Here is a 72,089-nt window from a genome sequence, read left to right as displayed (position 1 = left end):
GTGTGTGTGTAAAATGAAAAATTGAATTTCCCCATTGCGGGACGAATAAAGGAATTCTTCTTCTAAAAGTTTCTTCTAGTCAGACGTCAGACAAGTTAGTTGTATGGTAAGGATGTCCTCTTACCTTTTCTTAGCTGACAGTTTCGGCTGTACTCCAGTCTTCCTCAGAGCTGCTGTTTTCTTCCGGGTATGACTTGTTTTATGTGTTTTATGTCATACCTGAAAGACAATAGCAGCTCTGAGGAAGGCTGGAGTACAGCCTAAACTGTCAGCTAAGAAAAGGTAAGAGGACTTCCTTACCATACAACTAACTTGTCTGACTAGAAGAAACTTCAACTTTCAAAATGGATAAAGAAGATATTAGGAATCTATCTAATAACCTTAGGACTCATTGTTTCCCTCTGTTTCCAGTGTTTGTGCTTAGATAAGTTGTCGGCTTCATATTTAACGTAGAGACATGAGGAGTATCAATTTTAACGTCACAATTCGCAACAAGAAGGTAAATAGGTGAATTTCTCGAAATATTCAACTATCAATGTTTAAAGTTCTATAGAAAGATTGTGTTCTTGGTGAAATCCACCAAGTGAACACGATCGTAAAGCATGAGACATTAAGATTTCATTGAAGCCACAATCTTTCTCACACCTAATCCAAAGGGATTTTGTTCTCTAAGGATACATCCATGAACAGAGATGGAAATGCTGCTGACCTCGTTTTAGTTGGAAAACTCCAGGATTTAGTCAGGACGGGCAGAAACGAGAGATGATTGGAAACAATGACGCAGATAATGTTAGCTAGGTCTACGTATCTTTTGTGATTTCATCCTTCCTGTGTGGGAACTCATGGTTTAGGGCGATGGATAATGCTCCAAGTAAGGTTCATTCATTCATTCATCTTCAACCGCTTATCCCGGGGTCGGGGTCGCGGGGGTGCTGGAGCCGATCCCAGCTGACATCGGGCGTGAGGCGGGGTACACCCTGGACAGGATGCCAGTCTATCACAGGGCACATAGAGACGAACAGAGACAGACAACCATTCACACCTACGGGCAATTTTATACTCAACAATTAACCTAGCACGTGCATGTCTTTGGACTGTGGGAGGAAACCGGAGAACCCGGAGGAAACCCACGCCGACACGGGGAGAACACGCAAACTCCGCACAGAAAGGCCGAGGTATTACTTCACGCCATTGCTGTTCAGTCTCTGTATTTTAAACCGCAGAGTAACGTTAGACAATCTGCAGCCTGTTAACACCGGCATGTGTTTAACGCTTGTGTGGACAGAGATCTTTTTTGTTTCAAAATGAAAACGTATTAGTGTGGATGTAGCCTAAACATCACATCTGAATCAAGATGTAAACTCCGGTCTGTGGTGTCAAAGCCCTTCACTTTCAACACCCACTGTAAACAGTGTACTGTCTCCACTTGAAAATGTTTGCCACAGAACATAATCCAGGATCAATGATTTTCTTACAAAACATATTGTTCAGTACACAATACTGAATAAGAGTATAGAAATATTCTTTCTCTGAGGCAGAGTCTATCCATATATCATAAGCTGCAACCTAAGCGTTTTTGATGGATAAATACAAAAAAGAGAGAGAACAGAGCGTTCGGGGGTTAGCACTTTGTGCTGCCTGAATACAAATCCTCACAGTTTGTGTTTGTTTTTTTAAACACAGGGTGCAAAGTATCTGCACTGTGAATCCAGGGAGAACAATATGCTTTAGTTATCTTGCAACACTGTTGCTTTTTTTTTTTTTTAGATTACAAGAGATAAGAAATCATAACAGACCGGAGAGCAGCGGAAGGTCGTCTTCTTTCTTGTTTTAGGATAATCTTGCTTTATCACAATCGAAGACATGCCCCCATCTTTGTAACCACTACGCTTCCCAAACTGTAAGCACACTAAAGTGATTGTCTCACCTCCCAGTGAAAAGATCATTTTCATACTGAAAATAACAGGTTTTCATTGTGACACAAAACTTCCTGAAGATGTTAAAGTATTTTAAATTCAACTGAATAATAAGTTAATGAAAGATGTCTACACAGATAGTGTTTGGAAGAGTGAGGATGGGGCCAGTTGTAAACAATGCATGAATGAGGGACGATCAGTGCTGGGCATTACAGATGCTTCATGGCTCTACATGCAAAAGTGAGGATTTCATACTAGAACCAAACTAAAACGGTAATAACCACAGACCTGTGAGGCTTCTACACACACCAGACAGTTGGATAGATAAACAATAAGTAACCATTCTTAAGCCTCCACACGGTCGTGGAATTCAAGTTTGGCTCGAGGTAAGAGCCAAAGAAAAGGACATTGTTGTTATCAAAATTAAAAGTATTTATCCTCTGTTGACATGAAAGCGTTTAGAGATTCTCTTATTTGTTTTTTTTTGTTTTTTTTTTTGGCCTTGGGGTGTTTCTACAGGGAAGGTTATAATGGCAAATTAGTTTGTTTTCATATTTTGTGATATCGTAGGAGTCGGAGTCATGGGACAATCAAAACATGTTGCAGAGAATGATGATACAGTAACAATAAAAACGAAAAAAAGATGATTATATGAGACAGATGAATTCCACAATTGCAAGGCAATGAGTGGATGGACCCAGAGTGTTAACAAAATACCAAAATTACAGTGTGTACCTTCGTGATTTTGCCTGTGCTATCAGCCTTTAGATATCTACACTATTAAACAGCAGCAGTCTGTTGTAAAGTTGGTTGTACAGGAGGGCGTGACTGAGTGATCAAAATTCAAATGATACATCCTCTGGGAAGCATGAGCGCCTTTCCACAGGCAGCCTTCTTGCTCTGACATCTCTTTATTTAATGCAGGTGTATAGGGGATGTTTTCATGTGTGTGTATTTTGGGCCTATGTGTGTGTGTGAAATGTATAAAAAAAAAAAAACAGAGTGAATTCCCCCTCAGGGATTAATAAACTATGTATTCTTCATCTTCTTGTTGACCCATCCATCTTCCCCGACCTCCTCCTTCTGTGGACTTTCTGTGGCTCTATAACAACGTCACCCAACTTCCTTCTTTGCTCCTTCTTTGATTGCACCCACTGTTTTCTGTGTAAACCTGCACACTGGAAGCTTCTTGACCAAGTAAATTCTCCAGACAGGCTGCAAATTCGTTATGTTTGCTCCTCAGATCAGCCCATTCCAGCAAAAACTATGCCTAAAGCCTATTTTATAGTTTCTAGCTCCATGCATGCATATTTGATATATACCACTGTCTATTTTTTTAAATCATTCAATTTTTTAAATTGTTATTTTCCACATTGTTTAAGGAGTTTACATCTCACAGGCAGCCAGCACAGAAATAACCTTATATCACCTATTTGTATCATTTTACAATGCAAGAGCAACACAGAAAATGTTTATATTTATGGTATCTACCTGAGGTAAACAATCAATATCGGATTGCTGCCCCTTGTTTGTAAAATGATTGTTAATTGAATCTAAAATCACTCCACAAAGTCGACAAATAATACAAAAAATCATTTAAGTGAAGGTGGTGTGTTTGCCTTTCCCCTGAATACAGATTGAGCAACAACAAAAGGCTTTTCAGCAGAACTATACTGTGGTTCAGGCTCATCCCAGGCTCTCTGGGGATGGCTGGGTCAGAGAAGGAAGCCGCAGCAGCAGCGGCGGCAGCAGCCCGAAACTAAACTCCATCTATCACACTTAAAAAGCTGCCCACCTCCACCTCGCCACCAATACACCAGTAGATGTTGGGGGATTAAAGAGGGATTTTGCAGCATGATAAAGCTGTGAATAACCATTGGCTTGTTTTTTCATTAGGAGAAGCTGGTATTGTTTAAGGTTAATTACCGACTTGGGGATGTTACTCAAAAGAACACAAGTCCCTGCATGGCCGTAGGCTATAATAAACAACCGATTCGTCTCAGACAAGGCACATTTTGAGCAGGATCTATGATAACTTAAAGGACGCAGTACTCCGGACAGAATAAATGACAATAAATAGGTGAAGAAAGTGCTGACGGTTAGTATTTTTGAAGGCAGACCCAGAAGTTAGCATCACCAAGGTTCCCTTTTGCAGAAAATAAGCCACGTGGTGAACAAAAGTTTATGTTACTTTTACGTTTTGTTCAGCAAGATAATCTTCACAAGACTTTTGGAGCGTAAATGCAAACCCACAAGCTTCTTGACTGATTTCGCCTGTATGGCATGATGACGTTTCTTGTTCAACCACTTTTTACCAGACTTTTTTCATACACATACAAGCTTCAAAATTCACGTGTAAGGTGATGTATTTTATCTTGTAGAACTAATGTTCCAATCTGTAATGTCTGTGTTAACCACATACCTGTATTAAAGGCATTTATCCAAAAAAGCCATTCATGAAATCCATTGACCTGGAGACGAGGGAAATGAAACTGCAAAAATGCTAAATAATTTCCTGGTTCTCAGGCTCATTCCTGCAGCGCTCTATACACAATATTGCATTCACTCAATCAGTCACTGTGATGTTCTTCAATTAAGACAGACTACCACGTTATACGACCTTGCTAACACTGAGACTCTAAATACAGAAATAAAGCCTCAGTTGAAAAAAAAACCCTTGACGTGAAAAATAGGCAAAGGTAAAAACAGAAATGAAATTCTTCTCGACATTACACACCATCAACACATCTTCTCTTTTCAAAATTCAACACAGATAAGTTTGTGCATGCATTAATTAACAATGCATTTATTTATGTACTGAAGATGAGTTATCACAGAATTATAATTGGACAACCAAGACACAGTTTGAATTGAAGGTTCAGCAGGGTGTTGCAGCTATTTTTATTTATATTTACGGCGGTTCATTGCTGCGTGCATCTTTATTTAACCTCTATCTACAGACAACAAGTTCACCTCTCTGACTTTAAATCTACCGTCAGCTGCTGAGATTCACTACAGAAATTTTGTTTGTGATGGTTTGGCCATTTACCCATTTTAATGTCATTTATTATCCATGTGTTCTTTTTACCCATAAAGTTAAATATTGTCATTTTCATTACTGCTCCAGATCGTCCAGTTAATGCACGACAATCTGATGGAATGCCCTGTTTAATGTAGGCCCCAATTTTACACAGCCGTGCTGACGGCAGAGAGGTAGAGTCTGTTATTGGCACTTTCAGTTATTTATTTTTCCGTGACCTGGTGGTGCTCAGTGTTCATTTAAAAGTAAACAGCATCCTGTTTGACTGAGTGGATTTTTTAATGGACTTTGCCAAACTCTATCCCAAAATTGGATTAGATGTAGAGAGGATTAAAGTGTAAAATGTTTCTATGCACCAAATCATTTTTCTCTGATATAACATATTACAAATGCAGATCCAATAATGCACTATGCATAAAAGTGTGACGCCTTTGTCTATTGACAAGGTGAAAGCACTGTTTGAGAATGCAAATTAGGTTCTGAGATTGAAAGGACGTGTAAAAAAAAAAAAAAGCAATTTACTCCATCAATTTATTGTACTTTTGAGAATATTATTAAACATTGCTGTTTAAGAGAGGCTTAAGTAAGAGAACCATATTTCATAAAGTAAACAAAATTCAATAAGGCATCATCACCCTGGTGTCCAGCTACTCATCACAGCTGTACAGTAAAGTGACCTCTGCTCCAGCCAATTTAAACACTGTACCTCCACCGCTGAGTGGAAATATAATTTGCAATACAGATGCAGCACCAACTGCTTCATCATGTTTTCAGATGGTTTGGATCATTGGGGTTATGCGATCATAGTTACCTTCGTATTGAGAAATTCAATTAAGTTTGTCAAATCATGTAAGTTAGCAAGCTACAGTTGAGTTAGCTAACGATACTTGCGGCTATTTCATAAGAATGAAATGACATAATGTAAATAAACAATTTATATAAAGTGCAAAACCAAATACAAGTGCTCAAGTGCTAATTATACAGTGACAGGTGCAAGTGCAGCTGTAGCATTGGCAGCAGTTAGTGGTCTAAGTACATGAGGTATTGTTGTAGAGTTTGGGAATTGTTTTGTGATTTGATGGTTTTACAGTGGGTGCTATTGAGGAAACATACATGAACTCATCCTGAAGATTATTTCATTGTGAGTTACGTCAGATAGATATTCATTAATGATGGCTTGCAGATGATTCTGTGAAACAAAGTGTAAGAGCCCTAAACGTAAGCGTAAGGAGGAAGGCTGTAGTTACATCCATGATGCATTTCAACCAATCCATGACCTTTTCCTAACCCCAAACACGCACTGTACGTTTGTTGCCTAAACCTAACCAGGTAGATCTGTTGCCTATACTTAAGTAGTTTCATTTCACATCAACCACATATTTAAAACTACAACTGTTCCAATAACATTACATAGAACAGTCACTTGTTTAAAACGGCTAATGTGCGGCTGTTTGAAACTTAAATGTAACAGTTATATGTGTCATTTTGGCAATCAACCTGGTGTTTGGGTACGTGGACAGGTTAAAAGATAGCCAACACTTTTAATTCATTAAATACGGAGCGAGAGCCAGGATTTGAAGCTTAGCTTAGCATAGAGATCAAAATCACCACCGAATCCTTCAAACAGTACTTTTAAAGCTCTAAAGCTCTAATTAAATGTCCAAATGTCAAATTACATGCAGTGAACCCGGGGCTTGTGGGGTCCCTGGGCGCTTGGAGCCTCAGGGCAGTTGCCTATTTTGCCTGGTTGGTAGTACGCCCTTTTTAATATAGATGGGTCCTCTCAGACGTGTTACAAGTCTTAAAGGACAAAATTAAGGCTCCTCTCACTCAAAAGTGCTGCTTTGAAAAATGTGAATACCTTAAATTGAAGGAATACTTAATAACTAACCCTTTTCATTATCTCTTTTCTCTAGCAATATATGGTTCACAGCACTCAGACATTACAGAAAAAAAGTAGACTATCTTCAAAGACTTTGAAAAACATCACACTTAAAAATACCCGGACAGACGGGCTCAGTGAGAGCAAATGAGGTTAAGAGCCGCGCACAGCCTCAGCAGTGAGAGCTGATTAGAAAAAACAAACACACACAAGTGTATGTGTCTTATTGCAGTGTCACACCTGTCTGGTGATGGATCAAGATAAGGCAGCTTCCCCTTGTTTGGACATCCATGTGCAGTGTAATGAACACTTGTTTTTACACATCAATGATGTGGCAACTTATGATTGAAAACACTTTCAGTTTCTTCACAGCCATGATTTATCCTGAAATTAAAAGGGATTTCTATTTGCAGGAGAAATCCTTTCATTTTTCTCCAAACATGTAAACACTTGTTTACAAAACTTCTTTCTTTTCATGCAACGTTCAGTCTGCCCCGCTGAGACTTAGCCACACTGCCAGCTCAAAGAGATGCAAAGATAGATCACACAATGTGGTTCGCAAACGCACAACTGAAGGGTCAAAGTGACATGGCACGATGAAGGAGGGTGGAATTCCACGGATGATTCAGGATCATTTCTGATAGTTTCATAGACCATCTTTAGGCAGGAAACACTCTAACACAGTGGGGTCAAACTGATCCAGTAAAGGGCTGCAGGTTTTCATTCCAACCAATCAAAAACACACTTGGTCAAACAAATTAAATTGAAGACAATTCAGGGGATTGAGTAAGTCGAGTCAGGTGTGTTCTTGCTTGGTTGGAATGAAAACGTGCAGCCACAGCGGCCCTTTACTGGATCAGTTTGACACATGTGCTCTAACCCATATCCTCAAATCAGGTCAGTCTGTCAATAATGTGTGAATGTTGCCAGAAATATCTTTACCATGCATCCGTTTGTAGTCGTTTTGAATTTGTTTTTTTGTCATTTTGCATCTCTGTTATTGTTTATTAAATCTGTTTTTAGACGTTTATTGTTTCTATGTGGTCGTTTTGTAGTTGTAATGTTTTTTTCAGCATCTTCTACTCTGACCCTATGGGCTCCTGGGCCTGTGCCCGGTAGGCCCATTCAGTAATCCATCCATGATCTTTACCTCTGTAGATTCATCACACGGTATAAAGGGCTGAACTGCAGCCCCAGCATAGATAATAACAGGAGACAAAGTCAACTAATAACAGTATTTTCTTGATCAGCTAAAATAAAATGTACTCACAGTGTTGCGTATTGTATATTATTATACTGTACTGTTTCTAATGTTTCTGCTTAAGTTTCATACTTTATGGATACAACTGAAAACATTATCATCCATTCTTCAAAGGCACTGACTCCTGCACCAAAGCTCTCATGTGTTAGAAGTTTACTGCAACTTTAACCAGTGCATCAATTATGCTGTTCCCTACCTTATCAAATCTACACATACATTTATACATAAGGTTCCTTATCTCTGTCTTACCTGTGGCTGCATTTATGTTGATAAACGACTTGTATTATAAATCATGTCGTACACAATAACAGCAGACTGCATGTCTCTGCATACTGCTCCTTTCATACCAAGGATGAGCAGTAAAACACTGTCCTATAAAACCAGGGCTAGCTGCCTCCACCCTGCAATACAAGAACAATGCTGCTCCGTATTTATGTCTTATACGTGGATCATCAGCGGGTGGGGACATAATATCACATACGTGAAGACCTCTTTTGCTTTAAGCTGGAAACATAAAAACGACAACTGGAGCCCAAGTTTCCATCCAAACTCACAGAGACAGCATTGATTATTAAGCTTTTTTCCCACTGGACAGAAAAAAATCAACTAACACCCTCCACACCTTTTTTAAGTGGGAAAGGTTTCCATCAGCATTCATTCCTGGGACAAATGACTCTGCAGTAAAGACAGGTATTTATGGAAACATGACACCTGGGAGGACATGCTCATTTTTGCCCCTTTTTCTAGCATGATGCTGATGTAACTTCAGCCACAAATGTTGTCTGTCTTTACCCAAGCAGCACTCAGACACCATTCCAAATTGGAGGTTCAATGTCCCCTACCCTACTTCTTACCCCACTACCCCCGGCACCCTTGTTCGGACCGCACTGAACTTTGAACTCAGCCTTCATTTTGATTTCTGTTACAAACCTGTAAACTGTTAGCAGCAGTCCTCATCTCAGCTGATAAACCCGTGTGTAAAGTACAGTGTCAAAGACATTTCTACCATCCATGAGTCATCTGTTAATGATGATCAATTTATATATATATATATATATATATATGTACAGCCCACTTTTGTTTACTGCTGTGTCTAATCAAAGACCCACTGTTTCAAAAGTGACGACAAACTGCCAACACTGAAAATGGGCTGTGCGGTGCTTGGTAATAACTCTTTAGGGCATTCAATCTGATGTCAGCACTATATTGAAGGCTCAACACCTGTAGAAACTGGAATATTTTAACACATTTGCATACAAGCAATGAGTATTTTGAGATTACCAAAAACACAACCTGTTTTACAAGCATTCAAGTGCCTGAACAAGTTATCTACATGCACGTAAAACCAGAGGGGATCCTGCCTATTCCCATTTCTGACATGAACAGACACAACAGCATACAGTCAAGTTGAATAGCAGCTAAAAATACAGTTAAACAAGTGGACATTTAAGAAGATGCTTAACTCAATGTGACCAGTTCCACATTCCTTAAAACTATAATTGGCATGAAGCTTTAAACTACATGACAGTTATAGCTTTAATTAATCTCCCTACCACAACCTCAGTGAAATCAACACCATCAGGATTGTTATTCATATTTCTGACCTCTTTCCAAAAAGTCTTTAGAAGTTTTACTTCCTGGCAAGCAATTCAGCCTTCACAGTATTCTCATTTCATTTAATGAAGTCAAGATCATATTTAAATCTCGCACTGGCTCATTTTTAAGCCCTCGAAAGAGCTCATGCTTAACTTTATTCAGCCTCAACCCACGACATAATGGGCCTTTTGTGTTCATTCCAGCCAGGATTAATATTAAACACTTTGTTTTTACATCTAGAAATGGGTTCACCTGCTAGACAGCTCAAACTGTTGTTGGCTATTATGCATTTGTACATCTCTGCAGAGGGAAAATCTATGGTTTTCAAAAGTAGGTTTCCTGGCTTACCTAATAAGATTATGTTAAAATAGTCACCTTCAGTAGAGAATGCAGAAAAGGTCTCTACATTTACAATCAGAGCAGCAGGTAGATACATACTTTTATATATTCATTTCACTTAATGGTATTCAATATTTCCCACACATGTTTTATTACTATTGTGTAATTGCAAAATTGTTTGTAGCATTATTAACCTGTTTTATTTCTAGTATTATTCCTACTGTATCTTTTTTATGACTTAATTTATTTATTTATTTATTCACTTTGTGTTTTCGGTTTTAATACCTGTGTTGTTGATTTGGGTTTTTTTGTAAAGCACTTTTAGCTACATTGAAGGGAGCTATATAAATAAAGTTCATTATTATTAGATGGTTTATAGAAGCATGTGCATTTGATCTACAGACTCAACAACAACTTTTTTTAACATGCAATATCTTACAGGTTGAATTATTGTCTACAGTGAATGAACCTTTCATCTATTTTCTCTTCAAAACAAAAAACAAACCAGAATTACTACCAAGCTTACATCCAAACTGTTCAGACTTGCATAATATCTGCAGTGAAGACATTAGAGTAATTAAAAAATAAAATAACAGATGCTTCACAAACATCTTCAACCAGGCAAGACAGAAGATCTAAGCAATCAGCACAGTTAGTGTCACTAATTCAGTATCTGACCAAATGTCTCTCCTTCTGTTTCTGTGTTATGAAATGTTATGACATCACAGTGAAGTTGACCTTTGACCTTTTGGATATAAAATGTCATCACATTTGTGTGAAATGTTGTCCTAATTAAGGTAGAAATTATTGAGATACACATGCTTGAGAAATGCATTCTATGAGGTTACAGTGACCTTTGACCTCCAAAATCAGTTCATCTTTGAGTCCAAGTGGACATTTGTGCCAGATCTGAAGAAAATCTCTTCATGGGTTCCTAAAATCACGTTCAAAAGAATTCGACGGACGGACGGACGGACGGACGGACGGACGGACAATCTTCTTAATGAGGAGTCCATGAACACATGATTTTCAGTCTTAAAGTGAAATTCTGGTGTAAAATCATCCCAGGGTCTTTTTAGGTAAATCAGGTCATCAAATAAGCCATAGAGACCATTTTTTTTCGTGTAGGAACTATTCACGTAGATTTTCCGGAAGTCGCCAACAGCCTGCCCGGCTAATACAGATAAGCTCAGGGCAGCGAGCTGGACCAAATAACAGCAAACCTCTGCAGTACCATGAGAAGAGTCCCTACACAGAAAACAAAGCACTAACAACGTAGTATGTGAACACAGAGTTAATTAAAGTGTGTGAGTGTTTTGAAAAACTTACCTATTAGCCCTTGTACCAGCTGCTTCATTCAAGTCAATTACCAAATACAATCCAAAGGGAAGGAGCCCATTGATGATTTACAACAGCAAAACACGTAAACGTTGTGGTTTGTGGCAGTTTGGTGAAATGTCCCACACATCTTTCCCCGCAGCACCGGAACATTACGCAGATCTCAGGGGTCAGAGGTCAGGGGGTGTGTGCTGGCAGAAGACGCACAGTGAGTGCAGGCACAGGTAAAGCTGGCTAGCCTGCAACTTGAAGTGAAGAGAGACAGAATGGTTCTTGTTTGTATCTTTCCCAGCTGTGAAACAAAAATAAAAGCTTTCAACCCAGGAACTTTTCATAGGCTGCCATTGCGGTACGATGACCGTGCTCTGCAGCAAACCACAACGTTTATAAATCAGCAATGGGCTCCTTTCTTTTGGATTGCATTTGGGAATTGACTTGAATGGAGCAGCGGGTACCGGGGAGGTAGATAAGTTTTTCAAAAGACTTTTAATAAACTCTGTGTTACCATACTAGGTTGTTGGTGCTTCAGTTAATGTGTAAGGACTCATATTATGCTACTGCAGAGGTTCGGTGTTATCAAGAGCAGTATTATTGGTTAAAAAAGACGTTTTGATGCGTCCAACTCGCCGCCCTGAGCTAATCAGTGTTAGCTGATGCAGGCTGTTAGCGACTGTAAGTGACTCTCTGGAAAATCTACGTGAATAGTTCACACGCGGAAATAATGGTCTCGATGGCTTATAAATATAAAAAGACCCTGGGAGGATTTTACAAAGGAATTTCACTTTAAAGCCCCTGGTGTTTTCAGATACTCTGGCTGATTAGACCTCTGCTTGGGTTGAAAGTGGGCGTGGCTTTGATGAGAACTTGATGGGAATGTATGAGGTCATAAATGTCTGTCTACCACTAAGAATGATAAAGGTGTACTTTGTCCCGCCTTAACAGGTGAAACAAAGCTAACAGGAGACTCCAGAAGATGTCAATCACAGTAGACACACCCACACAGTTCTGAGAAGAGGTCTAATCAACCGGGTTAACTGAAAACACCTGTGTGGGTGTTCAGGGGCTTTAAACACTAATTACAATAACAATAATATGTTTTGGTTTTGTTTTTGAAGGCTTATTTATAAAAGGAATACTTCACCCCCTCAGACTGATCATTTGCATATCAATTACTCACCCTGTGTTACCTTGAATTAATTATTCTGTGAATGAAAAAGGAAGAACCGAAGTATTGATACATGAAGAATTGTGTCCGTGTTTGGATTCTTCATTCATCGTAGAGGCATGTGAGAAAAGACTTCAAGGCAACACAGGTGAGTTATTGATTTACAAATAATCATCTTGAGAGTGAATCACTCCTTTAATAAAAAAAAAAATACTTGAAGTCCGCCTCCACTCAAAAATGTGTTTTTCTTATGTTTCCGTCCTCTAAAATGCCGTGTTTCGACTATAGTGACTAGTGTCTGAGCAAACAGAGAGGTGTTTTCAAATTCCTCATCTGAAGGAGGTCTGTGCACTTCTCTGGAATTTTCAAATTTCTTCCGGGCAAACTGTAGTTATTTGAGCTGTGGCTGATTCTCTCCGATGTGTTTAGTCGTCTTGATGAGCTGTTTGCGCGCTCATCTTCGCGGGCCCGCTTGTCAACCTCCGGTAGAAGCTAGAACGTAGTTACTGAAAAGTCCCAAGCTCTAGTGAGCACGAGCAGTGGAGGTCGAGGCCAGATGCAAAATTTCTCAATAAGAGGGGAAATAGTAGATGTTCTTCCAGCTCCATCTCTGAGCTGGTTTTTTTTAAATTGCTATGTGGGAAATCCATATTAAACAAAACATGTTTATGTTTTCAGACATTGAGCTCTGTCTGATAAAACCACTTAAAATCAGACTAGACTTAAATGTGCTGCAATATTATGTATTTTCTTTTTGATTCTATTCTCCTCTGAACTGGTCGAGTAGCCTAATTGAAAGTATTCAATTGACAATTCATTGGCAAGGTGACATGGGCTTACTGGCACGCATCAAAGTTACATTTGCCAGTTGGAGCCGACTCAAGTGTTGAAACCAAACCTGAGGTGAAAGCGCAGCACAGCGCCTACTGAGGTGTTAATAGAAGAGATTCAGCAGCCGGATCAAGGTGAACAACACCTACAGACATCACAGTGTAAGGTTTTCTATTCACGAGCCACATGAATGAGGATTCAGAATGGATTTTCAGTAACACATCTGAATGCAATGCTATGATTTGATGAACCTTTTACTGCTCAGCCATTTAATGCAGATGCTTATTTTGTTCATGCTTCAATTTGAACTGTTGTTGACCAATTAGATTTAATTGGTTGAAAAACAGACATGTCATAATTCATCGGTTTCCCCCCTTCAATTTCACACCATTAATTAAGATATGTGTATGTTTTAAAGAAGTGGGAGATACGAATGCTAGAGCGATTACAGAAACAACACTATCGCAGAAAAATGTCACCCTAAAGGACAACTACCTATATAAAACCATATTTCTCGCTTTTATTTGCTTTTGTTGGAGCATAAATTGAAGCTAATTGGCCGACAGAAAAGCTGAGTCGGTGCAACACTAATATGACTGAGGGATCATTGGTTTAAATCTCTTCTTGGGGAAAATCCTGCCGGAGAGAATGTGAAGCATTCATCCTTCTTCAGTAAATGCCATTAGAGCAATGTTGTGCAATCCATAGAACATTGGACTGGTCTGCTGTAGCTGCACAGTGGTCCTCAGCTCGGCATATGGAGTGGGACTGGACCACCAAGGCTGTGGTGCCCTGTGGTATGTACACTTAAAAAGAATGAAATATGATTCAATAACCTTGTTACAACAAGGCAAGGGGCCCTAGTTAGACAATCTGCAGCGCATGTTCAAAAGTGCATGGAGCAAGTGCATATAGGGTGTGTCCAACTCCACTTTTTCTTTTGCTAGAAGGCCCATATTTTGGGCGGCAAGTGAGGTGCAACTTCCACTTGTTGTATTGTCTCTTATTTCGGTCATAGGTGTGTTTAGGGCGAGACGTGAATGAAACCAATCAGTGTCATCTCCCATTCCCTTTAAATGTTAGTTGCGCCTGCAGCGGTCACATTACTATTTAAACAGCAGATAAGTGAACATTTTCTGCAGAGTTAATGCATCAGCTCGAGTCTCCCAATCCTCCAAATCCCATCAACAACTCTGCCTGACTACATATGAGCAAACACACTGATAACCTATTTAACTGAAGAGGTGAGGGAGGAAAGCTGCTCGCCCTGTGTGTGACAAGCATGGCGTGCTGATCAGCTCTGATGCCATCAGAATCCACTTGTATGCCTGAATGAATTATTTTCAAATTTTGCTTTTTTGAATGATACATTGCACTTTTAATGATCAGAGAGGCTGCTTTCAGTGAAATGTTTCTGTACACTCAGTAAAGTCTCTGTAGAAAACATTGTGGGGCGTTTAAGCTGCAAAACCAAAAACTGTAACAGAGGAAACAAACGACACTTGTAGCTTCTGAAATGATCATTGAACTTCTTGTTTATTGTTTGTAAATGCGCACAGTGGAGCAGTAGCATTTCTCCAGCTCTGTTTAGAAAAGTAATTATTATTACTATTAATAATAATTCATTCATTCATATTTTCCTTATTTATTATTTATTATTTCACCCACCTGCAACCCATCCACTATTAATGAACTTCAGGGCCAGGGATATAACTGCAGTCTGTGAATCCCTAATCTCACCATCGTTTTCTTTTCTTTTTTTAAAGTCAATTTTCTTGGTTTCCAAGTTTCCAAGCCTTTATTGTTTAGGACGGACAGGAAATGGGGTGAGAGAGAGGGGGGGAGACATGCAGCAAAGGGCCGCAGGTCGGAGTCGAACCCGCGGCCGCCACACCTTATTTTAAAACCAACACACCTATGGGCACACAGATGGGTGCAAGTACATTTGAATTGCAACCTACACAGCGTGGGGGCTGGGCGTGAAAACTGCGTTGGTCTGAAACTAGCAATGACAGTTGTAAGTGTCTACTTTGTACTTGTGTACTTTGGCACAACGGTGATTTGAGCTAACTGTAATGTCAGCCTGCTTTTGTTATATGCTCACAATGATGTTAAGCTCTAGTTGTACGTGGCTTGTCTATTTCTCCCCATCTGCGTGCAGCTACACACCCTTCAACAATTAAAAACTACAACAACTGAGTAAAAACAAGTATAATCTATTTAAAACTCATCAAGACCAATATGGCCAAAATCATCTATCTTGATAACTATATATATCGTGATATGGCAGCAAAACTAAAAATGACACCTCATGGTGGAATTAGAGGAAAGGTCAGCAGCATCATTGAGGCTTAATCCTCTGAAGGACATGAATATCTGTAATAAAAAATTCCATCAAAATCCATTTAATAGTTGTTTCAGTCTGGACCAAAGTGAGAGACTGACACACCAACATCACACGCCTTAATTCACACCAGAAGTTTCTAAAATGCAGTTTTTAAATACAATGGATTCTTCAAATCTACATAAGATCATATTTGGTAAGATTTAAGATGTCCGTCACTTCTGGAGTATAGTTTTTTGTGCAATTCAAACCGTCACCCAACAGCTTGGATGTGTCAGTTTCTTCAAGGTCTTTGAATTGTAACTGACGTGATTTCAGGCTTTGGTAATGATATTCATTGAAATATTTGGAGGCATTCTACTGTCTTTCATATGTAAAGTTATTTGGTCTATTGTTCCGCGGTGGATATGGAAATCCATTTCTAAAGTAATATTCTCTGCATATTAGGAGCCACTGATTAAAGTAGATAAGAAGGAAAACTTACAAGTTTAGGCTCCCGCACACTAAAGGGATTCTAGACGCAGACTTGATGATACATGAGTGAAAGTTTTAATTTCTGATTCAGCAATTCATAAATGAAAGATAAACAAATCTTTAAATAAACCACTGGATGTTGGCTCTGGGACACCGGTTTGTTTTCAAAGCACTTATAAGTCCTGATTGCGGCACTGATGCCACACACACACACACACACACACACACACACACACACACACACGCTCACAGAGGGATCAGTCCACACAAAGACTCATCTTCATCATTCAGATGATTCATACGCTGCCACAGTGGAATTGTGCCTTTATTGTCTCGGCTGATCATCTTGACAGACAGTAATGAAATGAATGACAGAATATATCCCAGCATAGTGCTCAGCCTCCATATATAAACCCAGAGCCTATGTCCACAGGAAGTGAAGGGATGGAATTCATTATCAACAAATTAATTAGTCTGAAGAGTAAAAAAAAAAAAAACACCCCACAAACTTCAGGCCTAAGGTCCATCTGCAAAGCAGCGTTTTCTGTGGCCACTTCCTAAATGATCCGCTGCATTTGTGCGAGCAGGTGCACACAGCCGCTGACACGTCTCTCCACTGCTCTCAGTCTCGCTTTGTGCTTTTGAGGCTTCACTTCTTAAACCCTATGATATAGCTTACTTGACATTCTCTCATAATGTGTTGCAATGCAGCTGTCAAGGCTAAAGACGCTCATATCCTGTCTCATCACTCAGACAGTGGCGTTTTCATGTCGAGTTGACAGGGGCATCCTGGTGGCCCTGTGGTCTCAGACTAGGGCTGAAAATAACCATTATAGTCACTATTCAACCACAGGAGACAGGGAACTTTTTAAAGGACTCATTAACTGCAGGGACCAGGATCCAAATTTAGTTCCAGGGACCTTTTTACCTCCCAAAAGTCCCAAATCAGAGGGTATTCCTTTCTGAGAGTACAGGGACTTTTGGGGTGGGGTTTTCAGGGATGGCTGCAGCTAATCGGTCGAACACACACACACCGCTGCTGCTTCAAATTGTCTACCGCCTAATTCATAAACAAGGCAGTACTCTAGCATCGATTTATCACCATTTTAGGACGAGGAGAGATCATTTCTCTTTGTTTGATAACATTAAAAGTGAAGTTAGGCTTTGCTGTAAAAAAAACTGAGAAAAAGAGAGACAGATCACACAAGCCATCAAACACTCTGTACTGTAGGCTGAATGGACGGAGGCCAAAGAGAGAGCACCTTGTTGCAGTGACACAAAACCTAAGGTTGAGTGTTTATGTTCACCGCTGCGACCACCTGCAGCCCTCGTCCCGTCATGTCTCTTGTCAGCAGACTCATTTGCCTAATCTTCCCAGGTCTTTAATGCAGATAAGGGCTGAGGGAACCTTTTAGTTCTTTGAAAAGTTTTTTTTTTTGACTAAAAGTAGCCATAAGCCATAATTTGATGTGATCATTTATCCTCTTTTCATGGATTCGTATCGTGATTAAATCTGACATTGAGTTATTGTGATAAACAATCACGTCCTCTAAATTGGTAATAAGCGCATACTAACTCTAATTCCTTAGAAAACTTGATGTGATATTTTGCACTGAGGTTCTTAGTAAAATGAGAAAATACTTACGTATAATCGTATCACACAGGAGTATACGAACACAGGCTTTACTATGTGGTTATTTCACATTATTTATTGAATTACCAGAGAACATGATACATTGTGATATACAGGTATATGGTTATCCAAATATGAAATAACCTATATCTGGATATAATATTTTGGTGATATCGTCAAGCCCTCCAGGGAAACACAAGCTTATGTTCACTGTCGATTTATCTGCTGATCAATTTTGCAATTATTCCATTTGTTTACTGAAAAATAACAGAGTGACAAAGTCAAATAACCCAAAGACATTCAATTAAAATGATATTATACAGATAATCTCTAACAAAACAGAGAAAGGCAGCAAATCCTCTCAGTGCAACCAATTAACAGAATTTTCTGCAGATTGATGAATCGTTTTAGCTCTGTTTAAGACACCTATCACATATCTCAAATCTCACCAGGCAGTCTCAGTTTAATGTCCTCTTCCTCTCTTTCCTCACGTTTCCTTGCTGTCTTTACTGGGAGCTGTTCAATAAAGACAGCTCCCCAAAAGGCCAGGGTATGAAAAAAACACAAGACCTCCGTGCTGACTGCAAGAGAACAATATGCTGTCTGTGGGTTTTTTTTTTTTGCCTTTGCAAATACAAGTATTAATGGCCACAATATAAATTGCATGGCCTTTGACAGGTCTTATGTTGCCCTGTGCTTTTGAGATTGCTCCTCACTTGTAATGAACGGAAGCCGGCTGAGACAGAACAGCTGTAAGTGAAGAAGAATGGCTGTAGCTGCTATGGATTTTTCAAACCGTCTGGGTTGTCTCTCCTGACATTTAGGCTAACACACAGAGACAGTGAGCAAACACAATTTTTCACTGTAGCACCAGTGCAGAAAATGATGAAGTGTGCACAAGCTCTGTGGAAAACAGGCACCGGCGAAACCTGCACTTCACTGAGAACATGTAAAGGGGACTGTGATCAGAAGGGGATCGTAGCATATTACACTTTAAACCTAGAGCCCAAACCATGAGTGTAGTATGACTTTTTTTTCCCTCTGTATATTTCTGTAATTTCCTCTACAACTCACCCATCATTCTTTTCCAGGAGCCAACACGTTGACATATTTCTCCAATATTTACAATGTGCAGCCACATCCAATGAACTCAAAAGAGCTCATCTTACAAGTTAAAGCTATTTCACTTCACTGTGAAATTACTGTGGAGACAGAGACACCCTCTGGTCTGATTCTGCCATTACTGCAGTCAACCGCAGTTGCAAGAACCAGTAAATACAACATATACACACTTTATCTTCCTTCAAATTGTAGAAAGCAACCAAAACATTCACTGTAAATATATCAGAGTTCATTGTTTCAACGATCCGCTTATTTTTAGTCTAATTAATAGACATCTGTAATTAAAGGAAAACACTGATCAATGACTCATCTGACTCTGGCAGAAAACCACCCACCTTATTTACCAAATCAGTGATACTGGCAGCTTCGGAGGAAACCGTGCCAATTTAAAAGCTGTCAAAATGTTCTGAAAGTTCAGTCGGAAATGAACAATTGCTAAATATCAACATCTGTGTCATTAGAGAGGAAGCAGGGGATAGAGAGGACAGATAGAAATGAACAGATAAAGAGATAGATAGAGAGAGAGAGAGAGGGAGAGAGAGAGAGAGGGAGAGAGGGGACAGAGGCAGGGAGTAAACAAGGCCATCAGGGAAATAAGTCCAGTCATTTCCATGTGCGTTCCTCTGAGCCGGGGTTTAACAAGCTGTGCATAAAGACAAGTCTGTGTGGGTGGAGTTCCTCTTAATCATAGCTACCAATGTTCAGCGGGAAACCAACCGGGATGAGAAACTTGTTAATTGAGATCTTGATCCTCCAGAGGTGTCGTAACTTCAAGATCTCCATTTCTTTTCTTTTTTCCTCCAGATATTTTATTAGCTCATGCAGGCCACACTCCAGGGCACAATTTAATGAGGTTTGTGCATTGTTGTTATTTGTGGGAGCCACCAACCATCCAGCATATGTGGGGAATTATCTGAAAAAATGAGGCAGAGATATTCAGACAGAGCAATCCACATTTCCCCCAAATTCATTATTTTATGGGCACTTATTTTGATTTGTGGGTGGTTTGTTGTGTTGCTGCAACAGTAATTACACTAATAAATTTTAAACAAGTTTTTTTACATCCTTTGAGTAGTCCGCACATGTTAAACAAGATGAGTAAATGATTTGCATCTTACAAGATTCCGACTGTCACCTCTGTATCAGATACATTACATACATATGCATACATCATACATACATTGAATTTGTTTTCTATGCCGTCGTTTTGAGATCACAGGCTTTTTTAATCTTGCGATAATCACGAGAAAAACAAAAAAAAGGTTCCTCTTATTACGTACATTTATCAAAACAGCCCAGATGACAGTGTAGGACTTGGTACAGAGAGAGGAAGAACACATGTGTGACTATGTCCGGTTTTCAAAATAAGGTGTTAAAGAATATGCATAGGCTTTGAGGAAAAAAGATGAACTGGATTATATTGACAAGAAGTATAAAAAAAATACCTGTGTCACTTATAAATTAAAAAGAAAATGCCACTAGATTGTGAGGGAAATGTCGTTCTTCTGATATTTGGTTGCGGGGGGGAAGTAATTAATAGACAAAGAATGATACATTTGAGTTGACAACTCTTACTACATGCAGACACAAAACCAAGCATTTTTACTGCATCAATACAGTGATATTCCAAAGTTATAGTCACACATTCATACCTTGAAATCACTACGTTTTTGAATACTTGAGGTGCCATGAAAAGGATTATTCTTTAATTGATAGTCTGAATCCATTTAAAATAAATGTCAGTGCATGTGAGTGCACTACTGATTTGACCACAGAGATGTGTGACGGCTGACACTCCTCTCTGATAAATATTATAATTAATAAAAGGGAAATGATCTTTCGTTTTTCTCCTGACAAGTTAATTATCTCGTTATCTCGAGTTAACAGCATTAAAAAAAATGATGAGAAGCACTGCGGGTCTCCGTAGATACAGGAGATGTTGTAAATGAAACAAGTTCCATCATACTTAAATACGGCCTAGAGCTGGAATTCTTCTGTATATAGTTACCTTCTCTCCTTGTGTCCTTTTCTGGCAGTTGTATTGTATACTTAATAGCCATAATTCACTCAGACATGTCTAAATAAACTTAGAACATATTTTATAATGCACATGTATAGTGCTTAACAAAATCCCCCGCATGAATCAATAAAGTATTTCTATTCTAGATGTAATAAATGTAATAATTGGTTATTTATTCTGCTTTCTTGCCTCTGCGCTGTTTGATAACCTTTTATTCTACGATTTAATCTCATTTTAGTAGTTTGTTGATGTAATGTCTACATAGTGAGCTCATTTGTGTTTCAATCACACCAGCAGAGTCTGTTTTATCCATTAATGCGTTGCTGTATTTGTTTTATTTGTGCAAACAAAGACTAATTCACTTATATTCATGGACTAAATCACAAGCCCTGATACTTTTATATCTAATGTGCGCACAGGAAATAGTTCCTCTCCCTTTTTTTAACAAGTTTATCATCATTTTGAGCTGCCATTTCCTCTGCTCATCAGTTTATCTACTCTAAGACAGGCTGTGTGAATGTGTGAAGAAGACTGTAAGTAAATTACAGAAGCTACCAATCAGTCACAATAAGAAGGTGTGTGTGTGGGGGGGGGACTTTAAGGACGTGATTTGTTTAGTTCAATAAAAATACTTTCTTTTGGCATCCTCACATTTGTTATAATCAGTGGAAGCCCAAATAAGTCAAATGATTCCATATTTCACACCAAAAAAAAATTTGTGCAGCATTTGTTTCTTTTCAAATTCCTAACCCCCATTAATCATCTCATGACACCTCACATTTATCTTGTGACTGTGGGGCCTGACCGCTTTGGGACTAAACTACGGGGGTACACACGGCCGAAATGTGTTTTCTCAGGAGCGTGGCTGGAGTCCCCCTTAGAGAGAGGGGGAGAAAAGTTCAGCCATCCGTGAGGAACTCAGAGTAGAGCCGCTGCTCCTTTGTGTTGAAAGGAGCCAGTTGAGGTGGTTCAGGATCATCTGGTAAGGATGAACCCTGGACGCCTCCCTAGGGAGGTGTTCCAGGCACGTCCAGCTGGGAGGAGGCCTCGGGGAAGACCCAGGACCAGGTGGAGAGATTAGATCTCCACACTGGCCTGGGAACGCCTCGGGATCCCCCAGTTAGAGCAGGTTAATGTGGCCCGGGAAAGGGAAGTTTGGGGTCCCCCACGACCCGACCCCGGATAAGAGGCTGAAGATGAGTTTGAGTGAGTGAGAGTGAACACTGCTGTGCTGCACCGTCCTTGTGAGGACATGAAGCAAGTTTGTATCTATATTTTGGATGGTTGGATTGCTTGGGTGTATATTAACTCTGTTACTTTGCACATTTTCAAAAGAATAACAGCCACTTAACATATGTTGTGTTATCCGTCACTTTTGTTTTTTGTTTAACCATTGCTAGATGTTTTAAGTGGAGTCCCATTGAGCAGATTAAAATAAATGTTATCAATCTGTATTAAACCTTTAGATCTGAGGAGCTACGCTGACTGATGACCCTCCAGAAAGATTTTCGACCATAAACACAAACCCCCACCTGGTCAAAAGAGAGATGCCAGAAAAAATGTCATTTCACACCCAAGTTTCAACTCAATTTTACCGACATTTTGTGCTGAATCGTGTCCAAACATTATGGCCACAGATTTAGAAGAAATACAAATGCTGGATGCATATTAGCTCAGGTTGTCACCCACTTTCTGATTGAAGATAAAATGGCTCTAAATATTTCTGCGTTTCATTTTTTGTCATTTGTAAAAACAACAAACATGTAGATAAGTTACAGAGGGTAGTAATTAAATCACCTTGATTTGACGTGGCAACATAACGCAATTCTAAAAAGTCAGAAAGGTTCAATACTTTGAGTCATGAATGCAGACGGAGACAACACAATTATTAAAATACTACACAGCTGTTTTGTTTCTCATTTTTTTTAATTCAGTTTTGATCAACAGAGTGAAAAAACATGACAATTGAATAAAGGGATCCATTAAAATATGTCAGAAATGATGTGCATTTATTTAACCTCTAAGTCGTTACTTTTGTTGTCCTTGTGAATTTGTTTGCCAAAGCTATAAACTGAAGAATCGTACAACATCGGTGCAAAGAAAAAGCTACCAATCTAAGCCGTTCATGCTGAGTCCTGCTTGAGGTTTTGTCTGGCGAGCGCTCCGTGGACGTGACACGAGGGCTGCATGAAAAAGTCCGTGTTGGGGGCAGCTGTCAGTGTCCATTTCACAGCTCAGCTTCATCTGCCTCCAGGTTAATGTTGTTACCAAACTTGGCATAGAGCTGGACCTTCAGATCCCCCAATAGTTGTTGAATCGCTGACACTCGGTCCTCAAGGCCTTTGACCTCCTGCTCCAGTTTTTCCTGATTACAGAACATAAACTACAATTACACATCAACCGCTATACAATTTCCCCTACATGAGGCAAGCGACAACGGAGATTTCCATGAATCGATTTGGATAAATGACTCCTACCAGCTGCTTAATAAAAACTAATTCTGAAGGCAAAGGGACAAAGTGTGATGAGGAATGCAAAACATAGTGTTTAAAAAGGTGCAATTTAATCAGTTGATATTACAAATTGAAAAGTAAGCCGTTCCTAACACGTTTGTCATTCTGTGTGTGTAGCAGACTGCTCCACATCAATCACTCCAGGCCTGTGCGGCTTTGCTGTGTGATGATGCAGCAGTGAAGTCAAGGACAAACGGGAAGATCCTGGAAGTGACAGGGGTGTGGTGGGGACAAGGTCTAATCTGAAGGTCCTCTCTCTGTTACAGCTGCTATGGAGCCCTGATACTGCACAACCAAGGAGGGTCTCGTTTTGTGAATTAGGCTTTTCGCTTCGTTGACAAAATGAAAAGATGATACCACTCATGTCTGGAGTCTTGTTGTTGTCACATGAATAGGAAAATCAGTTGAATAAGTTATCTTTTATTAAAATATGTCATTCAACACACAAAGATGAAGTACACTATGTGTGTAAACATTTTTGATTTGTGATTTATTTAGCGATCTAAAAAACAATTTCCAAATGTGAATACATTTTTGAAATGATTGCATTTGTAAAAATAGATTTTTCACTTTGGCTACAAGTTGTTCACAACTATAGAATCTAATCACGTGGTTGGAGATTATATCACATGTCACATCATTCAACAGACTGTGGCATGATTTTCTGCAGGGGTATTATGCCAAATACCTGATCTCAAACCGCTTCACAAATGAACACATTTGGATTTACAGGAAATTATTTTTGTATCTGTGATTTACAATAAGAGATGCACCGATCCGATACCTGGATCGAAAATCGGCTCCGATATTGACCAACTAGCTGGATCGCATATTGATTCAGCCTTCTGATCCAGTCATTTCTTTTTTATTAATATCATACACAGCTAGTTAATTAAGTCATTGTTTGCTGGGTTTCAGGCAGCTGTTATATTTTATATTCCATTTTAAAATATCTGTTTACAGTGAACTTTACATGGAAGTATTATTTATTTCTTTTTGCTGCTAATGTACACTTTATTTTTCTAATAAATAATATCAAGTACATTTATATCTGTGTTAATTTGTTACCTTTTCTTTAAACAAGGCTAAATGTTTATTTCAAGCCTGTTCATTCATTCACCAGTAGGATCGAAACGGTATCGGCCGATACCCTCAGCCTAGGTATGAGTATCGAATTGGAAAAAACTGGATCAGTGCATCTCTATTTACAATATTTATTCAACTCAGCAGAAAGTCCAAGTATCTGAACAGGCATAAAGAGTAGTTATCATCAATACTACAACCAGTGGGACCTTTAAGGCAGCTCTGGCTCCATTAAAGCACAGGTAGAGGAGCAAAAACAAATTTTTGTAGCTGAGAATCATTTGAATAAGCCGATTCTCTACTGAATTCAGTTCTTCATCTTAAAAACGTTATGTGACAGGAACAAAATACTTAATTTCCAATATATTTTGTTGTGAGAAAATTACATGAATACTTATTAATAGTACTGAAGGCTTCAAGCACACTGAGTAATTGTGTAACATTTTGCTGATTGCTTTACAACCTGGACTTTATTATAATGTTTCTAATCGGCAGCCACTCTGTGATCTAAAACACAGTTTAATGGGGCATTCAGAAATGTAGGTAAATCCCAAACCCAGGACAGTCAGACATATCGCCATTTCTCACTGATCAGGTTATGAATGAGCCTTCTTTACATTTGAATTCAGTACAACGTAAAATAAAGTAGACATTTAAATAAAAGGCTGCTAAAATACTTCATAGCCATGCTTCATTCACTTTTGTTCAAATTAATCACAATGTAATTTTGGCGTCAAAACAATAATAATATGATCACAATCTAGAAAATATTAGAAAACACAAACCATAGAAAGTTCCTTGGCTTGGATGGGACAAAACAGTTTGTGATCAGATATTTTAAGATGAGACTACGATGACTTAAATCTATTGAGGATCTTTAAGCGAGAATGACAAGGTATGAAGAAACCTACCTTTGCTGCCTCCAGCATCTCTTGTGTTTCTTCCTGGGAGTGACTGACAAAGACGTCACCAATCTGATATGGGATCAACAGAGAGTCGTCGTCTAACATCATTAGGTCGTCGCTGGCATCCTGTAAGTTCTGCAGCGATTTCTGCAGGGAGACATTATCAGACCGTTACAGAGACTTGACTAGGGCTGTTCACAAATTAGGATTAGCTATTTGACAGCTACACAGCCCTTCAGACCACACTGAAATCTGACTCATCGGAAAATATGACAGCGGAGTCCGTGTTGATTCAACTTTCTATACATTTTTAAAGGCGGAACTTTGTGGCTTTGTGCCATGTTAAATTTAAGAGGTGTAGACTAAATATTAGAAACACTGCTCAGTATACCACATTAAGATCAACAGCGCCATGAACCACAGCCTCCAAAATGGCAATTAAGTTTACTTAATACCCACTTAAAATAGTTCAACAAAAACATTTTAATGCTCACGGAAACAGGGCTGCGGCAGTGAACTATATTTGTTTTGATAAACTTGCTACTGAATGTAGGACATTATCTTATGTCAGTCAGTTAAGAGACATAGTATATGGTCTAAACATATTATTTACAAACCCAGTGGTTGTCCCAAATATGTCTAAATATGACTTTTCCAAGACACGGTGCTTACCTTCTTTGCTTCTATTTCATTTTTCAGCTCTGTCATGCGATTCGTGTTCCTGGCGAACTTATTGATCTTCTGTTGGTCTTCAAAGGTGACGTTCACATCTTCAACTGCCTGCAAACAAGAGTAAATGAGTTAAAGCTGGGGTTGAAGTCAGTATTTCTTTTTTCTGCTACTTCATACATCAATATTTTACTTTTTACTCTACGTGTACTTGAGAACTTTAATTACTTCAAAAAATAAATTATGATGTCTAATAATACTTTATATAGACACTTTAAAAACGGAGTCTAAGATGTGATTTGTCAGATAAAGAAGGCAAAAGCGGTATAGGATAGCCAGTAGGCAAATATAACAACAGAAAGCCAAACGGTAAGACCAAAGAAAAGCAGAATTTAAGTAAATAAAACAAGAAGGCAATGACACAAAACATAGAAGAGGTGTGAAAAAGACATGTTGAAAATGAAAAGTGCAAATAATATGAATAAAAAGTAGTAAGAAAGCTTTATAAATATACAATTCACAAGCTAGCAGAGAGTGTATTAAAGCAATTCAATGCATCTCCACTTTTAACAGCTGCAACATTAAGGTAATATTCATATACAATGCATTGTTGTTAATGTATCTATGCTTTCTAGTTGTGTAATATTATTACTCTATGTGTGACATTTTCTGTTTTTTATATGTTTGAAATGAATTTAAATCAAATATGCATTACTCTGAAATGGGCCATTCTGCATAATGGGTCGTTATATGTTAGCCTATATTTTGATGCTAACACTTTCATACCTTTAGGTAGCCTTAGCCTACATGTTTGAAAGCATTCTTTTACTTGCAACAGAGTATTTCTTTACTGTGGTGGTGCTATTTCACTTAAGTAGAATATCCTTCTTCTTCTCTGGTAACCAGTTCAACTGAATGGTTGCTTCACTACTATGAATATGAGATGGTCAAATTAGCAGCCCTTAGCTAGGAAGCTGGGCCAAAAGCTCGATGAGTGTCCGGTCACGGTTGTCAATAATCACAGCCCTCGTTTAGTAAGTTAATGTCATCAGTATTGGGCCGGTAAACTCTCGGTTAACACACATGAACACAGGATAAAGCTAAATGACTACATGGCTAACTAGCTACACTTAACGGTAGCTACACGAGGGCGTGACCATGTTGTATTTAAATATCACCGACTTAAGCCACCGCTGCTTTTATCTCCCTCACATACGCTTATACTTTTTTTAAATTTGAATATCCAAAAGAGAGGAAACGGAGAGTCTCGAAAACCTAATACAATCTATTTAAAGTCAATACTCACTACAGGTCCCTTCATGGTGGCTGCCATCTCGGCTTCCTCGACTGCACAAAGACGGCGCGACTCAACACAACAACTCATTTTACCGCCACCTAGCGGGCGACAACCCCGGTGCGTGACAGTGAAAGTGCCGCTAAAATGTTTGATTTCCCCCCAGTTTTGTCCAAGAAACAGCACTTTATGACTGCCCCTCGATGGCAGACGCGCTTTTAAGAAAGGACAATTAAAGACAATTAAGGTTCCATGTAGCTGTATAAACTATGTACTGTATTTAACTGTAAATATGTAACTATGGGTGAGATACAGTAAGTGAAAAGGATGTCAAACTTTATAATTGTATTGAGTTATTGGAAATAATGATTGTATATTATAATATTTATTAAGGGGTAGGATTTATTAAGTCTATAGTTCTTCCTACTCCTTTTTTGGCGCATGCAAATGAAGGAAAAATCGCTAATAAAATGAATTATGTCATATCTTTCTCTTTTCTATTTTGTTAGATATGTTTTCACCAACTGATGTTTTCTTTCTTTTTTTAAATTTGACATGCTTGAAATAAATAAATACAAAATACAAATACAGATACTTTATGTGGACTCAAACAGCTTTACATTTACCACGCTTGAGCTAAGACACTTTCACCAGTGAGAATGAGCTCACATATTTTAATGAGAAATCCCCTGTTTCAAGTAGAAATCCTGAAAAACTATATTTTTAATACAAAATTAGACTATTTGCATCAAAAGTACTGAAAGAAAAAGTACAAATTATTCAGAATGGCCCACACTTCAGTAAAATATATTACTGAATTATAATTAGCGGAGCATTAAGGCGTTCATCACTTATTAAAGTGGAGCTTTTAATGACTTTATATGCTGCTTGGTAGTTTAATCTGAATTTGAATCATTAGTTATGAGCTGATTTTGTGTAAATAATATGCAAAGTGTCTAAATCTTTAAAAATCAATGTAGTAGAGTAAAACAAGTACAGTAGTTGACTCTGAGATGAAGTGGGGCAGAAGTATAACGTAGCAGAAAATGGAAATACTCAAGTAAAGTCCAAGTAAACATTGTACACTACATTTTTACATACTAATACTGTACTTGAGTAAACACTTAGTTACTTTTTACCACTGATTATCATTGATTATCTCATGAAAGGTGCCTACAATGTGTCTAACAAGTTATTTTGTCAACCGGAACTTCTGCTCTGTAAATATTTCTACAGCAAACAGTACTACACCCAAGTTCAAATATTTACTGAATACATCTGCAATGCTAGAGCACTATTAATCCAATTTAGACTAGCTGCAGAATATGCATAAGGTGGATATCATCAAGTATACGTTGGTACATAGTATTTGCAACAAAACTATCTTTATATGCCATTTCTTTCTAGTCGTGAAATGTGTGGGCATTGTGTACGGGCTGTGCCACTGAAAACTAGTAGGCTGCCATGCGTTGGTACACCATGAAGAGTTTGCTTGAGGTCTCTCAGCTGCAGGCTTTGCATGAAGTCAAAAGTGCATAATTGAAACGGGGGAATCCGACTCCCACCTCAATGTGCAGGCTATATGCTACAATTGAGACATTGTGTTTGTGGATTCCAAGCATTGTCATAATAAAGTCAACATATACTGCTCATTCTCAGATTTCGTTTTGCGGTTGTTTATAGTAAAACACACCCAGACACTTGGTGGTTTGGTGGATTTGCATAAAGAGGCTGTTTTGTCGACATGATCTCAGCACATTGACCCACAAAAGCAGCAAAGATGAGAAGAAATCAGTTGATGAAGTAAAGGCAGTTTGTCTTTGATCCCTGAACGCCTCTCAGAGAGGCCCGTTTGTATTGATGCATTGGGAGGCCCTCAAAGACATTTCAGTATGACTATGTGGAAGTCTTTAGATGATTTCATTACAGAGCTCTTTGTATGTCTTGATTAACTGTCTGTGATAATAATGTCAAAGAAATACAGAAGCACATGTCAGTTGAATGTATATTTTCTTTTTTTAAACCCTAATGACCTAAATAAAAATATGCTTGAAGCGTTCTCTTTAATATCAAAATAACCAGGCTAATGTAACAGGGTTGTAAGTGCAAACATGTTTATTTTTGTTTTGATAGTGTAGAGGTGTGCCAGGTCAATATCCTTAATACATATCCTGTTACTTCACAGCTGCAGCGTCTTATCTCAGTGGGAATGATTAGAGTGTCACCAGATTATGATCATGTTGGCGTTATTTCAGAAAATTCACAGAGAGATAGATTACCATGAGCTAATCAGGAGCTTTTTTATTAAAGGGCACCATCACTCTGTTGGGTGGATAGTGGGCTTTTCACAGGAGGAATTCAATCCAGTTGATTACTTAAAAACAGTCCCACCCATTTTTAAAGCACACATAGTGTGTATATAGGCTGTTAACAACAGCTTACACACACAGTTGGGTAGAAGCTGCAAGTCCATCTCTCTAACAGTGACGATCTTTCCATATCATATTTTTTTTTCTTAAGGAGGATATCACTTGCTTGACTTGCAGAGGTGTAACAAGGTAAGATACCCGAATGATACTGAAGTTGATACAAATGATGAACACATGTACAAATTATATCCACCTAAAAGAAGTCTGTACCTTTTAGGGGTGTCAAGATTCTCCAAGTTGTTGTTTTTGGACTATGGAGTCTTGACGCGTAAATGTGATCATTGATTTTATTCTCTGACAACTGCAATTTACATTTTCAATTTCGTTAAAATGATAGGCTACATGGTTAAAAGTGTGATATAACATATTTTTGGGGAATGGACCTCAGTAAGACCACAGGGGCAAATGAAAAATTTTTTTTCGTTTTTTTTAATAGGCGTATTGCTTATCCAGCTTTTGATTTTGATCATTGAAATTGAAAGCTCATTTTGATTTTGAGTTTAAAGTGTGACACCCTAGCATTCTTTCTAAATAAATGCAACATAACAAAACCATATTCTGTTCTTTTCTACTGTATTTGTTTCAGATCAATTTGTGTTAAAAAGCCTGTGTCTATTGGGGAAAACATGGGAAACGAGCACTCCAAGAACAAAGATCTGTCCAAGGTAACATTTTATTAAAAATGACATGGAGACCTGTAATGCTTTCCCTGTAGTATCTATCATTTTGCTGCCTCTAAATCAATAGTAAGATGCACATGGACAGGTAGATGTAATTGCTTCTTCGGTGAAAGGTCTGACCCCTAAAGTCGTTGTTTTTTGCTTACAGTCAAAACCAGTGTTTCTGTTGAACTGTTGTGTTATCTTTAATAGAATGGCAAAAGTCGTGGGAAGCATGAAAATGGATCGGCGAATGGCATCTCTGCAAACATCACATCGAATGGATTGGATATTGCTGGTGAGTGAGATTTTTTAAAACATTTCTAATACAGTACATGATAATGATTTAACTGTAAAATAACACAGTGGAGATATGTAATACATGGAAACACACACCAGCATCACTAGAAAGTTCTTTTCTCTATTTTTGGAAAATGAGGATGAAAAAAGATTAGAATTTTATTTCACTATTCTTTATTCAGTTTCATTGTATCTTGCTACGTGGGAAAATACTGTTCATCAGTCTCTGATAGACAAAATCAGCTGATCTTTCCATGTCTTTGTTGGATTAGTCCTTGGACTGCAATAATGTTCTGTAAACACAGTGACTCACAGCTGGACTGTGTCTTGAGTCTTCCAATGTAAACTATAGGCGTAGTCTCAGACACTGACAAGGAGCGACTATTTGACCTGTCATGGTGTGGTTTGTGTCTCTGCTGCAGTGACAATAGTGCTGTAGGATTCCCACTGGCACCGGAGTTTGTGTAAGAGCTAATGTTGACCCTGGAGATAAAGTTAATGTCACTTTCTCGCAATGACTAACCCGTGTTTACTCCATGGAGCACTGCACAAGTAGAACTAGCTATAGTGCATGCACGTAATGCTGCATGCAAAGAGCTTAACGTTCAAATCAACACTGATATTTAATAAAAGTGACAGCTGTGAACTTCTTTGGAAAAGCAGATGCACACACATCAGTAATCATTAGATAAGAGAAATGTATTTAATTATTAATTATTCAAACAGCGGTGTTCACGCACATCCAGGCCGAGTGCTGAGCGAAAGGTGAGCAAATCAAACAGAACAAAAAGCCTGTGTGGGTCTGAAGAAAGGTGGTTGAAACTTCACAACCTTGCTGCACAAGTTGTTGACATTTCAAGCTAAACACTTCTATAAATATATGTGATAATTGGAACCCTGAAGTGTGTGAGTACTCTCTTCTGATATAAGATGAATTATTGCAACATAGACTTCATATTGCAGACATCAGAACTGATTTAAAGTCCCAATTAGCAAAGTTTTGATAATATAAAGTACTAAAAAATAATTTGTCCTGTAAATGAAAAATGGTTAACTTAGCAGTTCCGTCAGTTTGGAAATTGCAGGTTCCACTGGTATTGCCAAACCTGTTTGTTGACATTTGATAATGGATTCTAATTATTTTGTTGCAGTTAACGGAGAGACCATAGCCCAGCAAAATGGCGAGCCCCTCTCTTTAGCCCTTGTCACAGAATCACCTGATTTTGTGATAGTCGATTCAGACTGTAAACCTGCTGAAGTTCCAGTCATTTCTGAAATCCCTGAAACCATCATCCAGAAGGAAGAGGTTAAGGAGAGTAATGAAGAGCAAACAGATGTAAGTCTTCCAGCCACTGATCCACAACCGGTGAGGGCATGTTTCCGTGTTTGTTTTGAAAAGGTGATATACTGTGTTCTTCTTATTGTCAAGAAATTCCATGAAATGACAAACAACAAGTGTCACACTGCTGCACTGGGCGGCATATTCATTCATTATGATGAACGAAAGCAATGTAGTTTATTCTGACTTACATAAATTGCCCTGTTGCTGGAAATATATTCTGCTACTGAAAATAGCCCTTAAAAATGCATTAACTTCCGTTTAAGTAGCATTTGATTAAAAAAAGAATTTGAAAATCAAACACTATACAATTTCTGCCATTTTTGAACATTTTCGTCTTTGGACTCAGTAGTGTAAAGAAGTCAGAAAACATTAAGAGAAGGGACTAATGCATTGTTGGTTTTGGTCTTTTCATTGGATTTGTTGATATTAACGCCACAAACACACCAAGCTAGATTAAGTGCGCCCTATGGAAAGTTGTTATGCAATTTCTATGATAAGTAGTGTGGCCAAATTAAAAGTTGAGGATGGTTTCACTTTTAGCGGCAAAGTGCGACCAGAAAAAACCTGCAGCCAATTTGTAAGGGTCCTGTGACTCCTGACATGTTGATCTATGTTTACAGTGTTTAAGAATCTTTTCTCGCTTGAAACACATGCCATAATACGGCCAATATTATTTATTCTACGTATAAAACAATCTGCAAAAATTGCCTCAGTTAGTTAGCCACTTTTAGCAGTGCATTAACCATTCCAAAAAACAATTTTAAAAAAGAAAGAAGGAATTTCTGTTATCACGAAACAATTACATCACTGAGAGATTTTTCTTATTTTTCCGCTGTCACAATCACGATGTGATCAAGCACATGGTTGTCATATGTGTCCTGGAAACAAAAAGCAACTGTATTCTATCTAAACCCGAATGTTGATTTTCATGATAAAGGAGTCGGGCTCAAGTGGAGAGGAAGCTGACACCGTGACCATCGCTGTGCATCTTGAGGACTTTGAATATCCACATCGAAAAGCTGAAATATCAACGCCAACGAACAGAAAAATTGAAGCAGCTATTTCAACACAAACCAGTGAGGATGGCAATGATACAACCACCAATACTGATGGCCCAGTGGAAGTGGTAGGCGTCATGGAGACTGCAGCAACTCAGAAAGATTGGATGAAGAAGGTTGTTGAAGAGACTTCAAATGAGGAGCCCTTAAAAAACCAGACAGCTGGGATCATCAATGAAAAAGTCATGGAGAACGATGTGTATAGGAATATAGTGTTAAGAGCAGAACGAGTGCAAGTTATTGATATCAAAAACTATGATACTGAGGAAGACAATGAGAATTGTCGTGAGATAACTGAGGCAGAAATAGCTGCAGAACCAGGAACCATGCCATTGGAGCACTTTTCAAACCTTCCCAAGGTGGTCGCAGATTGTGTTGAGGCGGTTTTCTCCCCTGTTTCTGATTCCACAGACTTTGCTGCTGCCAACACGTCAGAGACAAATGCAGACAAAGTAGTTACTGAAGACAATAGTGAAGGAGCTGGAGACTTGTCAGCCAATGTAGAGCTGATTGAAACCACGGAACGTGAATTTAATGCTGTCACTAATGAGGCCCGGGGAGCAAATGATGTTCCTTCCCCAGACAGAGAGTCAGCGCCTATGGCGATGGAAACAATCTCTGAGGATGTTTGTGTGGAACCAAATCCTACACCTTCAAACCAAAACATACCTGTAGAAGAACTTTCTGTTCCTCTTGTCACAGTTCTTCTAGCTAAGGTAAAATCTAACCATGAAGAGCTCACTGCTGAAAATGCTGTTGCGGGCAAGGATGTACCAGGAATATGTGAACAACAAGAACTTGACAATGAGCCATCAGAGGAGTGTGAAAGATGTCCGGAAGAAATTTGCCTTTTAGAAGCTCTCTCCAATAAGCTAATCACCTTTGAGGGTTTTCCTGACAAAACCTCAATATCTCCCGATGATGAAGTCAAGCCTGAGGCTACTCCCGAAGTTATTACCACAAATGAGAACCCTGAGGTTGGTGAAGATGCGACAGCTGATGCAGGATCAGAAAGGGTTGAAGCTGAATTGTTACTGGATGCAACAATTGATGCGCTCTGTCAAGAACTTGAATTTTGTGGAATCCCTCCTCAGGAGCCTGCAGTGGACAATGACATCCTGGTAGAAGAGGTGGTTTCTGCAACATTTTTTGTGCCCCTTTCTGGAGAACAAGAAGCAGGCTTTGCCATGCCACAGGAACCGGTTGCTGAGGAGATGAATAAAGAAGCTGTAGAGATTTTATTAAATAAAATGAAAGCAATGCCAGAAAATGTTGTGGAAGATACCACTGGGGGAGAGGGCACCACAACTTCCTATTCTGAGGAACCTGTGGAAGAAGAAAAAACAGACGTATGTGAAGAAGTTTTGGCACAAGCTGAAAGTGCTGCAACAACCAAACAAGTGCCACCAACATGTGTCACAGAAGAGTCTGAGCCTGGCGTTTCAGTCCAAGAGGAACTCATAGAGGAAACCGTCACCCGAGCCAAAGAGCCAGTTGACTCCAATCATTTTGTTCCTGAGGAGGCTATGGAGGAGAGTGCTGAAGCCGTTCTTGAGACCATTGTAGTAGAAATCATAACAGATGTTGTTGAAGCTGAATGTAACCTTTTGGCTTCCAAGGAGGTAGCCTCAGATGTCCTTGAGGAGGGAGAGACTAAAGGGAAGGCAAATAATGATTCAAGTTTGAACTCTACTGATGCAACAACGGACTCAGAAACTGTCATGTGTTCAGACATGGACATTTTAGATGTAAAAGAAAATGGCTTGGCAGAAGAAATAACAGAAGCATGTGAAGACGTTAAAAGTGCCAGAATACCCGAACAAATCTTTGTGATCTCAGAGAAACCTGAAAAAGAGAATCCAAGTCCTTGTGAAGAAGATGCAACCCCTGAGATGTTGGAGAACATACTAGAATCCGTTGTTGCAGTTCCTTCAGGGCAGCTTGAAGATAATCAGAACATAGTTGAGGAAGCTGCAGATGTGCCACAATGGGATGCCACAGAAGAGTCTGAGTCTGGCGTCCGAGAGGAACTCATAGAGGATAACATCACCACAGCCGAAGTGCCAACTTACTCCAATCATCTTATTTCTGAGGAGGCTGTGGAGGGGAATGTGAGCCTTGTCAATCTGCAACCGAAAAATAACAAGCTGACGGTCATCTTCAACACCGTTGAAGATCAGGTTACAGAAGAGATCATGCTTGAAACGGATAATTCTGGTGATGTTTTAGCTGCAGATAAGGAGAACTCTGCTGTTCTTGAGACCATTGCAGAAGAAATCCTTACAGAAGATGCTGTTACAACTGAATGTACGCTTGTAACTTCAGAGGAGGTAACACCAGAGGTCATCGCAGAGGGAGAGGCTGAAAACAGGGCTGAGGATGGATCAAGTGTGAACTCAACAGATGCAACACTGGACTCACAGAGTGTCACAAGTACAGACATGGAAGCTTTAGTTGGTAGGTTGCAGTCAGCTTGTATATCAGTTGTTGAAGAATCAATATATGGGCCTGGTGGTGTCAGGTTATCTTCAGTGGGATACAGGATTACCGTTACTATTCACGTGGAACCAATTGGAAGAGCAGCAGTAATATGTTGAAGGAATTGTCATGACTTTTATTTTGAAAAAACACCTACCTTTGGATTATCATGTGTTTAATGGTATGTCAGTAATTGCAACTAGATTGTAAAATGACGTGTGTTCTATAATAATGCGAAGTGCCACTATTTATATATATCATGAACAAAAAGCTCATATTTTGAAGTGCTGAAACATTTTCCAATAAAATGAAAAATGAAAACACTATTCATTCACAATTTAGGTCATTATTTATTTGCATTGTTTTGGTTGCTGTTTAGTAAGAAGAAATAGCTGCTTTCAGAAAAATAAGGAAAGTCATATATCATACCACCATAAAGCTTCCAAAGTTGATTACTTACGAAAAATAGTTCTTGTATTAGAAGTTTTCAGAATTGTTATGCTTAAATATACAATTGTGATTTATCTAATGTAAACCTTAGGTGAATTTAGACACAAATAGACAAGGTGTAGGAAAATGAACACCTTAATGTGTATGTTGGTTGTTGCTTTTTTCTGAAAGAAGACATGTTATCTTAGCAAAATAGCCCACAATCTCAAAATTTATTCATTCATTTTTCACTCAACCTTTATTTAAAATAAAGAAACCACTGAAAGGTGGAGTGCATTTACAATAAAAGTCAGCCAAAAAAACAAACAGAAAAAAGAAAAACAATAAAGAGAAGATGCAATACCATCATAGTGATAATACAGATCCATTAATATCCATTAATAAAAGTAATTTGATAGATAAATTGATTAATTAGGATGTAAAAGAAAATACAGTTATGTAAACCGGATAGGAGGATAGGAGGTTTAAAATCAGATTTCTAAAAGATACAAATGAGTTGATTTTAAGGAGCCGCTGTATTTTGTTCCAAGAGTCACATGTACTTATATTAAAAGCAGTTGAGACCGAGCTCGTGGAACATGAAGCAAAAGCAAGTCAGCAGAGCGTGTCTGATAAGGAGGATAAAAAAGTTGACCAATGCATGAAAGAAAAAAAGGTTTTTCATGGAGTGTCTCACCTTAAAAAGGGATATGAAATTTAAATAAGGCCACACTGAAGGGAAAAGTGAAGTTAATAGATAGGACAAAATTGTCTTAAAATCAGAATTGGTCAGTTATTTCTTTTAAAGATACCCATCATCAAAACACAGCAAGGTATTTCAGTTTCCTGACATTTCTCAGGGCATAACTCTCACACATTGTTGAATATCAATGAGTGAGGGGTGGGACACACACATTAATAAAAGGCTGATTGTTGACAATGCCCCGAGTAGGCAGAGGCATGGTTGGAATTGTGCTCCCATCTCAATGCTGCGATTAAGACACTCTCACTGCTTGCATTATCAGCTACGCTGCTCTAACATAATTCTCAAAGGCTAATTCTTTGTGATGGTTTATAGGAGACAGCTAACCTAAAGAAAGAATCAGAATCATTAAAGGAGCCAGAGAGTGTGACTCCAGAAAAAGCTCCAGAGGAAGAAAAAGCTCCGGAAACTGACAGCACAAACAGTGAACCTGTGGAAAACCAAGAGGAGAGTAACCCAGAAGAGAATCCAGTTATGAACTTCTTCAAAACACTAGTAAGTGACACAATTTCAGATATGGTGTGGTTTGTATAGAGTTGATATAATTGCTTGTTAATTTAAGACTGCTTGTGAAAAAGTGAAAAAACAAATCCACCCTTGTTATCTCTGACTATTACTAACAGCTAACAGCTGCTCAAACAACAAAAAATAAGTTAATGTGCGCTCTAATTTTTTACTTAAAACCTGCCTGAAGCATTTTGCCTGATAATAGGGAGATCAGTGATAATGACTTCAACAGTGAATATGTTTAAATTTGATTGGTGAGTGTTCTCATTCTATGTTAATGTAAAAAGGGAGATTTATGACAGCAAAGGTATCATAAGATAACATAGTCTGCCACGATGACAACGCCTGATGGGAAAACCTACAACAAGCAGCTATTGTATTTCCTCTTCATCGTGCTGTCTTTTGGAGTCATGCCGTTTTAAAGAGTTACCATTGCCCTAGCCCCATGCTAATCAAGTCCCCGAACATGCGGGAATGTGGTGGCCTATTGTTCAACCCATAGTGTGAGCTCACAAGGGAGGACTGTGCAGTTGGAAGTTGAGATTTGCGAAGATAGAGCGAGGGCAGGCCTACGCCATCTCCGGAGCACAATGGCTGTCACAATGACAGCGCATGTACTGTATGTGCTCTGTCAGAGACCTCAGTGGGCCTCAGTTAGCTTATCATAAAGGCCTATGTCTGCATTCATGAAAGGCTTCTGTTTTATCGAAATAAGTATTTTTCTATTCCTGTTACATCAACTTTATGCCTCTGCTTTACACTGCAGCTTCATTGCTTTGAAATAACAAAATGTGCACAGATTTAACATTTTAAGGGTTTTGTTATTATTCTAACTTTCTTGTCTGTTTCTTCCCTTGTTACACAGGTGACTCCCAAAATAACCAAAAAGGAAACAGCTACTCCTGCTGCCACAAAAGACCAGGTAAACAGATATTTATGAAGCATTACATAACATATAAACGATATTAGTTGACCATGACAATACCACCGTTGGTTTGGATTTTTGTTCAATATCTGTTTTTTACATCATTCTTATTTTGGTAAACAAAGCTGTATCAGTGAACTCAGTAATGTTAGTAGATGATCATTTGAATAGTTGATTATTGATTAGGCTGGCATACATTTTTGTCCATTTCTGTTTCTGCTTGAATTTCCCAACTTCCAGAAAAAAATGTATTCCCAAATAACCAATACATTATCCAAAACATTTATAGGCTTTTTGTAGATCTTCATTTGCTTCAATATAAATTTATTTCTCTAACTGCTTGCTTTTTTTGTTGCTAAATAGTCCCAGAAGGAGAACCAACCAGCGGCAACCATTACTGTGAGCACATTGCCCATTAAGTGTTTTAATTGATTTTTATTTCCCTAGAAAGAATATATTTAGACAGAAATGCTACTTTATTCGCTAATGTTGCATTGTGCATATTAAAATTCTAATAGTTCATTTTGGACGAAAACATATTTGCTAAACTGAACAGATCCGTGCTTTGCATACATATTTTATCATACATCACGTAACAATTGTTAAAAATGCATTTGTTTTTACAGGTAATTGTGTGGTTTTCTTTCCAAACCATTATTTTAACACCTGCTCTCTCTTGATTAGGTTGCACAAGTATCTGAGCCGCCAGCAGCACCCAAAGGAATGTCTATCCCCCCACCTCCTCCTCCAGAACCACCAAAAATGGAAATCAAGGGAGAACCTGCTGCCAAACCCTCACCAAAAGAAGAACCAAAAGCTGCTGCAAAGGAATCCCCAAAGGAGTCCCCAAAGGGAAAATCCGCCAAAACTTCTCTGAGCAATTTCTTTCGTCAAAAGGTAAATAAACAGCACACTGGAGATTGCAAGACAAGAGCATTGTTTTAACGGATGGTGGTTATTAACGTAGACTGTCACTAAGTGCATGTTGGACGGTGAGATCACATTATACCGTAGTGTGAAAATATACTGTATGTGAATTTGAGGTACTGCTAGGTGTCAAGGCATCCAAAGGCAAGGATGTTTCAGCAAGTGGAGCAAATGCCCTGGCCAAGACTGCAGCAGTGGTACAGTAGATTATCATATTCTCCAACTGACCATGGCTCATCCTGTTACTAACTGAACAAGAGCTGGCTTGTCTGGAGGTGGCAGAAACTACAAACAATCTGCTGTTTCCAAATTGGAACACGCAGCAGTTGTGTAAGGTAGTGTTTGTGCTGCTTTGAACCTGAGAAAAGAAGAGAAGAGAAGAGAAGAGAAGAAGAACTAGGTTTTTGTTGTACTCTTTCAAAAATGGGACTCGCTAGGGAAGCAAGTCTAATGATAGTAATAATGTGAATATGGTCAAAGGGTTGGAAGAAATGGTAACACCACTGTTCCTACCACTGTCCATATTTCCATGATACATGCCCAACATTTAAATTGCAAAAGTGATTCCTTTAATTGAAAAACAAACATGTTTGACATTTTGGGAAATACACATTTTTGATTACTTGCCCAGTTTGATGAGAAAATGAATACCACTTTCATGTCACTTCATGTCTCTTTCTTTAGCTTAGCTTAGCTCAGCTTAGCTTAGCTTAGTGTAAAGACTGGAAACATGGAGAAAGCTAGTCTGGGTATGTCCAAAAATCACAAATATGGTACCAGAACCACAGCTCACTACCAAACACATGTACATCTAGAAATCGTATTTCGATTTTCGATTTGTTTTTTGATTTTATTTTATTTTTGCAATGCCCATTTCAGAGTTCAATTTTCGTATACACTGCTGTTTTAAATATGGACAGCTGTATTGTTACATGTGCATTTGTTATGATTACACAACCTATAATTAAAAACTAGCGAGTCACTTTGCTAACATAGCCAAACATCAAGCAATTCCAACAACACAAGACATAGCAGCTTATATTACTTAGCCTACTAGTCTATCCTACAGCCTTTTATTTCGTGAAGCTTTTGCCAGCCAAAACTAGTCCAAGATTTACTCTTATCCGGTGACCTCTTGCCTTTCCTCTTTTTTAACTTCCTCTGCAACATCCTCTTTGCTCTCTTCACCTCTACTGTGCCTGCCTGTGTGCAATGATGTCCGTATGGCTGCTGAACCAATTGCTCACTTGCCTGCTCGCCTAGCTCAAACTCTGGCACCACACCAGTGCTGCTCCCCAACAGCATTCCTTCCCTGCCCCTTACCATTGCAAGCGGTGTAAATACCAACACTCACAATCCTGGCTAACTGAGCTAACTGGCCAAACACAGCTACAGTTAGCAGTTAGCCATGGTGAGCTTTACAGACATTGCAGGTGTATTCGTGAACGTTGGAGAGAGCCAGGCTAGCCTTTCCCCCTTGCATTCCAGTCTTTATATTCAGCTAAGCTAACTGCCTTCTGGCTTAAGCTCTATACTTTCCAGACATGAGAGTGGTATGGATCTTCTCACCTAACTCTTGACAAGAAAGTGCATAACTGTTTCCCAAAATGTCAAACTTTAACCATTCATTATTCATTGCCGTGCTAACCTTTCCTGCATGCATTTTGTAATTTAAAAAATCCTCTCTGTCTTGTTGGCTTACTAACAATAATAAATCCTTCACTGTTCTTCAGAAAACCAAGGATGCGCCACCAGAGCCAGCAGTAGAAGTAGAGGTACCAGTTGTAGAAGTACAGGTAAACTAGACAGCATGCTCAGTTATAGTTACATTATTGTATTCTAGCGAATCTTAATAGACCATCAGCCAATGTCTCACAAGCACACTGGGTCTTATTTTGAATAATCGTTTAAGGATAACAGCTGTGTTCATGTAACATGTACAGTTAATTACAACATTTCCATATGTCCGTCTTAATTTGCATCTCTTCAGAATAAAAAGGTAGTTTTGCTCTGCAGGAGACACCAGTGGAAGTTCCAGAGCCAGTTGTTGTAGAAGTCCAGGTAAATCAAGAGGAGTTCTCAATCATGGGGTTTTTCTTTTTTTTAGGGAGAGGAAAAATCTTCTGATCCTCGTAACCATGTTCTAAACTGCATTTTCCCCCTGAGTTATTCATTTGCATCTGCTTAAGTATTCTAATGTGAGTTTGAGTCTCAACAACATTTCAGCAAATCTCTCACTAGGGATGGGAATTTTAAGTATTTCCATATTCAAGTACTCACAAAAAAGAAATTCTCATGTAAGAAGAGGGGACAAAATTAGTTTTTGATGATCATGAGAGTTGTTGTCTTCAATGTCATAAACCACCTAAGATGAAACTCTATCTGATGTGACTCAAACAGAAACAATGATCACGGACGAGTTCATATATTCAAGTTTCATTCTAATGAAACAGCCAAAAAACGTGTTAGCTAACATACCGTTAACTAGCTTACTTACCATTAGATGCGACGACTACTAACGCTATGAGGTGAATTCAATATTGGCATAGCCCAGAGCTGTTAAATGTGGTCAAAATAATTTGAATGTGTTGATAGCTTGTGGCTTTCATAGAAGCACACCAGGTCCTGTATGGGGTTATTCACGTTTATTCACATTTATTCATATATCTTATGTTGTTTCTTTGTAATGAAACAAACAGCCACAAATAATATCAGCTTACGTTATGTTAGCTTGCTAACTTACGATTAGATGAGTTGACTATACAGCTAACATACTGTAGCTAACGTTGGGTAACATTAATGAACATTAAGAACGTGGCTGGCATGAGCCACTTGTCATATAGCACATCGTAGTAAGATATTGACAGTTACAAAGCCAGAAGAAGAAGAAGCAAGTACTCAATCAGCAAACGAATAGGGACATCCATATCACTCGAGTATGCATGTTTATTGAATTCATTGAATACGAATTTTAAAGATTACAGCTATGTTTATAAGAGATATGCAATATAAACAAAAGTAAATTACAGCACTTTCATTGTATAATCTTTAATGTTAATTTGCATATCTTCAGAATAAAAAAGTAGTTTTGCTCTGCAGGAGACACCAGTGGAGGTGCCAGAGCCAGTTGTTGAAGTCCAGGTAAACTAGAGAGCATGCTCGAGATTCTCAATCTTATTTTGAATAACCGTTTAAGGATAACAGCTGTGGTCATGTAACCTGTATAGTTAATTACAAAATTTCCATATGTCCGTCTTAATTTGCATCTCTTCAGAATAAAAAGGTAGTTTTGCTCTGCAGGGGACACCAGTGGAAGTGCCAGAGCCAGTTGTTGTAGAAGTCCAGGTAAATCAAAGGGGAGTTCTCAATCATGGGGTTTTGTCGTTTGTCGTTGTCTTAGGTTGTGGGATAATACTGATTCTCTGACTACATCACATCACCATTTTTTGAATAGGGTTTTTTTCAAGTTCTTATTCATTTGCATCTGTTCAGAGTGAAAATAAGCTTGAACCTCATGAGACAGCAGAGGAGGCAGCACAGCCAGTTGTAGAAGAGCAGGTAAATCAGAAGGAAGTGCAAGGGAGTATTAACTCTTAATGTTCCTCACTTTACAGACACCTCTGACATGATGTTGTATCAGATGCACCAAAAATGATGTTGAACCAAAAATAATCTTTCATGCATTTCAATTATCACACATAACATTTGGCATTTGCAGCCATCCTCGTTTTGTGTATGTGGTAAATTATCATCATGACAGATGAGTCCGTCCATGATTTATTGCATTTTAAACTGCATTTCAATTGATGGGAAAACAAATAATTGTTAATTTCCTTCAGGTGGTGGAAGATGTGCCACAGCCAGTGGTAGAAGATGAGGTACATTAAAGGAGTTCAGCATTTTGGGAAATATGTTTATTTTCTTTGTTGTCCAGAGTTTGATCTCTGTGTGTTAAATTGTTAAATCTGATTTTTTAAGTGGGAGTAGTATGAGGTTTCTAATCCATAGTCAGTGTATTACCTACAGTAGATGGCAAGGCCCCAGTTTGGAGAAGCAGACAAGAGGACAGGCACGGAAGCTAATCAATGTACTGCTGTTGACCATGTGTCTGCTATTGTAAGAATATTTTCACCACTCAGACAGTTAAGATTACAAAGACTAGATTGACAAAAACTGTAATTCTTCCTCGCAGAATGCAGGAGTAGCTGGTCTACTGCTGCCTCGTTCAGCTAGTTTGTTTGTGTTGTTGTGTGACTTCAGGAGTGTCCCCACCGCCATCTACTGTAGGTAACACACTAACTATGGATAAGTACCCCATAAAACCCACTTCTAACTATCCCTAACAAACAAAATGCAACATGTTACTCAGTAAGATTTCATAACGTTTGGACAGAGCAAGGTTAGCTGTTTCCCCCTGGTCTTCATGCTAAGCTAACTGTCTCCTGCATCATGTATGGAAAAGGTATCAATCTTCTCATCTCTTGGCAAGAAAGCAAATATTTCCCAAATTGTCAAACCGTTCCTTTAAAGGAGGATATTAATCTTGACTTGTGGGCATGATGTCGTGGGCTTCTTCATTCTTACAGGGATCATTTTTTATCAGACTTTCCTGCCTCCCTTTCAGCTCTGATCTCACCTTTCCTTCCAACTTTCCTTTCACTTCACAGGTGGCAGTGCCTTCTTTCACCCTGTCAACTTCAATCATGGTCGTGCCTTACGTTCCTCAATACCTAATGCTATGCGTTTTCTTCTCTGCTGTTTTTATACAAGAAGGCGGATCCCTCAAAAGCCGGCACTCTGGAGGCCGCTGCAAAGCCAGAACCGCCACCGCCTGTTCAGGAAGAAAAGAAAGCACCCTCAAAATCCTTCTTTTCTCTCTTCAAACCCAAAGTAAGGACAGATTCACTTAAGGCTTTGCAGGTTTTTTAAAAATCTCTCTTTAAAAAGTATGAATTGTGGTGGAATAACGAAACAGAAAGTAACAGATTAATGTGAATTTGAGGTACTGTTAGACCACATGACCACAAAAGTCCAGGCGGCCTCCACAAGTGGAGTACGACTCCTCAGGAGAACAACTGGAGTGGTAAATACAGTAAAATTATCTCTCAAGAACAGATGCATTATTAACCAGAGTAATTTCATCAGTTACATCTGGTATTAAAACCTGCTCTAAAACATCTCTTTTGGCAGAAGTGTTTTTCTCCATTTGTTATTATATTTGAAAATCATAACAAAACACATCAGTGCACTCCAAATGTTTCAGACCCACTGGATCTTAACCAGGATCAAGAAAACTAGGTTTAAAAAAAGGATTTTAGTTAAAGGCCCCATATTCTGCTCATTTTCAGGTTCATAGATGTATTTTGGGTTTCTACTAGAACATGTTAACACACATTATTTTAACAAACACATTATTTTTCTCATGTAGTCTGTCTGAATATACCTATATTCACCCTCTGTCTGAAACACGGTTCTAGCCCCTGTCTCTTTAAGTCCCCTTCCTGAGAAAGCCCAGTCTGAACTGATTGGTCTCTGCACATCAGATCATCATTGCAGCCGGGAAATGACTTTAACAGCACTGCAGCAGCACTTTCTACCTTTATATTGTATCGTTGTGACATCGCAAAGATACAAAAATGTGACGGCTCGTTTAAAGACAAAGTCTGAATACGCGCTCTGTGCATTTCTCTGTGGATTGAGCGTTTCGATACTTTCACAGTATTTATACAGCATCTCGTCCTGCTTTACATTAAGACAAAAGACAGGGAAGTCTTTTTACAATATGGGACCTTTAACTGAAATAATAATTGAAACTAAACTTTTTTTAGTCATTGTCAATTTGGTCAAATTTGTCAAGACAACAAGCATGAGGAGGCATTGGTGCATATACGTTTATTGAGACTGTGTCTATGACTGTGAGTTAATTGCCTTCACAATGTGTTGTTTGTATTGTAATACCTGCTCTGAACTTCTAAAATATTTTCCCTGACAAATAAACACCATATTATAATAAATAAAACTAAACCAATACTTAAACTAATACAAACTAAACTAAACTAAAAAATTGTAAACATTACCAAAGGAGCAAACTGACTCTGGAAACTAACTGAAACTAATCTGAATTAAAAACCCAAATTAAAAAGCGAAATAAAAATAAAAACTAATGCAAATGCAAAACTCTACTAAATCCTAACAACTGGTGCGTCTTAATGTCACTTCAAACCCGATGTCGTATACCTGCGCTTAATGAGTGTGGTGCACATCAGACATTCTGATCCAGAGAGCTGCTTTAGGCCTGGAATTCAGTTTTTCATTATGCACCGCAACACTGCCAGGCTGCCGATCCCAAGAAGGCCACCCCTGCCCCAGCTGCAGCAGCAGAGGCAGGTAAAGCCAAGGAGGAACCCAAAGCATCAGCCAAGTCATCAGAGGTTGTTGTAGATAACAAACCGGCTTCAGTGGCCTCCCAAGCTGGAGAGGATGCAGCCAGTATGCCCAAGAAACTGGAGAAGAGGAACTCCATCCAGCTGTTCTTTAAGATTTTGGTAATGACAGAGTCCCTTACCCCTCCATGTTCCAGACACTTTCTTCAGCTTTAATTCAAATGGACCTGCAATTTTTAAAAACCTTTTTAAACAAACTTTATTTAACAATTACACAAAAGTATCAAATACAACAAATCGGACATGTACTCAACATAAAACACAATGGCAAGGCATTGAAAAAAGAGAATAAATAAATCAGGGTATAAAAAACTTCTGTATAATCATCCAAATATATATTTACTGTAGATGTAGATATATAATTATATATTTTTTTAAAATTCTAAGAATAAATTAAATATTTCAAGAGCTTTAATCATTTCTTTGTCAAATTTGAGAGACTTTAGATAATTCTGGAATTTGATTTGGAAAGCGATGAAGTAGCGGATACTTTTAGTTACTTTACACCTATGCAAATAACATTTACCATACAAAATCAACACGCTAACAATAAATTCAATATTATATGCCTCATGTTCAAAATACAGAAATACATTCCTACACTCAATTCTGATGTTACAGCACACTTTACCAAATACATACTGTGATATTACAGACCAAAAGGAAAGCAATTATAGAATAGTGTCAACGATTCTGGTTCATTGTTGTTAAAAGCACATTTATTTCCAGTGTCTAGCTGTGTAAAATTTTGACGTGTACTTCCTAAACCTTATTGGTGATACAGAATTGATATGGTAATAGCCACGCCCTCTGCCAGTCAGTGCCTATAAAAGTGTTGTCCCAAAAAGCTTTTCCTCTCGGAGTAATTTACCTTCTTTCAGAGAATGCATTACGTATATGTTTGTTATTACATTTAGTATTTAAGATGTTAGTACCATTTATCATCAGAAGGGGTTCCAAATGGCCCTGCAATATGCTGTGGCTGCATATCCACTAGATGGCAGCAGCAACCTATTAAAGGTGTGGGCCCTGCAGTATTTCACAGTGCAAGTGTGCAGCATGGGAATTGTTTTGCACAGTTCTGAATTAATAACTTACAGTTAATGAGGTTGCTAATTAGTTAATAGCGGTACTATTAAAAAAAACAAAAAAAAAACAAAGACCAAATCAAAGAATCAAATAAGAATTTGTTCTTCACATCTAGCCTCAAGTACTTGACTTAATTGAATGCAGATAAATATCTAATGCAGAGATCTTCAACAGGCGGTCTTTGGCCAATATGAGGTGCTCAAAATAATGAGAAAACTCTCCAGGCAATATAACCAAATTATATTCAGATTGGATTTTAAACCAAAATATTCACAATTTCTTATTAAAACAACACAATAACCGTTGTATTCGTTGTTGCTCTAGTAAAATGTAGCCACGTGACCTGGCAAATTTACTGATCCAAGCTAATTATGAGTTAATATTGGAGTTAATTTCTGTGCTATGCCAGGACCTGTACATAAATGGGGATGCCAGAAAAAGATGCACCAATGCCCATGTAGCCTACATTGATAAGTAAAGACATGTTGTTGAGGACGGGAAATATGGTGGCAGTGACCGTGTGTTTTCAGCTTGTGTCCCTCAGTTTACATGTAAATTTTGTATGAGACAGAGAGAGCATGCGTGTGTTGATATGTGTGAAACCTTTTCAGGGGCCCAGACTTGGGTGGCATTAGCATGTTTTAAGTTTTTTTCAAAACTTAAAACATGACTTAAAATATATATTAACAAAGACCAAGACAAATTGGCCTATTTGTGAAAAAACTAAAAGACATTATTTACACAACATTGATGATGGGAATATTGGCCTTGAGGTAAGATAGCCACTAAGGTAGACATCCACAGATCCAGTTCAACTTAAGGACTCACTGTGACTGTTTAGGGTTAAAACATGATGTATGGTTATGTAAATGTGTCGAATTATTAATTAAATAGCTTATATTTACCTATACAAAGGGTATGTTTAGGCTTTAGGCTCCTCTACACAAAATTGTAGAGCCAGTTCTAAATTTTACAATATAGGAGTTCCCCATTATGAGTCTCTTTCAGAGAGTCCTTGGCCTAAAAACACGTTAATCTAATGTCAGGGATGATGTGACTCTTTAAAGAAAAGATTAGGAGGCTACAGTAGATAATGTAATGTGATTTTTTTCTCCACCTTTTAATTTCAGGGTCAAAGACGTAACTCGACAGACGCCGGGGTCCAGACAGAGCCAGCCGCTGCTGCTCCAGCAGCTGAGAAGGCCAAATGAAACCACAACCAACAGTGAAGTTTCCCTGTACAGACTCTCTTTCTTGCTCTTACTCAATCTTCATATCTCTCTCCGTCTCATCTCCCTTTCAACTCTTATTCAATGACTTAAACTAAATTTATTTTTTGTTTTGGTTACCCTTAAGAAGTTACAATGTGGACAGAAAAGTGACTGGAAATGTAAAAGCAAGTTGTGAGAAAGACGAACAGTGGGCAGGTAGCTGAACAAGTGGTGATTTGAAACGGTCATATATATATATATATATATTTTTGGTCATATAAATGTCTTGACAAGTATAGCAATGTGAGTGTGAAACCTTTTCTACAGACATTTAATGTGACTTATTTCTGTTCTTGTGACCTAACCCACTGGGCTTATGCAATAGACAGTACCATGCTTTGCTTTTAGCAATTAAATACCTTTAGAAACACATACAGGTTCTATTTTTTCCAGGTTATACCAGAAGAAAAATCATGCAGTTGTGGCAATGCAAGGGTTAATATGAACTGACATTGAAAAAGTACTTAAATCTATGTGACATTAAAATGAACAGCATTTAATAGAGCTGATAAGAGGAGCATGTTTCTAAACTGCACTTACAGATTTTGTAACTTTATGTAAGCTATATGTAGACTAAAACACATATGTACGTATAACAGTTATGCATTGGGCCGTATGGGAAACGAATCACAATCTTTACTGTTCTGTGGGGACCTGATTGTAGCCGTAACAAATGCTTCTGAGGTGGCAAAATGATGTGCAAATGTGTCCTTGTGGTGCGTTTTGCAGTAGCCATAAATCACAGGCGATTGGCTTTTGATTTGATTGCAGCACTTTGTGTCATGTCATTTACCGGAAGTCTCACAGTCATTTGTGTTTGGCATATGTGCAATTAATTTCATGCTTTTGTTTGCCTATATGTATGTATGAGTGTACGTGTAACTTCAGCTATCTTGAAGACAATAAATATGTTCACCATTTATTTGTTCTTCATCAGTGTGAACCACAATAGAGAAACTTAATTGAGAATAAGTGGGTGTCGCAACAACTGCAAAAATATGTGGCTCAAGTAAGTTTGGCAGAAATTAAGTATGACATTCTTCCAAATTGTTTTTAATGCAATCAAGTTAAAGAGATCCAGTAGTTTGGATTTTTTTAAAGTGGGGTTTTATGAGGTACCTATCCTTATCTTATGTATTTGCTACAGTCGATGGCGGTCCGCATGCTTAGCAATGTACTGCTGTGGATGGGGGCAGCAGCAAAATGTATTTTAGCTACCTACAAATAAGGGTGTAAAAATGGTGTTTAAGTGTAAGCTATATTTAGAATATATGCTTAACCTTCAGACAGCCTTGTTTGAGTTTACGCAGCGGGGGACTGAAGCTGTTCTATGCTCTTGTTAAAGCCACCAGACACCATTGACAAAAACAGTCATTTTAACTCGCAGAACACAGGAGTTGCTGGTCTACCATTACCATGATCAGTTAGTCTGTTTGTGTTATTTTGTGACTGTGGTGTTTTTAAAGGGGGAAGAAGTAACAAAACTAACGACCAAACTAACACATCGAGGCAGCAGCACATCAGAAACGCCTGTGTTCTGGGAGATAAAGGGACTGTTTTTGTCACTAGAGTCTGGTGGATTTGACGATTTGAAGAGCAAAGACTGGCTTCACTTCCCCCCGCATAAACTTAAACAGGGCTGCCTGATGACAACGTAAAGCAGTAAAAATATACAAAATATAGCATACACTTAAAATTATATTTAGTTTTCTCATGTGGGACTTTTTCAGATGGCTAAAATATGTGGCCTGTGTCGACAGTAGTACGTTGCACAACTTCTGTGCTTGTACCCCTGAATGCTTCTCCAAACTGGAGGTGTGCCAACTGCCATCTACTGTAGTAGTACCTCATACAACCCCACTGGAAATTCTTGACTATCCCTTTAAAGCACTAAACTTCCGACCTCATATATCGTGACATCATGTTAGTCACACCTCCCTATGTTGGGTGTTTCTGTAAGCCTTAATCATATACGGTATGTGTTTAGTTGTAATTGACAGACGAGTGACAGGCACAAAAAGCAAACTTAGGTCATCGTTTGGAACTGTGACGGACAGTGCAGTGACTGCTGGCCATAACTATTGAATAGTGATTTACATTTAGAGTCCATGAGACACCTTAGAGATAAAAGATGTAAAATAAGATCTTAGGAATTGTGTATTTCTGTTAAGGAAAAGCCCTCAAATCTTCTATTACCCTTTATGATGTCATTTATATGACGGATAGTACAGTGTGCAGTCTTTGGAAGGATGTGTTTTAGATAGTAATGCCTGAGACCCACCATTCACCCACCATTAAGCGAGGAGTCGCGGCCCCTGAAGGCATAACTCACTCTGCTCCTTTGTTATCAATGAGACACACTCTTCTTGCATTACCCTCTATAATAGTTGTGATCATTTTAAATTGTGCATCAAAGTAATTGCCGTGGCACTTAAGGAGAAAAAGTGAGGTATAGCTAGCACAGTACAACCATGTGGTCCATTGTCTGTCCTTTCCCCTGAGGATTGTTTCAAATTAAGATGAATGCGTGACGTTTTTGCTGGTATGTGTGAAGAGCTCATTACTGAACATAAAATCATCACTTATTATCATAATCTTAAAATGAAAAACTTTGTAGTACCTACACAGGTGTGCCATACTTCAGTTTTTTATGTCGTTGGGGTTAAAGGAGGGGACGGGGGTTTAATACCACTGTAATATTAAACCTGGACCCCCGTCTGGCCCCACTAGGTAGACTTTATTTCAAAGGCTGTTTCAAAGCTTTAAAGAGAATATGGTATTGTCTTTTAAAGTAGACGACCTCAGGAATCCAGTTGGTACCAGTCATGTCAAGCTAGCTTGTCGGGAGGGAGGCTAAAGAAAGCTCCAATGTTAGGCAATATTTTGGTAAAGGAAAACTGGCGTGGCCATTTTCAAAGGGGTCCCTTGACCTCTGACCTCAAGATATCTGAATGAAAATGGGTTCTCTTTGCCCACTTTATGCTAATGCCATGCAGTTTGGGGCAAAAAAACTTTGCATGCAATGGTTTATTTGAATATGTTTGCATACGAGGGTCCATCATAAAGTGTGTCTGGCTGGAAAGCTGAGACTCTTGTGGATACAGTTAGCCCAGTTGTGTTCATGTGTGATCATGTTAGTCCCCATAATAGTCATGTCAGTGTAGTGAGAGTATTTTTTTTTGGCTTGAGCTCACTGTAAAAAATGAGCTGTTGTGACCTCTAGGATAATCACAGTCTCATGAAACTTTACAACCACAAACTACAGAACGTGAGCATTCAGAGGATGGATGGCTTTCCTATGTATTCTGACAGTAAGAGAGTTTCTGAGGATTTTACTCAACACAAGTGCTAGCCATCCAATCATCAAAAAAATGCAGTTCTTACAGAAATGTCCAAATGTTTTCGATTTTTAAGAAAATTCTATGGTGTTTCTCAAGATCTTGGTGTCTTAATGTGGTATTTTGTAGGGATTAAAAAAATAATCTTGAATGATCAAAATTGGTAGAATTTTGCACTAAATCTGGGTAAATCTGCAACAACTGACAAGGCATAATTGGGCAGAAGAATGACCATCACATACTTCCATCATAATGTATATTAGGTACTCCTAAAACCACATGTGGCCCTCACTTTGCCTTTTATGCAGATGAAGAACAGCTGCATGTCCCTACACGCCTTATGCCATAATTGTGAGTGTTTCAAGGGAAGGCTTGTCTCTACCATTATGAAAACAATCATATATCATGAGGGCTAGTCAATCCCTTCAGCACAATCACAGACACAAATGAACTAGGTTGCTTATTGAAATAGAATATGTGGTTATAGGTACAGATTTCAAAATGCATAAAGATTGTACAGACTGCCCAAGATCTGTTTGCCCACCATGTTGCTGCAGTTCATCCCAGGACAATGCACGTGACTGTGTGAAAGCACCGAGCTCAGAGGGGGTGGAACAAGGGAACAGTGGGCAGGGAGGCCTGACAGGAGGCCTGCTGTCAGCACTAATGCGCATCACGGCACTGTTCGCTAGTAACAGGTCTGTTCTGTGAGGAAACATTAGGGCAAAACAATTCCAGGGACCAGTAAGAAGACAGTAGTAGAACTGGATAACACATTAATGGTAATAATCGAGTTGCAGTCCCTTTAACCACAGGTAAATCAACAGGTCCTGCAGGCACATCGTGTGTGTGTTTGTGTGTTAGGGAGGCATTCTTATGCAGATGCTCTCCAGTGACTTTTAGGGTTTCAGGGGAATGTTACATCCTGTTGGAGGGACAAAGGGGCAAAATAGTTTGATAGCACAAATGCTATATATGACTTTAAAATATAAGATATGTTAATGTTATTTGATGTTGTTTGTTTAAACATTTGCTTTATATTCAAATCAGGGATGTAATTATGTTTCAACCTCAACTGAAAGATATTTTGATCAGCAGTGTGTTTAGATGATGATGTTTAAGGCAAGTGTTCATATTAAATGTTCTTTGTTGCAGGTAAATAGAGACACAGCATGTTCCACTGGGAGATAAAAGTAAGAATTGTAAAAATGCATAAAAGGCGTGGCGCCCAAAACAAGAAATCATGTGATATGCTGCTACAGAAACACTTTTCTCAGGTTAAAAACATTCTTGATGAACGTGGATTAACACATTTATGGCTCGACCATGGAGATGTCACTCCACATTGCAGTACGTGACATTTAACCTCAGACTCCCAAATATGCATCACTAGGATTTGTATGATGAGGTTTCAGAAAACTCTCTATGTAGTAACTGCAGACTGTTTTTTTTAGCCTTGTACAGAGAAAATCTGTCAAAACTGCAGTATTATAGTCCTGCACTCTAATAATTTAAAGATTTGAGATGTTTATTGTCACTCTAGTTCAGTAAGTAATATTCAAATAAATAATAACAAAATATATGAAGCAATCCAAAATACATTATACCAGTATATCAATGTTTTAAAAACAATCAAGGTAAATATAATATAATATATGAGATATTTCTATGACAATGTTCCAAGATGGTATACATAAAAAATCATTAGAGCAGTATTTTAGTATGTATATGTTTGAATGTGTGAACTTATGTTATTTTACCAATGATTATTTACAAAAGTAATCGTATTTGCTCATTTTATTTGAGTATCACTTTCTTCTTTATTTAATTGTATTTGCCCAGTTACTGGGCAACACCGGTAGCTGTCCACTTATGTTATATTCTTTATTTCTTTTATGTTCTCATGAGTAACTAAGTCCATATGGGTCACCACGGCATAAAGAAAAGTCTCAAAGTTCGAAGAGTGTGTGCACGAGCAGTAGAACAAAGAGCCTTTTTTACCTCAAGTTCTCCTCAGGAAAGAATCAAAACTATTTCAAACATGTGCAGAACTCACAAAATGAATGCTTTTGGTGAGTGATAAAATTTCTTGGACGATCAACAACACAACAGCTGGTTGCACTGAATAAACATTAGTGGCTATGGGTGAGAGAGGAGATTATATATTATCAGTGTCTCTCAGGAGCGACACCGGGATTATGAAAGAAGCCAGGCTGTGAATCCAGAGGAGAACAATGCAGTCAGCTGCTCCTGACACGTCAAGACAAAAAGAAGCCACCGCAGCCTTTTTCCCCCATTCGCTGATCCAGTTCCTATCAGGCTGTCTGTCTGCTGAATACATAATTATTCATTCAGGCATTGGGGTATTTCAGAGATGCCACTTTATCTTTAATTAAAACGTACTGCTTTTGGTTTGCATGCATGTATGTTTTCTTTTCTGGAAAGATAACAATCTGAGACAGTGAGTTTGCAGGACTGTGAAAGAGAAATTACATTAGCATAAAGTCAAACAATAGGACAAAGTTAATTAAATCAGTTGAAAGTAAACAATGTTTGCCCACTTGTTGCTGTCATTGCCACTACAGAAAATGAATGCTAATTAAATAACTGTAGTGTAATTTATGATACAATCGCCATTCAGTTAAAGAATATCTGGTTAAACGCAAAACTACCACCGCCTCCACATTTTGTTTTATGATAGGCTATAACGTATCCTTGCAATTTCATCATCCTGAGGCATCATACTGCTTCTCCAGATTGATAGCCTTTCACAGAGCCTTTGTGGCCGCAGAACAATAGGAAATGAGCGGGAGGCCTCGATGTGTCACATGTGGTGCCTTTGATTAACATACTTGACTTGTTTATGTAACAGGATGTCGGGGTGAGGCAAGAATACTTAAAACTAAATTAGGATGAAGAGGGTACAAAAATGTTTTAATTCCGGGCAGGATGTGATTGAGTCATGTCAACACAAACCTATTTTGCATAACCATGTGGCCTATTTAACCTGAGATTGAATCAGAATTGTTTTTTTTCTATATGTACAATGTTAGCTCCTATGTCTAATCGGCATATGCTCTCTATTAGTGCCTGGCATGTACACAATAATCACATTCATTACTGCATTTGATGAAGTATGCTTGCCAAACCTGCAGATCTACTTGTGTTTTCATTACATAGAGAACAGCGCGTTGGTCTGACCTGTTTGGTAACGACAAGGATTCCAAAACAACTTTTAAAATATATGACAAAACGCTGTAATAAGAGGGTGAATAACGCAAAAGCAACCCAGGAATAATGTCAAAGAGTTTGGTCTTTGTTCACTGTTCCTTAGCTGGGAGTGGTAACTGATAAAGTTTTTCTTTTTTTCCTTCCACACTGCTGCCACTCGGGGGAGGGTGTGTGTCTCAATAATGAGTACACTGAAGTCTACTGAATATCCTCATTGATTGTACAATGCATGGCTTCAAGCTACCGTCAATGGTGTCTCTTTAAAAAGGCTTTAAGGGTGGAGGAGGGGCGGTTATTTAACTTCACATTAGCCAGTGGGTAGTGGGTACTACTGTAGTTGATGGTCTTTATCTCATATGAGTCAGTGTATTCTTCTTAAAGGTTTTTCTTCTGTGTCTATATTTTATTTTTACCTTTATTTATCCATTGAGATCGAAGATTTCTTCTTCCAGGGAGTCCTGGACAAGACAGAACGCATACAAAGTTTCACATAAAACAATTTTAAATGTTAGAACACACAAAATAAATAAAAGCAACACAAGGGAAATGGTGAAAGAAGAAGAGAGGCTTACCAGTGATATCCATGACACATACCACTTAAAGGATTATGTGAAACAGCAGCATGTTTCCTTCAGGGTATTTTGTAAAACACATTTAAATGTGTTACTTTTAAGGTAACATAGTATCTTTACATATCATTTCGGATTATTGTAATCTAGTATTATAGGTTTGGACATGTCCTATCATAAGAAGGTATAGAGAGCCTCCCCTGCCCCCTCTTTAAGATCAAACATTGCATTATGGCTTTATCACATGCATGTTTAGGTGACAGACAATCAGTATAAAACCAGCCTGTTGTGGGCTATTTTTGCACGTTTTATTTATAAATGGGAAGAAGCAGACATTTCTCATGACTCAACAAACCTGCTTCTGCAAAAAAACACACAAAAAAAACCCTCATGTAACTGTGAAAAGTTTGAGGCACCCCTCCCCCATCTCCACATGGTAGCTGATGCGTGACGTGAGAGTGTGGAAGAAGGGCTACTTCTTGCTTGAGGTACAAAGCACTACATATGAAACGGTGTTGTTGTCTAGCCTGTGGCTCTAATCAGCATTAGGAACTCACTCTGGGATAGTTTACATACACTAAAGTAGCATTTGGACGTGTTATCATGCAGACTAGCCCAAAGTCACATGAATAAAATATGACAATGATTAAATGCCTAGGACCTGTCATACCTGTTCAAGCAATAGGTGGAACTAAAGATGTCTTTTACTGGCTTGTATTAACATTATGTGTACTTGTCAGTGGTGGAAAGTACATTTGCTTAAGTACTGTAGGCTACTAAGTATGCTACAGTTTTGGCATACTTGTATTTAATTGAGTATTTCCATTTCATGCTACTTTATACTTCTACTCCACTACGTTGGAGAGGAAAATATTGCACTCCACAATGTTTATTTGACACTTATATTTACTTCTGACATTAAAAAAACAAACAATATGAGGCAGTACTATACCACTAGGCTACCCAGTATGTTACTGTACATTTATTTAGCTGACGCTTTTATCCAAAGCCCATTACAATAAGTGCATTTGATCATGAAGATACTACCAAAAAATCTGTTACAAACAGTTATTCAAATAAGCAAATGCAACCTGCTTCAAGTGCTACATTTTAGAAACAAGGCATAGATACTGTATGTAACATAACCTGGGTGAAATCTAACATTATGAAATAAGGATTATGACAAAAACACAAGGTATTGAAATCAATAATGAAATAGTAGCATATAAATACAATTACAGTTTTGCTTGGGGTAGGTTTTAACATTTTGTTGTTCTCTTCTAGTCATGACCTAGCATACCTTCCTCCAGCTAACAGCTAGAACATTAGCACTAACAACTAGCATAAAAGATGCCCACACAGACACATACTAAACTTGATCACGTTTGATTTAACTACAAAGCATGCAATGTTATCACAAATATAAATTAAGTTTAAAAAAAAAGTTCTATAATAGAAAGAATCATAATCGACTTAATTTGCAGTTCAAGGCATCCTGTCAACAGTTTTACTCCTTGTCCCCTTTACAATGGTGGCATTTGAGGAAAATTCTTTCTAAGGCCACTAAGCATTAGCAGAGCTAGTCAGGCCTTTTGTAGCTTATTCCTGAATGGAGAAATTGAAAGTGTTACAAACAGGCGGGGATGAGGGGAAGTTCTCAGGACTTTGATGCAAATTTGACATTTTTTTGTAAACAAGAATACTTTTCCCTACTGACTTACATTTCTAAAGAGAAGTCTGTGAGACCGGGGATATTTTTTTCCAAGCACCATAACCCCTGTGAAGTGCGTCAATATCTGAATTTGATTAATTCCGTCAGATAACATTTTGAAAGAGCCAAATGGTTAAATTATTTAATTTCCATTCCAGTTAGCCGGAGCCAGAAGTTGGTGCGCCTGCTTTATGGGCCCAACAGTGTGGAAGTTTGGGCTTGATGCGCCACTGAGCAGCTAATGAACGGGGCTCCTCCACAAACGCTGTATCCACTTCTCTTAATACATCGCTAAATGACTGAAAAATATCTGCAAAACTATAGAAACTCAAAAACAAACACATAAACCAACATACTGACTACAGATGACCCAAAATGACTACATGGAGATGCAAAACGCAAAAAAAAAGCCATTAAGACAAGCACAAAAACGATTCCATAGAAAAGTAAAAATAAAATGGATTTTTTTTTTTAAAGGATCAACAATTACTACAAGGAAACGAAAAATGGATGAAAAATGTGGATGTTTTCTTATATGAGGGGGGCCTCTTACAGGTTTACTCTACAGAGGGATTGTTGGGTCTGTGTAAATCATAAATAAGTCATAGAGTGTGGTACTACACTCTACTCTGTAAAGAGTCCTGAGATAACTTTTGTCATGATTTGGCACTATAAATAAAATTGTATTTAATTGTTTCCCTTTCCCTATGTATGTATGTATGTACTGTATCTATCTATCTATCTATCTATCTATCTATCTATCTATCTATCTATCTATCTATCTATCTATCTATCTATCTGTCTTTCTATCTATCTATCTATCTATCTATATATCTGTCTATCCATCTATCTATCTATCTATCTATCTATCTATCTATCTATCTATCTATCTATCTATCTATCTGTCTATCTGTCTTTCTATCTATCTATCTATCTATCTATATATCTGTCTATCTATTTATCTATCTAGCAATCCGTCTATCTATCTATCTATCTATCTATCTATCTATCTATCTATCTATCTATCTATCTATCTGTCCATCCGTCTATCCTACCGCCTGTCTATCCGTCTATCTATCTATCTATCTATCTATCTATCTATCTATCTATCTACCTATCTATCTACCTATCTATCTATCTATCTATCTATCTATCTATCTATCTATCTATCTATCTATCTATCTATCTATCTATCTATCTATCTATCCGTAAGTCAATCAATCTTCTGCATGCTGAGTTACTTTTGATATCGTAAGTAACATTTTTGCTGTTAATTCTAATAGTACTTTTACTTACATTTTGAATTCAATTTTTTAGAGTGAGTTACTTCATCTTCCACCGCTAATCATCATTGTATTTATTATTCGCGACCACGTGACTTGACCTATGGGGTTTTTTTTTGGGGGGGGGGGGTACACGTGCACGCGCTCCATCTTTCCGAGAGAGAGAGAGAGAGAGAGAGAGAGAGAGAGAGAGAGAGAGAGAGAGAGAGAGAGAGAGAGAGAGAGAGAGAGAGAGAGAGAGAGAGAGAGAGAGAGAGAGAGAGAGAGAGAGAGAGAGAGAGAGAGAGAGAGAGAGAGAGAGAGAGAGAGAGAGAGAGAGAGAGAGGAGGGCGCGCGCGTCAGAACTCAACAGCTGCACAGTGAGGACGGAGGACTCGCCAAGTAGAACAAATATGATTCACATTCAAACAATTCAATAGGTGAGCTATCCTCCACCGACACCACCCGCAGCAGCAGCAGCAGCAGCCGCAGAGAAACAGCGTTTCTGTGTCGAAATGAAGAAGCAGCTCAAACCCAAACCACCGAACTCAGTCGCTCCGTAGTATCAGTGTCATTATTAATCCGGAAACTCTCCGTTGGTAGGTATTGTTTGGTGAGTTTCTACAGTTTGGGTCGAAGTCGAAGACAACAGAAAGTGTTCGTTTGCGAACGTTAGTGTCGTTGGAAACGCCGAGGAGGGACTGCTAAGTGCTACTTTTTTGGACTAGCATTATCTTTTAAAAGTTAACCTTACCGGGGGTTAAGTTTTCCAAGAACGGGCGTTAAACGAATCAATAAACAACAAGGCGACGTGTGTGGGTGTTGATTAGTTTGAGCCACTTCTGTTGGCATGGACGTTATCGCCTTCCTTTAACGTGTTCGTAAGTTAATGCTCGCTAAACGAAGCTTTCTGTATGATGTGAGTCATAAACAGGAGTGATATTGAGTGAGGCGACCACATTCCTCGTGCTCTTGCTTATTATGCACACATACAAATGTAATAGCAGTGGGTTGTTTTCAACAGTAATCCACTTTAGTGGGAGTTTAACGTTGACTTAACTGACTTTGAGCATCTCTCCCGACCCTCCGACCACCTCTCGAACAAACTTAATGGTGCTTTCCTTCAATAACAAGGTGGCTAACGTTCACGCTGCCTCACACACACACACAGACACACAGACACACAGACACACACACACACACACACACACACACACACACACACACACACACACACACACACACACACACACACAAAGCATGCGTGTGCTTTAAAAAAATCACACTGGCTCATTATCGACAGTTGCATGTGCTCACCTGGGTTAAGGGTAAAAGTTCCCCCTAGGCAAACTCGTTATAGCAAATGGGAAGCAACAAGTAGTAAAATTGGACACCAGCGTCGAAGAGAAAATGACTAGTAAGTAAATCCCATATTGTAATGGATTTGGGTGAATAAGAAGATCCATGACTACAGCGGACTGCGTTATGTTTTGTCTTTACTTTGTATGAGCTTGAAGTCTGAACTTGCTGGTCCAGTCACTTGCTGCCTATTAGGGCCGCAGCTCAGATGACTGTTTTCATGGCCCATTCTTTGTTTGGTCTCTAAAGTGTAGAGATGACATCCCAAAAATGTCTTGTTTTGTCCACAACTCAAAGATCATAAGTTTCCTGTCATAGAGGGACAAAGAAAACGTACATTATTCACATTTAAGAAGCTGGAATCTGAGAGTGTTCACTTTTGTTTCTTAAAAATAACTCAAACCATTTGATGGATTATCAAAATAGCAGTCCCAGTGGTTTCAAAACAAAAGGAAAACACCCTGAGCATACTGTATAAACATGCAATGTGTGAGTCAACAAGGCAGCCAAGGATTATAGGCAAGTATAACAAGTATACAATATCAATGCCTTATATCTTAGTTGTCTGTTGTTGAATGTTGTTCAGTGCCAATCAAGTCCATTTAACATTTCCCCAAACTTAATTTTGATAGTTGTATAGTTGTAAAATGAGAAGACAAAAGTTGCTGGTGTCCAGAAAATAGCTAACTATTACAGTAATTCAACATTTAAAAGCAATTATCATTTACTCTTATTTCTACTCTTATGTACCTTACAAATGCATCTTTTAACAAAAAAATTTAAATGTAAGCTAGAATGACCGTATGGACCTATACCTTCATATTAACCCTATTAAGTTAGTATAAAATGAAGTATGCCAAATTCTGTAGGTGACAAACAATATCCGTACTAAGTATTAGGGCTGATTATCCGATATGATCATTTATCGTCTGTCAACAGAATCGTATCGGGATGAAATTAAGATATTGTGACACACAATTTTGTACACAACAGTATACAAAAAATGCTTTACCATGTGCTTATTTCATACATACTATGTATTTATTGAATTACTAGAAAACATGCTATATTATGATATATGTTGTCATCAAGATGTGAATGTGCTCTTATAGGAATTAAGGAAAAAGAAAGCTTGTAAGAAAGAAAGAGATTGTTTTTATGTCTTGTCCAAGTCCTCTTCAGGGAGGAAATGAGTTGTCTGTGCAGTTGATTGCTAAAAAGATACATTTCCTGTTTCAGTATAAGGGAAGACCATTCTCTTTGTGTGGTGTGCTTTAAACAGACTTTATCTCAAGTTAGGTAGGTGATTCTGTTTTGATATTCAAGCACAACTTAAGACACTTTTTTCTATTGTTTTCAGGCTGCTATTAATCTGGACAGTGTGTACAGCGTTGGACAATGCCGACTCACTCGCTGTCACCGTTTGTGGAGAGCCCAGACGGACTTGCCCAAGACATCCTTATTAGTAACACTGCAAGCATCCCAGGCCCTGGCTCTAGCATGACACCACACACCACCTACTCAGAAAAGGCTGTGCTGCAATCTGAAGGAAGCGCACCACTGTCTTGTATGTTCTGTGATGAGACTTTCACTCATCAGGACGAGCTAGGACCCCACGTATTAACACAGCACCCCACCACTTTCTTTGAACCCGCTGTGCTTAGAGTTGAAGCAGAATTCAGGATCCCAGGAGAGAGACCCCGTCCCAAACCCAGCCTCCCTATCGAAATAGAGGAGGTTCACAGCTGTGTTGTGTGCGGCCAGCTCTTACAAGATGCCAGTGAGCTGGAGACCCACACAAGGAAGCACAAGGACTACTTTACTTACTGCTGCAATGTCTGCGGGCGGCGGTTTAGGGAGCCGTGGTTTCTCAAGAACCACATGAAGATGCATGTAAAACCGGGAGGAAAGAGCAAGGCCCAGCAAGACCTGGAGACACCGGCCACAGTCAACGGTGTCGTCCAAGATCCTGTTTCAGAACCCGTCCTGACAGTTTACAAAATGTGCATGGTGTGTGGGTTTTTCTTTCCTGACCATGACAGTCTGGCTGAACACAGCAAAGTACACAATCGGGAGGTGGAGCACGGCAGAGATAAAGACAAGGAGAACATGAATGGCACAAATGAATCCCATGCCAACCAGGAGACATTTCTTCACAGCCTAAACCTGATGACTCGCTCTTCAGGACATATTTTGCAACATAAGAGGTCATCAAAATGGATTCCCCAGCTGGATCCCTTCAACACATATCAGGCCTGGCAACTTGCTACAAAGGGCAAGATAGCAGTTGGTCCTAATAATATGAAAGATATTGGTCAGGAAGCCAGCACAGACAATGAAGAATGCTCTGATAAGGAGGAGTTGAATAATATTTGGTCTGAGGGACAAGGAGATAAAGCTACCAAAGAGGTCCTTGGGAGAGAGCCCCGGACTCAGCAGCAGACTGGAGGAGAAAACGCAGCGCCGCAGCGGAGGTCTCTAATGCAAAAAAATAAGGACAAAGAAAGGCCAACCACTTGTGACAAATGTCAGAGGACCTTCAGGACCTACCACCAGTTAGTTCTCCACTCCAGGATCCACAAGCACGAGAGAGGCGGTGAAGAGAGTCCAACTTCCTCTGTTGATGGAAAGTTGTCGAGAGCAGGATCCTTTGAGCACGCAGAAGAATGCTGTGAGGACGGCTTTGAGGAAGCTGCACTAGCAGAAAACCTGGGTCCAGGTAAATTTAGGACTCATTACACACTCATGCTTCACTCCCACTGTCTTATTTGTGATTTTAGAAGTCCTTTTTCAATTCAAAGAACTGTTACCAAGTGCTCCCTCTGCTGACGGGAGGTAGAATAACACATGTCCTTTTGTGATTTTATTTTGTGCTGTTCCTTTATTTATTTATGCTTATGCTATTTTGTCTATTTTTCAAAGGTGACGAAGGTTTTGATCGATCAAAAGTCAGATCAAAAGAATGCAGTTACTGCGGCAAATCATTCCGATCAAGCTATTACCTCACAGTTCACCTGAGGACTCACACAGGTATGTTTAACACATTTGGTTTCGAATGATTCATGTATGAATATGAGACATGCATGCAGAGCCGCAACGATTAATCACTTAGTTGCCAACTGTTCAATTAATTGCCAATTATTTTGATAATCGATAAATCCATTTGAGCCTTTCTTTATAAAGAAAAAATGTCCAAATTCTTTGATACCAGCTTCTCAAATGCTAATATTTTATGGTTTCTTTACCCCTATATGAGAGTATACTGAATACCTTTGAGTTGTGATCATTTCTCATAATTTTCTGAGCTTTAATAGACCAAGCAAGTAATCGACTAATCAACCCTACATGCATACATGAACTATCTCTGTGGATTACCATGTGTTGTGTCCTAATTTAAAGAAATAAACGTAACTGTTTGTTTGTTTGTTGGTTTCAGGTGAAAAACCGTTCAAGTGTGCTTACTGCGACTATGCTGCAGCCCAGAAGACTTCACTGAAGTATCACCTGGAACGGCGTCACAAGGACAAACCTTACGTGGACATTCCCAGCAGACCATTGCCTTTAGCGCCTTCTCCTAATGACAAAGAAGATGGAAATGACAATGAAAATGCTGCTCCCAATAGATCCAAACTCTGGGTTCCTGGAGCCAGATTGTGCGCCAATGGAACGCCAGAGAACAGATTTGATATCAAGCTTGGCAAACCACTCGTCCAGATGAATGCTGAGTATGAGAAATTAAGTGCTAAGTCTGCTCACCCCCCGACTGACGATGTGGTCGTAAAGTGCCACGTACCTGTTAATCTGAAGATGGATAGGAAAGAGATAAAAGAAGAGAACTCAGAGGCCCCATTAAATATGTCCTTAAAACTGTCCATCCCTGCCAGTACAGAACCCAGAAATGCATCAGTTCCAATTGCCTGTTCGTTGTGTCCATACAAAACCATGTACCCAGAGGTTCTGATGATGCACAAAAAGCTCACTCACAAAGACAAGTCGGACAGTGCAAAAAGGAACGGCAGTTTGAAAAAACGCTCTACAGGTTGCCCCCCTGCACTTGAGGGGAAAGATGTCACCCCACTTTCGATGATTGACAGGCGCCACCCTCGTCGAACCAAGTCTCCGCCCCCTCCGCCAGCAAAACCACAAGAAAAGACGCCCCTTAAACCACCTCATGCTCCTAAGCGGTCCCCAGTCCACACACCCGTGCACGATGCTGTCCAGGAGACCCAGCGTTACACACATAACACTGACACGCACCCCAGTCAGGAATCTTCCAGGTATACGGAGCTCATGAGGAAGTCAAACACAGGGAGCAAGTACGCCATGGACCGACCAGGCCCCCCAGACAGAGTGGGAATCGGTGAGAGGAGTTACCCATCGAGAAGCGGTGTCACTTGGCACGCGGATGCCGCCAGGCTGTGCCTGACGAGCCGATTCGGGAGCCTCCCCCAGATGGATTTTGGCGAACCTTCTGGCAAGAGATTAAAGTATGCACTACCTACAGGGAGGGAAGCTGACACCGGTGAGAAGCCTGGCTTTAGAGGACCAGCAGGGAATGTGTCCAACAGGATGTTTATCCCAGTGAGAAGTGTGAAAACCACATCACAAATGTCAGGTCCATCCCCAGTTTCTGAGACCCTGGGTACTTTGAAGAATGCGTCTGCAGCTATCGGAGGAGGCTTGGACAGCGAGTGGAGCATGATGAACCTCCTGCGCTCCTACACACCCAATGACCTGGCATCTCTGTATCACAGCACACCAGGCAACCCCAGTCATGGAGGACTGGCCAACCCGAGAGCAGGTAAGTATTAGGTTAGCTGCTTGAGGAGGGGTACATTAAGTAGCTTAAATTCAAACTGGGTTACTTTAATATCTGCATATCCTAGGAGTATGTAGAGTTAACATTTAAAAATGTTTTCTCAGGGGGCAGAACTGTGCTGTACCAACACTTACCCACCCTGCCCAGCCTTCAGAGGAGAGACCCCTCAGGCCCTTTCCCTAATCAGCGCTATGGGACCACTGATAAAAGTACCTAAAGTGGCACCAAGGTAAAAGGTTGAAAAAAGTTTTGAAGTACACAGATTTCTTTTTTTCAGATTTTTTTTTTAAACACTGACCAGAATATTTGACCTGGTGCTTGATATAAATGAATCAAGTCATATTTGAAAATATAAAATGTATATAATTTTTCTTCTCTAGATTTGAACTGGAAAGCTTTGATTTTTTTTTTTTGGGGGGGGGGGACTTCTTGTCAAAAAGTGTCTAGGCGCCCCTAATTTAATATTCTTTCAATAGATAAAAATTGACATTTCAAGGCGGGGGCCTTTAGTGTACGTTTGTTTTCTTTTCTTTAGGGGATGAAAAAGTGCAGACGTTATTCCAGTGGTGTGTGGTTTCAGTTGCTTAATCCATATTTGACCCACGCTAATGTTCAGATATCTGTGTCTGACATAACGGTAAACTTTGTATTTGGTATAACAAATTTATTTGTAAGCTTTCAGTACATAAAAAAAATCTATAAAGTAAAAACCTAAATGTAATTTGTGTGAAAAATTGCTGCTCTGTTCTGTCACTGTTTGTCCAGGCGGTAATTAAGCACTATTCCATATATATCTATATATATTTGTTCCTTCTCCAAGGCACTGAAGGGTGGGATTTTCTGTTTAATAACTTGATGGCTTCAGCCCAGTGGTTTACAAACAGGCCACAGTACCAAGTCCTGTGTATGTTGAAGGGCTCTACCTCATGTTGTTATTTTTGTTAAGCTGCTGTAGCTATCATGTCAGCTGAGCCTCTGTACCTAGCTGTCTATCCACTAGAGACAGATGTTTTGAGTTGAAGTATAACTGGGTGGACTTGTTTTTCGGGCACCTCATGAAACACAAACTCATCTGGTGATACAGAACCAACTGCTGCGGCCACATCGACCTATTGGCACATGATTAACTGTAACACACTGTGGGTTGTGGAGTTCTTTAATATACTTGGTATTTACAAGCCCATTTCTAAACACAGAACTGATTTCCTGGTTATTATTATTTATGAAATGGCAAACGGCCGTCTGCTTTACTGGTGTCTCAAATCCATATCTTGTGAAATGCACCAAATATCAGGAGTTGTGTTTGTATCAAATGGTCACACTGTAATATTTGGGCTGCACAGTATGTCACTATCCGGGCTACGCAGAGCCTTGAAAGTGTTATGTTTCAAGTGGCAGCAGTCAGTCCCAGCTGGCCATCAAGTGGTCTTTTTAGATGTCTTCTGAAAAAAGAAAAAAAAACACAGAGACAGCTATGTTGATTAATTGCTCGATTAATTACACACTGTGAACAAAAAGTCTCAGGTCAACTCATTTACGAGCTCTTTTGCCTGTTGTATGATTTAGTATTTTTGACGCTTTTGAAAGTTTGGGTTAAGTTATTTCTTTTTTTTTGGTATTCACATTACATGTGTACTTATGTAAAAATGAAAATATTGTTTGAAATTTGTATGACACGTTTAAATAATAAAGTGAGGCGAAAAGCTGTGTGTTATTATTTGATACTTCACTGTTGTTGTTGTTAATCTACTGAGCAGGGAACACCAACATATTTGCAGTTTGAGATGCATTCAATGAAACTGTAACTGGTATAGTTTTTTATATGACAATCTGTAATTTGGACATCTCCCAGGTAAAGGTCACACTGGTGGAAGAGAACTCAGTGGATCAAGTATTGTACTTAAGTTTAAATCGAAAGACTGTTTTATTTGAGCACTTCCATTTTCTGCTACTTTTATATTTCTACTCCACTACGTCTTCTTCATCAGCATCAGATGTAAATATTGTACTTTTTACTCCACTACTTTTGTTTGACAGCTTAACTTACTTTTCAGATGACAGATTTTCGCCTTTCATGTTTCTGCAGATGTGTTGATGTTAAATATTTACGATTAACTAAAGGATGAAGTGTTGAGAAAAGTCTTCTTAAGCTATATAAAGTCTCTAAACGCTCTTGGGTCAGCTGGAAAATAAAAACAGTATATAAAGGAGTTAAAACGAGTACAACCTTAAATATCTAGAGCAGTAAAATACATCGTGCACGTGAATATTCACCCAGAAAACACTGCCAGGGAACATTTTACTGCACAATTAATACTAGTACATTTTGCTGATGATACATACTTCAGTCAAATTTTGAATACAGGACATTTAGTTGCAGTGGAATATTTCCACGGTGTAGTAGTACGTTAGTATTATTTTTATTTAAGTAAAGGATCTGAATACTTCTTCCCCCACTGGTCACACACACCTGCAGCTGAAACACTGGTCAAACAACACAGCCATTGTATGTGTTGTATAATGCAAATCTAATATGCACTGTACACATTTGTGCCTGTTCAGATAACATCTATACAACAGTTATTAATGAAAAAGACTTGGATTGTCTTTACACATTAAATCATCCAGCTTTTCACTATAGATTTCAGTTATATCGCCAGTGGACTTTAATATACATGCTACTGCAGTATTGTCATTGCTATTTCAGAGTAATACTCCGTCAGTATTCAGTCCTAAAAACAAACAAATTAGACTACATGCATTAGCCTCATATTAACACAGATCATTTGCACAAGAAATAATGTTTTGGCATCAAAATGTGTATGGATTAACATCAGACAGAAGAATGTGTGCCGTATGTTCCCTTTCCCCCCACCCATGACCCAGATTGACCACTAGAGGGCAGTATTTACAAAGTCTAGATTTAGAGCCTTGTCCAATTCTAGTTTCCAAACCTTTCATGTTCAGTCTCAAGAGCAGACCTGTGTAGTGCCGTCAGTTGTGATAAGCCTGTGTATTGTGGCCAGGGGAGGATTAAGAATTACAGAAGTACTGTGCGAAAAATACAAGAGTGTTTATTAGCCTTTATATATGTAACTTACACACATTTGTCTTGATTTTAAAAAGTACACCTCCTCACACAGGCGCACTCGTGCTGCTCTCCTTGGTTTGAAACTTGTGCCTGTGGCCACACCCTAACTGGTGCTGTCACACAGGTGTTGTGTATCAGCTATCAAAGGCAACACACTGTATGCTTCACTCTACCAAAAAAATAAGAGCTTCTTGAGAAAACTTTTGGAAATACATCTACAAGACACAAGCACCCTATTGTTGATCGTCCCTGTATTTATAAGCGGAGAAGACGGACACAACCTATCATGGCCGTGCATTCTGTAAACAACCAAATGCAAGGGACAATCTTCAGCACATTGAACACTTTAAACTTTGATTTTTTCTCTCCCCCCTCCTCCCATTTATAGTAGACCACATCTGTTTGCTGTCTGTTCCCCTGGGCCAGCACTGTGTAATCTATTGCATTAGCTCACATTAGTGCATATCGCCCATGGGCCTTGGTAATCACAAACGCAAAATGAGCATTTCACTTAGCATCACCCTCATATTTCCCCCACACTATGGCAAACTTAGTGCAAAGGCATGGCGGCGAACGCGAGTCGACAACAGCTTATGACATGCATCCCGTTACTCTCGATCCCCGTGTCCAGAATGCTGCAAGGGCTTTCGTGTCAGAAGTCCCTTTAATAGGCAAAGATACACTTTGGATTTTCACTCTGTTTACTTCTTCTTCCTTAATTTTTTTTCCTGTCATTTTGGGGCCTCCAGATTCATAAAAATTGTGTATTTCTGCCTGAAATTTGGTTTGATCTTCACCTACATTGGTACTCCTTTCAGATGAGTTGCACTGCAGACCGTCCTTTCATTAAACTACACCGTTGCTTCATTTTTTGATTTGATACAGTAAGTAGTAGAAGAAAAAACAGATTAACGCGGAGCATCTCTCAAGCAATTTCTTTCACTACAAGTTACAGAAAACTGATTTTTATTGATCTAATTAAAACTTTATTTATTTACCCACATCTTAAATTTTTATTCCCCAATGCCATGCCTCATTGCCAATTATGCACAGAGATCTGGACAAGGACAACCCCGAGTAAATACCCATGTTTCATGCAAATTCACTTGGGATTGTCTCACAATGCTTTGGCATAAAACACCTGAGGTCTTCATGGCTCCTTATCCAGTTTCTTTCATCACATTAGGTTTGTGTGTGATAAGGATTCACACAGCAGCCATTTCAGTGCACAACTCAATACACAAATGGCATTTTATGCTTGCATTGCCATCTACTCATCTGTTCAGTGTGTTTGGTTTAAGAAGAGGTTGTTACATTCATCTGTGACTGCATTTAGCAATTCCAGCCTCTTTCTCTCCCAGTAATGTGACTATCAAATCTCCTACCTCCCTCCCTCCTTGTAAAGTAAACTTCATGTTTTTCTCCTTCCCCCTTAAGTGCTCTCTCCTCTTATTTTCAGTCCTTTCATCACTCATAATTGTTGCCTCCAGATTGTCAACTTGCATGAATTAGCAATTGGGCCAACAAAGCGGCAACGGTCAATTGTTGAATATCCTGTCAGAATTTGAGGCAGAAAGTCTGCTCTGGCTGTGATTGCTCATCATCGTCACCCCATTCCTCTGAGGAAGAGGAGCAATGTAATGGTTCCCACAAAAACAGCCCCTGGCCCAAGGAAAGGGATTTGGGTGTCTGGAGACAACAGGGGCCATATGGAGCGGGCTGAGATAGCAAGGCACATGTACAGAATAATGGATGACGTGTCATGTTTCATGTTGCAGAGAAGCCATCAAGAGACTTGGTTTGGGGAAATCAAAAGGCTCACATACAGCAAAAGCGACTGTTGGACCATTTAGCACTTTTTGTATATTTTTATGTTAAGAGACTGCTGAACATATAGCCATGAAGGGTGTGTTGCTCTATTTTCAGTGCCTTTTTTGTCTATTGAGGTTATTTGTAAGTAAATACAATGATGATTCTGGGTATTATGCACTCACTGGCGACTTTATTAGGGAAACCTTGCCAGGTTGGACCCCCTTTTGCCATCTTAAAGGTCCCATTGTGCTCATTTTCAGGTTCACGTTTGTATTTTGGCTTTCTACTAGAACATGCTTTAATGTTAATTAATTTATTTTTTCTCATTCTGTCTGTCTAAATATATGTGGCTTTCTAAAGGCACCGTTTCTGAATACAGGCTGTGCGCATTTCTCTGTGGATTGAGCATTTTGATACTTTCACAGTATTTATATAGCACCTCAACCTGCTTTATAATCAGCTTTGGGATTTTGTCAAGACCTTGTGTTGTTAGCAGAAGAGCTATGGACTGTGAGCAGCATGCATGGGAATGAATTACAATAATCTATTTCTCACTTTTTCCCGGATGGTTTGATTAAGTAGCTAAATTGGTTGCTAGTCGCTTTTAGAAATAAAGACGCAAAGAGAGACTGAAAAGTTGTCAAATCTAAAAAGATTGTGAAGAGTGTTTAGAGTAGTAAACGAATGAAAATAGAATTTAGAAAATAAAGCAAAATCAAAGGAAATGTTAGCATGCTAACACGCTAAACCAGAGATGGTTAAGAAGTGAGACGGTGCAACTAGTAATTTTCTGTATCTATGTGTTTTGTCACACTCTTTAAGGGCGCACTCACACTGTACATCCGTACCGTGCCCAAGCACCTCTTTACGGCTAAAGTCTAGTTCGTTTGACCAGTGTGAGGAGCAGTACGCTTGCCGGCCACAGACCGTTTGGGAGAGGTGGGCTTTTGTAAAGCACGTTTGCACATGTACGAGTACGAGCGTGCGCACGTTTACGAGCACGAGACCTACGGCGGTTCTGACATCATTTTATGTGCGCCTGTTGGGACATAGAAAAAAGAAGGAGGGACCATGTGTGGACATTTAAAACAATGACGGCGAAAGGTTCACGTTGGTGTGATGCGGTCGTGGAGTGTTTACTGCAGATTTGGTCAGATGAAAATATTCAAAATACCGGGGCATGGTATGGATGGACAATGTGAGTGCGCCCTAAGAGTCTAGTGGCAGGCCCTGAGTGTATTGATTCCAATGGGAAAAGGGGGTCATCCATATGTTCCCTGGTCGCATAAGCCTCTGCCTTCCCTGATTTAATTCAGCATTTTGTTAGGGTTAGGGGTTACGGTTGGGGTCAGGGTTAGGGTGTAGGGTTAGGGTCTACATAGGCCTATTTGCCGGAGAATTCAGCACTGATTGTGGAAAAAAATAACAGACCGTGGAACATCAGACCTTTTCTGTGACAAATTCTTGTATTGCTAAATATGGCTGTGTATATATTTAATGTTAGGAAAGAGAATCTAAATAAAATATAGAGAATCTTTTGTTTAACTAAGGTGGATAACATTCCTGCTAAACATCAGCATGTTAGCATTGTCATTGTGAGCATGTTAGCATGCTGATGTTGGCGTTTAGCTCAGAGCACGGCTGGGTCTTAGTACAGCCTCACGGAGCCACTGGAGTTGCTGCAGACTCCTGGTCTCAATATGAGGCATTCAGGACAAAGTGGGTGTTAAAAAATGTAAAATCTACTGCTGTTGTGGAGATAAAAACCCTTCTGTCCAGAGCTCTTCTGCCATGGGGGGCACTGTGTATTTAGTCCCCCACCCCCTATCTGCTCTACCTGCATGTGGAATAAGCCGAGCACCTCACCTCTGTTTTTCTCCCAGTGTCAGAACTACACTTAAGTGCTGTTTCCGATACCCATGAGTAAGCCCCATAAAAGCTGCCCCATCGCTGCAGCGTTATTGTTTCTTGCGGATGATTGATTGATGGATGAGGGCTGACACTTCAATGAAGCCATTTTCACTGGCATCTCTATCCGATGATGTGCAGCGTATATTTTCCATCCACGCCTCATTGCTCGCCTGTGTCATTCCTGGAACTTCATTTACACCATGTTCCCTGAAGGACCTTTTTTAGCCCCATCTCCCTTTTTCTCTCCCAGGCTTCTCTTTTTATCTCCTCTTTTTTCCATGCCATAAAATAATGCTATTTCTTGTCGACTCTGGAGGGGCCTGGAATCATTTGCAGGGAATGATAAAACCAAAGGCATGGAGGGGTTATTTACAGGAAGTGTAACACTGACAGGGTCCCACTGTTCTGCTTTTTTCACTGTCAGATGCCAAGTCCATGCTGAGACAGGGCAGGGCTATGATATACATTTCAAACACATTCGACCTACGCCACAAGCGCACACAATCATTTACTGTTATCTCCACGAGGCAAATAGGGACTTCCAGCATCGCAGATTCTACCAAGATGTTGTCCAAACCTAACCGAAAAACATGTTAAAGTATATTAGTTCAATGACAGTGTGATTGAGGTGCCTTCTCTGAGACAATTGCCTGTTTTTGCTCATATGGGGAGCAGATGGTAAGCAGGCATCAGTGCGGCAGGCTTTCTGGGATGACAGCCATGAGATTCCCCCTCAGGTGCCATTGGAGCCCCTTTAGAAGGGGAGAGTGATTGGTAGGACATGGCACCTCCTAAGCAACTGTTTTTCCTGAGTTTCCCTGTCTTACAGTTCTGATCAACAAGCTACAGTAAATATAATGTCACCTAAGACATCATGTCCTCACTCAAGATGGTTTTTAAGACATATTCATTATCCATTCTCTATACGAAATAATTTTCTG

At 39.0% G+C, this 72,089-nt stretch overlaps 3 protein-coding genes across 15 annotated transcripts; 2 read left to right on the top strand and 1 right to left on the bottom strand.

Annotated features, from left to right (window-relative positions):
• Positions 1-22,875: 22,875 nt before the first annotated feature.
• Positions 22,876-27,487, bottom strand: pfdn4 (prefoldin subunit 4). Its single transcript, XM_083919610.1, has 4 exons — positions 27,438-27,487; positions 26,135-26,242; positions 25,469-25,609; positions 22,876-23,326 (listed from the first exon to the last, which is right to left on the bottom strand). Exons 1-4 carry the CDS (start codon positions 27,462-27,464, stop codon positions 23,189-23,191), a joined length of 414 nt encoding a protein of 137 aa, XP_083775736.1. The 5' UTR covers positions 27,465-27,487; the 3' UTR covers positions 22,876-23,188.
• A 2,286-nt stretch (positions 27,488-29,773) lies between these two features.
• bcas1 (brain enriched myelin associated protein 1) lies at positions 29,774-48,956 on the top strand. Of its 12 annotated transcripts, none has more exons than XM_083919538.1 (18): positions 29,774-29,983; positions 30,441-30,519; positions 30,727-30,811; positions 31,965-32,149; positions 37,199-37,378; positions 38,256-38,312; positions 38,679-38,714; positions 39,000-39,212; positions 40,976-41,038; positions 41,259-41,303; positions 42,342-42,383; positions 42,543-42,587; positions 42,735-42,800; positions 43,082-43,120; positions 44,013-44,132; positions 44,245-44,325; positions 45,578-45,787; positions 47,905-48,956. In XM_083919538.1, the coding sequence occupies exons 2-18, from the start codon at positions 30,481-30,483 to the stop codon at positions 47,983-47,985; spliced, it is 1,587 nt and encodes a 528-aa protein (XP_083775664.1). In that variant the 5' UTR covers positions 29,774-29,983; positions 30,441-30,480; the 3' UTR covers positions 47,986-48,956. The 12 variants fall into 12 exon arrangements, with proteins under 12 accessions (XP_083775664.1, XP_083775663.1, XP_083775659.1 ...); XM_083919537.1 differs by having other exon boundaries at positions 31,965-32,179; positions 44,016-44,132; XM_083919533.1 differs by having other exon boundaries at positions 31,965-32,179.
• A 9,544-nt stretch (positions 48,957-58,500) lies between these two features.
• Positions 58,501-64,642, top strand: znf217 (zinc finger protein 217). Of its 2 annotated transcripts, none has more exons than XM_083920666.1 (5): positions 58,501-58,596; positions 60,876-62,234; positions 62,438-62,545; positions 62,952-64,316; positions 64,439-64,642. In XM_083920666.1, the coding sequence occupies exons 2-5, from the start codon at positions 60,914-60,916 to the stop codon at positions 64,549-64,551; spliced, it is 2,907 nt and encodes a 968-aa protein (XP_083776792.1). In that variant the 5' UTR covers positions 58,501-58,596; positions 60,876-60,913; the 3' UTR covers positions 64,552-64,642. The 2 variants fall into 2 exon arrangements, with proteins under 2 accessions (XP_083776792.1, XP_083776791.1); XM_083920665.1 differs by having other exon boundaries at positions 58,551-58,755.
• Positions 64,643-72,089: the final 7,447 nt, after the last annotated feature.

Source organism: Echiichthys vipera (assembly GCF_963691815.1).
Source record: "Echiichthys vipera genome assembly, chromosome: 9".
NCBI classification, from domain to species: domain Eukaryota; kingdom Metazoa; phylum Chordata; class Actinopteri; order Perciformes; family Trachinidae; genus Echiichthys; species Echiichthys vipera.
Note: the sequence above shows the minus strand (reverse complement) of the source record. Positions and strands in the feature narration are given on the sequence as shown.

Coding starts and splice junctions, on each gene's coding strand:
- pfdn4 (XM_083919610.1), bottom strand. CDS start 27,464: ATGGCAGCCACCATGAAGGGACCTGTA. Junction 26,243..27,437: donor CCACCATGAAGGGACCTGTA/GTGAGTATTGAC, acceptor TCTTGTTTGCAG/GCAGTTGAAGATGTGAACGT. Junction 25,610..26,134: donor ATGAAATAGAAGCAAAGAAG/GTAAGCACCGTG, acceptor GTCTCCCTGCAG/AAATCGCTGCAGAACTTACA.
- bcas1 (XM_083919533.1), top strand. CDS start 30,481: ATGGGAAACGAGCACTCCAAGAACAAAGATCTGTCCAAG. Junction 42,588..42,734: donor CAGTTGTTGTAGAAGTCCAG/GTAAATCAAAGG, acceptor GCATCTGTTCAG/AGTGAAAATAAGCTTGAACC. Junction 42,801..43,081: donor AGCCAGTTGTAGAAGAGCAG/GTAAATCAGAAG, acceptor AATTTCCTTCAG/GTGGTGGAAGATGTGCCACA.
- znf217 (XM_083920666.1), top strand. CDS start 60,914: ATGCCGACTCACTCGCTGTCACCGTTTGTGGAGAGCCCAGACGGACTT. Junction 62,235..62,437: donor AGCAGAAAACCTGGGTCCAG/GTAAATTTAGGA, acceptor TATTTTTCAAAG/GTGACGAAGGTTTTGATCGA. Junction 62,546..62,951: donor TCACCTGAGGACTCACACAG/GTATGTTTAACA, acceptor TGTTGGTTTCAG/GTGAAAAACCGTTCAAGTGT.